Source organism: Zonotrichia leucophrys, chromosome 18 (assembly GCF_028769735.1).
Source record: "Zonotrichia leucophrys gambelii isolate GWCS_2022_RI chromosome 18, RI_Zleu_2.0, whole genome shotgun sequence".
Lineage (NCBI taxonomy): Eukaryota > Metazoa > Chordata > Aves > Passeriformes > Passerellidae > Zonotrichia > Zonotrichia leucophrys.
Genome location: NC_088187.1, coordinates 10116328 through 10187270, shown reverse-complemented (window position 1 = coordinate 10187270; position 70943 = coordinate 10116328). Strand labels below are relative to the sequence as shown.

The following is a 70943-nucleotide window of genomic DNA, read 5'->3' as shown; positions in this document are numbered from 1 at the left end:
GGGCAAAAACAAAAAAATGACATTTCATTCAACAAAACCTTTTCTACCCACTGCACTTTGCTGTTTTAATGTATTTTTGTTCCCCAGTTCTCTGTCTGAAGGAGAGAAATATGTAAAAGCTTGTTCTCTGTGCCACAACCTCTTCAGTGTGAGAATATTTAATGTGGAAAAGTTTTCCTTTACACCATTTTTGTCCCATTTATTCCATCATATCCATAATATCACATTATTATAATATTATCATATTGTTATTATATATTGTGTTATTATTATGATATTATCATATAATATGATATTATCATATTATTATTATGCTATCATATTAATATAATATTATCATATTATTATAATATTATCATATTATTTATGATGGAAAAAAAGAGGACAAAAATCGTGAGGTTATGTGAAAAACATCAGGAAGTCACTCTGAGCATGAAAGGTCTGAATACACCTATAATACCTGAATATTTTAATTAAAATCCTTTGGGATTTTAAGTCTTCCTCACCTTCTGCTTGATAAAATCCAGGTGGAAAATATTTGATAAAAATATCAGATCTTTTTTGACCAGTCATTGTTTGTTACTGAACTGGGCCTAAAATGCTCAAGGAAAGTTTTCCAAACCGGGACTTCCACTAAACCTGCTGGGATAAACCAGGAATTCTACACATATAAACAGTCAGAGGGTTAGGATTGCCCTCAAATTTTGGAATATTTGCTGAAATGGCTCCAGTTTGAGATGAAAAGAGCCTGACTGCACTCCTGCCCCCAAGGGCAGCTTCCCATAAAGTCAGGGAAGCTCCCACTTATCAGCTGCCCTGGAGGAGATGTTAATTATCTGAAATTACAGATCCAAATGAGCTCAAAGAAGGCGAATTCAGGCTCAGCCCAAGCCCAGGTCGGGTTTTAGGGGCACCATTGGAGGTGATTTTTGGGGCACCATTGGAGGTGATTTGAGATCCTCCTGGAGCTGCCTTTGCTCAGCCCCTGGAGGGCTCTGGGTCCCAAGGAAAGGAATGCCATGGAGCATCCACAGTGCCAAGGAGGATCCCCAGGCTGAGAGGATCAATGTGGATTTCCCCAGGGCAGGAAGAACCCTCAGGGTCTCGAGAGAGAGAAGCAAATCCCCCCAGCCTCAAAAGGACAGAGCAGGGGCTGGGCAGGACAGCACAAAGGTCCCCTCTGAGCCACCACCCCACCTCCACCCCACACCACCACAGAACAGCAGAAGGACCTCCAGCATACCTGAGGAAATGAAAATTGGCTGTTTCCCCCTTTTTTTTTTGGAGTTTTGGGATCTCAGGAGGCATCGTCGAGCGAGCACTGCCGACAGCAGGGCTGTGTCAGAGCTCTCCTGCCAGAGCCAGAGTGAAAATATCCCTGCAAAGCACCAGTAGCTTCATGCTTATGACTAACACATCCCAAAGGTGCCATAACATGCAGGGAGGCAGGGAATTCTGGGGTGCTGGAAGGAGTACAGCGAGAGGAGGAGCTGCAGGCCAGAGGTTCTGAGCAAAGCCAGCGAGTTTCTTTTTTTCCACAATTTATCATCCTACTTTTACTCCGCTCCTCTTGAGTGCACAGATGAAAAGTCCCACAACTCCAGCACGGGCTGAGCCAGCCAAGAAAAAGAAAAGCAGCTTGCTCTGCTTCCCCAGGGCACGGATTGTGGCTGTTTGTTAATGGGTTTTGATACGTGCAGGAGACAGATTTCAAGGAAGGAATGTGGTCATCTCCTATCAGAGACAGGATCTCCCCTGCTGGAACTGAGTGTGTCTCCTCGTGCTGGGGGCAGGCAGGGCTTGGGGTGGAATGTGGGTGGTTTTTGGCACAAATCTCCCAGTGCAGGGCTCCTTTCTGGGCAGCTCCTGGGCTCTCACAGCGCTGCTGGGAATAGTCACGGAATGGTTTGGGTTGGGAGGGACATTAAAGGTGATCTTGTTTCACCTCCTGCCATGGCAGGGACACTTCCACTGTCCCAGGGTGCTCCAGCTGGCCTTGGGCACTGCCAGGGATCCAGGGGCAGCCCTGTGCCAGGATCTCACCCCTCTCACAGCCAGGAATTCCTTTCCAATATCCCATCCATCCCTGCCCTCTGGCAGTGGAAGCCATTCCCTGTGTCCTATCCCTCCATCCTTTGTCCCCAGTCCCTCTCCAGCTCTTCTGCATCCCCTTTAGGCCCTGGAATGCTGCAATAAAATCACCCAGGAGCCAAATTTGAGCCCTTCCTCACAGGAGAGGTTCTCCATCCTTCTGGTCACCTTTGTGCCTGCTCTGGACTCTCTCCATGTCCCTCCTGAGCTGGGGGCAGAGCAGCAGGAGGCAGATCCCAAATGCTCAGCTCACAGACATTCCCTTGGATGATGTGTCAGCAAAACTCCACCAGCCTTTAGAGTAGATAAAGTCACCTGTGAAAATGCTGGGCAGGTTCTCCTTGAGCACCCACCACCATCCAAACCAATGCCATGAAAATATCCATGGAGGGAAACCTGCCAGACTTGGAGAGTGTGAGGGTTTCAAGCACCACCTAATTAATTACACCTCAAACATATGCAAATGGTTTTAATGTGAAACAAAACCTCCAAGTGTGAAAACACAGGACACAACAGGAGTGTTTCATTCTTTCTGGAGCACTGCCATTGATGGTGATGCCTTCAGTTTTAGCTTTTAGCTAAAACTTTTTTTAGGTTTAGTTTTGTGTTTTTCAGCTCCTGTGCTGCATCACTGCAGGGCTCTGAGCTCCATAGAAGGGGTCAGCAAAGCTCTCCTCACAGTTTGGGCAGGCAGAACAATCCAGGCCTGAGACCCAAGGACCTCAGACCCCAAAAAATATAAACAAAAATGATTCTGCGGGGAAAGCAAATGGGGGAATGTGACTTCATTACCTGAAGCTGTAATTGGACAATTAACTCTTGATATGCAAATAAAGCAAACTTATACCTGCCCCATAAACTCATGAACATTGTCTATGTTGGGTGTAGCTTCTGTTTAGGAAATGAATTTATAGAAAATTTATATTAATTTATTTATGCAAATAGAACAAAATTTATTTATGCAAATAGACCAAACTGTCCCACAAACTGGTGACCATCGTACATGTTGGGTGTAGCCTCTGTGTGGGAAATGAATTTATAGAAAATATTCAAAGCCTCTCAGATTGTCAAATTCTCAAACCTCTGCAAGGCTTTGCACTGCCCAAGGTGTAGCTACTGAAGGCCTTTAATAAAAACTCACTTTATTTTCTAACTCTGCCCAGCCTCTGTTCGAGGTGCCCCTCCAAGGCATCAATGGGGTGGCACAGCAGCATGGCACGATTCCTGCAGAGGACAAAAAGGAGGGACCAGAGATGCCAATGCTGCTCCCATCTCCTTTTCCCTGCTCTCTCCCAGTAGTTCCATTCGTGGCTGATGAGAGCACAGCCCTGAGCAGCAGGATGGCTCCCTGGGAAGGCCACAGGGGATGAGAGAGCTCTCATTATCCCCACAAAGCTGCGCCTCTGCCTCAGCCAGAGCTGTCACAACACGCTGAGCTCCAGGGATTCCTGGGGGAGCTGGGCTGACACAGCTCCTTCTGATTTGCATGGATTCACGAGTCTCACACAGTCTTTTTGTCCAGAGGTTCTGAAGATGTTTAGTCAGTGCATACCTGGAGTTAATTTGACAGAAATTCTGTCAGAGACAATGCCAGGGGACAGGTGGTGCCTTTTGGACTACCTAAAAACAGAGGCCAGGCAGAATTAAGGGAATAAAAAGCAATTTTATTTATTGCAGGGCATTCAGGTACATTAAGGGCAGACAAAGCCCACCCAAAATGGGTGAGGGGTCATAGGTGTTCCCACTTTTATAAGTTTGGTCCATTTGCATATTGGGGGTTCATCTTCCAATTACAGCTCCAGCTAATGAAGTCATTCACCCCAAGTTTGCTCCCCCAACTCCCTTTTGTTTCCATCTCAGGGCCTGAGGCAGTGAGGTGTCCCTGATTCCCAGGCCTGCAGAGGAATTGTTGTGTCTGCCCCAAATGGGGAAGCAGCAGCTCCCACTGTACATGGAGTTTAGAGTTACACACTGAAGAACTGCAGGATTACAAATAGATGAAAATATAAAAGGCAGAACCCTGAGGCATCAGGGATGACCTGGACAATGGCACTGAGCTGCCCCTGTCCCTGCAGGGCCCAGGGGTGACAGCAGTGCCGGGCCAGGCCGCGGTTCCTGAGCAGGTGCAGGGGAAGCTCTGCAGGACATATTGGGGGTTCATCTTCCAATTACAGCTCCAGCTAATGAAGTCATTCTCCCCAAGTTTCCTGCCCCCAACTTTGTTTCCATCTCAGGGCCTGAGGCAGTGAGGTGTCCTTGATTGCCAGGCCTGCAGAGGAATTGTTGTATCTGCCCCAAATGTGAAAGCAGCAGCTCCCACTGTACATGGAGTTTAGAGTCACACACTGAAGAGCTGCAGGATTACAAATAGATGAAGAATATAAAATTCAAAATCCTGAGGCATCACAGGCCCTGCAATGCTGGCAGCCCTGACCTGTTAAACACCCAGGGCAGGGGCTGCAGCAGGATTTCATCCCAGCACTTAATGAGCCAGCAATAAATACCAGCACGCTCCAACTGTGTGGAAATGTTACAGCTCTGAAGGTAAATAGCAGAGCCAGCAGGGTCCTGAGATCACAGCCTGCTGTCCCTGCCAGGAGAGAGGGTGAGGAGGGCGCAAATGAACTCCAGAGAGCACTGGGAGAAAGCCTTGGAGCATTGGAGATAAATGCTGTAACACAGCTCCAGTATTGGCTCTAATTAGGATAAATCAGGGCTTCACTAATTGCTTTTAATCCTTTGGTGTCTTGCTGACAGGAGTGACCATGGCCAGAACGTGGAGAGGATCCATGGGGGGATCCACATTCTCTGTGTCCCACTGGCACCCCCAGAGCCCCATTCCCACCTGGATCAGAGCTGGGATGGGCCAGAACAGAGGGAAAAGGGAACCCAAGGACCCTGTGAACCCCATGAGCCCAAATCTGCACCAGCACAGCCTGGAGCAGGAATAACCAGATTTAATAAACCTGGCCTAATTCTGGTTTGTCCAGTGTCATTGGAGAAGTGGCACTGTCACCTTCCAATCCACTGTCACTTTTGTAAATCTATAAAAGTTGGAGTCAGCAAATAAATAATTTCCTTTTTTTCACCTTGAGAACAGCAGTGTGTGCACATCTTTGTGTCCCATGGTGACAGGAGAGGGTGCTCACGATTTAGGGAAGGGCCAGGGAGGGGTCCCCAGGCTGTCCCTGAGGGAATCCAGGGCAGGGCACTGAGCAGCTGTGCCCCAGGATGCCTTCAGCAGCAGGGAGAAGAGGCAGATGCAGGCAGTGGCAGCTAATCTGTGCCTCTAAATCCAGCCCTGTAATTATGATGATAAGCTTTCCATTGGATTCAAAAAGTAAATTTGAATGTATAAATAGAGTCCTGCTCAGCAGGGTCAGGGCTGCAGCCCAGGCGTGGATAAATGGCATTACAGGCTGATAAAAGGGCTGGGAATCAGCAGAGGGGTCAGAGCTGCACTGAAATGTTCCCCTCAGCTGGGGCAGCAGCGTTTGATCCCAGCTGGATCAAGCTTGGCAGCTGAGTCATGGTTGTGCTGATGCCTCAGGTTTATCTTTTCTGTGTTTCAGGTTCTGTGCTGCTTTAGTGAGTGGGGCTGGGCTCACACCAGGGGATGCTGAGCTCTGTGCACAGAGCAGGGAGACAAAACAATTCCTGCTCCAGCTGGGCACCAAGGACAAATGACCCAAATCTCAGCCCAGGAGCACAAACACCGTGGGCTGGAGAGAGAAAAACAAGCAGGGTGGGACTGGATGGGCTAAAGCTGGAATGGGACAATGAACTGCAAGGTGCAAATGGAGCAGAACTGATCCAAGGGAGAGACCCCGTGCCCGGCCGTGCATTTTGGGACCATTTTGGTTCACCTTGGGTGCAGCCCTGGCTGGGCTCTTGTGCTGCCCAAGGTGGATCCATGGAGGAGATGCTTTGAATAAATCCCTGCTTTATTCTGTAACTCTGCCCAGCCTCTGCTCCAGCTCAGCCTTCCCAAGGCATCAGTGCAGCCTCAATATCTGCCCTGGAGGCCACAGAAATCAGGATTTCACAGCTCCCTGTGGCTCCTGGAGGCTGTGCTCCCCTGTCCTGGTGACACAGGGCTCAGGGAAATGAGGGATGCAGATTACACCCAGCCTCTTTGGAGCTGAGTTCCAATAAGGAGATGTTCCAGGCAGACACGAAACACGGGGATTTCAAGATGACTTTCCTGCTTAATTTTTTAATCCTTTGCTGATGCTCTGGGTGCTTTCATCCCTCCCCCCTTTCCCTGCTTTGGAGTTTTTCTTCCATTTCCGCTCGGAGCAAGGAATGACCTGGAGCTCTGCCGTCCCAGGTGTGACCTCAAGGAAAGCTCCTGGGGCAGATTTTCCCTGTCCAAGTCTCGTTTGTGTTCTCCCATGGGAAATAACGATGGGATCACCTTTCCTCCTGCCTTTTGTGGAGACAGAGAACGAGCTGTCTGTTCCTCAAGAGCTCCAGACAATGCCTGTGCTCAGACAACCATAAACACAGCTCAATATCCCCCTCCAGACCCATCTCCCTCCTCCTTTACACACACAGGCTGCACACACCGAGCTCATCCTCAAATTGTTTTGGTTTTTTTTTTTTCATTTTTTTTTCATTATTTATTTAGAAATAATAAAATAAGACATAATATATAAAAATCTGTACAATCCACAATTTGTGCAGTACATTAGGAAGACTTCGATACAAAAAGGCTGCAAACAGGAAAATAGTCATGGACAACTGTCGGATGCCGAGATTGTTCGTCTCACAAGAGCTGCAGGCCAAAAAAAGTCCTTACAAAATCAGCTTCTGATGGGCTCTGGGGTGGTCACTATGCAGCACCTTCTACTCCACAATGTGGTGAGCAGCCAGAATTAAAGACATTACAGTACTTCTCAGTTTTACCTTGTGTAATCCATCGTGACAAAGAAAAACTAAGAGAACAAATTAAATACCTGAACCCTTTGTCTTTTTTCCGAGGGCTTCCCCTAACACAGGAGTGTTTTCACCGTGAAATTCAATTAATTAAAGCCAGCTAATGAGGGAGGATTCCTACCCCGGCCACTTAACCCAGGAGAACTCACACGGAAGAGACGGAGGGAGGGAAAAATCCCCAGCCACCTCTGCTCCTGTCACTGTACACAGAATTATGGGTCAGACAATGTGTCTCATTCAAGTATTTTCAGGGAAGGGCAGAAATAACATATTCCCCCCCTGCCCCTAAGCAAAAGACAGGATAAAAGCTTCCGTGTGAGAGCCGGGTGAGCCAATTTATCCTGGATAAAGAGGCTGAACCGAGGCCTGGAGGAGTCTGTGGGTAGAGCTCCGGCAGCTTAAAGTTTATAATGTAAGGTTTAAAGTTTAAGGTTTAAAATATAAAGTTCAAGGTTTAAATTTAAGGTTTGAAGTTCAAGGTTTAAAGTTAAAAGTTTAAGGTTTGAAGTCAGCCCAAACTTGGCCCACGATCAACGGGAGCTGAAGGAAAGCTGTCGGTCACTGTCTAGTCCTTAAAAATATATTTTTTTTAAATTATTACTCCAATTTGCTGGTGAAAAAAGCCAAAATTGATGGGAAAAAGGGAAAAGGGACTTGCAGGGCTCTTCCCAGCAGCTTCCCAGAGCCAGGGCTGAAGTGTGGGATTCCCTGGGCAAAGACAAAGGGTTGGGAAAGCGAGAACAAGCAGAGATTAGCAATGGATTACACCTGCACACCCCCCTCCACACGGCTCTGGGAGCTCTGCAAAAACTCCAGTAACCACAACGTGTTCTCAAATGAAAAGTCCATGCTTAAAAAATAAATAAAGAGAAGTTCAGAGCATTAGGAATCCTATAAGGCTTGCAAGTAATTTGCTAAAAATCATGCTAACCTGTAGCATCTAGTCCTAGAGAGCCGAGACTGCTGAGCTGAATTGATACTTTTTTTTTTTGTGGCCTTTTCGTTGTCTTCTCCTTGTCCTCCTTTACAGACTTCTATTTACATTTGGCTTTAAATATGAAAATACTTGATAAACTTTATAAAATGTACAATTTTTTAAAAATATTTCTGAAAAACCGACTTGAAAAACAAAACAAAACAAACAAGAAAGAAGAAAAAAAAAAAAAGAAAAAAAGAAAACAAACAAACCCAAAACCTCTGCACCAGAAATGTTAAAGAGGAGGGGATTTTTTTTTTTTTTTTAACTCTCTGGATTTCTTGTGTGTCAAAGAAAAGAGACAAATCCTGCATTTTCCATCTCTCCCCGTTTCTCAAATATCTCAAGTATCATTTGGTGGGAGCGCTGTGCACCTGGGGATGCTGATGTGACACCAGGTCCCCTTTCTCTGCTCAGCCTCCCTTTCCCCGCTGTGTTTTCGTGCCCTCTCTGTGTCACTGAATACTCTTTGGTTTGGTTTTTCTCCTTTTGCAGGAACATCACCCTTAGCAGCACTAGCAGCACCCCGTTGTCTCCACCACTGTTGACCCAGAAACTGCAACCAGACCACCTTTAAATGTCCACCCTTCCCTTCCTCTTCCATCCTCCCACCCCAAAAACAGCCTAACAGGACTTGCACTTCATCCTCTGCCCTCTCCAGGAGCCAAATCTGTGTTTACACCATGGAAATTCCCCCAGTTTCCAACCCTGTAGACAGCATCTTATCAGAAACCAGTTCATTGCAGGCATTTCTTCCAGGCAGGGCTGCCAGGGGCCAGAGGCCTTCACAGACATCCACGTGCAGAAGACACCAGACCTAGAACAAGCTGTTTTTTAATGGCATACAGTGATCCAATACTGCAAGAGTCATCTGGGACTGCCATCCCCACCGCCCCCACGAGCAGGGGCCAAGCACAGCTTTGCTGTCTCCTTGAGCTTAGAGGCACAGAGAATTTAAAACCTTCGGGGTGAAGGAGCCAAAACACCACCAGGGCTTTGCTGAAGGTGACAAAATCTGCTTGGTGACGAGCGATGGGCGAGTGTCACCGGCTGAGCTGGGTGATGCCGGGGAGGGAGGCAGGAGATGGAGCTCCCTTTGCAGCCTCGTGCTCCCCAAAGCATCCCTCTCTCTCCACCAGATGGAAATCCACCTCCCTCACAGCCCTGCCCTGCTGGAGAGAAGCATTTTACCCAAAAAACATCCCTCTGCCACTCCTGAGTGCTGTGCTGCCAAGGCCCTTTCCTCCTCTTCCTTCCTCCTCAAAAATCCCTTCTGGGGGTTTCTCTGCTGCTTGGCTCATCCGTGGCCAAGCTCCAGCAGCCTCTGGCATCAGCCAGCAGCTCCACAGCGTGTCCATGGCACAATTTCAGGAAAGCTCCTCTGCTCAGAGCTGGGGAGGCCAGGGAGGACACGCAGATGATGCTGGTTTGCTTCCCCCAATTGAGTTTTTTCTCCTGCAAGAAAAGAGGGATTTTGTCCCCCACACAGAAGAACAGGGGGAAAGAGAAGGAGGCCCAGCTTGCTTTAGATCCGAGCCTTAAGCCTTTAGAATAAGGTGCAAAATAAAGGTCTTAAAAAGAAAAGGAAAAAAAAAAAAGAAAAAAGTCAAAACCAAAAAAGTGTCTGAGGTTTGATTTTTTTTTGTTGTTGTTGTTGTTTAAAGCAGCCTGTTCCTTTTTTTTTCCTTTTTTTTTCTTTTTTTTTAAATAAACTCCACTGTGCAAAACTGTGCATTTTCTTTGGTATCCACTTAGGTAGTTTGAACTTAGTACTTTTTCCTATGTATACATAACTTTTGTCTCATTTTTTCTTTAGACAGAGAATTAAATTCTCCCCCCAAAAAAATCATAAATTTTGCTGGAGGCTACTGATTGGCCTGATATTACATAATGCCCATTATGTAATTGGAAAGAGAGAAATTGATTCTAGCTATCAACTACTGGCCTCAAAAGGAGTTTAAACTTTCTGGCAACATTGGCCTCTCTGAACTGATCATGAGCTTTTCAACCCAAAAAGTTCAACACTGACTTTTTTTTTTTTTCTTTTTAAATTACACAAGAGAAAATAAAAACTACACTGCAACAAAAATAACCATTTGTGTTCATGTAGTTAGCAGCAGCTTTTTTAAAAAATAATTATAATAATAATAATAAGGCAGATTCTTGCCTTTGTTATGCCATTAAAAACATTCTTGTTCCCTAGAGAGAAGCATTCTGGAAAAAGTTGAAAACAAAAAATAATAATAACCCAACCAAAGCTTGCCTGCAAGTTCAAGTTTTGTAAAAAAATATATACATAATTTATTCTACAACATATGTGCCTTCTGTTCATACTTAGACATGTTTAGTGCTTTGTGTTTAGAGTTCATTTCCTGTCGTCCCTCCTCTGAGGACAGCCCTAAAACCAGCCTGGGTTCCTCGGGTCTGCTGCCTTCACACCACTCTTCCACAGTACCGTTGTCTGCAAACTCTTCTGGGCCAACTTCTCAGGTCAAGGAGCCCTTGCCCGACGGACACGGCGGGCGTTTGTCCTTCCAGCCCCGCGGCAGAGGCAGAGCCTCGCCAGTCATATCTCCGACTCCCGCCGCAGCGGCCGCGGCTCCAGGGGCACCCCCGCCTGGTTGTGGTGCTCCATGTCCGGGTGCGTGTCCGTGCTCATGCTCTCGGGCACGCCCGTGTCGATCTCGTCCTCCTCCTTGCTGCTGAGGGCCACCTCGTTCTCGTAGCAGAAGGAGTTGGCGTTGGAGAGGATGTATTTCTTCTCCGCTAAGTCCCTGGCACTGCAGATGGGTGTGTTGGGCACTTCGTACGTTTTGTGGAACCTCGAGTAGTCCACCTTGTAGTAGTTCTTCTCCTCGAAGAGCACGGGCTCGTAGCGGTGGCCCCAGAGGATCTCGTTGGCCAGATACGAGCTACGGCACTGCGTGGTCATGGCGGTGGCCTCCACCATGCCCTCCAAGATGACCACGATCTCGAAGTCAGCATTGTCCATGTCCTGTTTGCTCAGGTCGTACAGGGGACTGTCCTCGTCGATCTCGTGCACTATTGTAATGGGGGACACCAGGAAGATGCGGTCGATGCCGCTGTCGAAGCCCACGTTGATGTCGATCTGATCCAGGGGGATGTACTCCCCTTCCGACGTGATCCTGGATTTCAGGAGCTGCGCCCGCACGTGCGCCTCCACCAGGTGGCTTTTCCTCAGGTTCCCCACGCGCCACATCAGGCACAGCTTCCCGTCCCTCATGGCCACCACGGCGTTGTGGCTGAAGACCAGAGTTTCGTTCCTCTTTTTTGGCTTAGCCATCTTTGCCATGACGGCGCCAATGATGAAGGCATCGATGATGCAGCCCACGATGGACTGGAAAACCACCATGAACACGGCGATGGGACACTCGTCGGTGACGCACCTGAAGCCGTAGCCGATCGTGGTCTGGGTCTCGATGGAGAACAGGAAGGCTGCGGTGAAGCTGCTCACCTGAGACACGCAAGGCTTGCTGTTCTCTTGGTTCTCCAGATCCCCGTGCAACAGCGCGATCAACCAAAACACACAGCCAAAAAAAAGCCAGGAGAGGATGAACGTCAGGCAGAAGATCACCAGCATCCACCTCCAGCGGATGTCCACGCACGTGGTGAAGATGTCGGCCAGGTAGCGCTGCCCCTTCTCGCCCACGTTGATGAACTGGACGTTGCAGTGCCCGTCCTTCTTGACGAAGCGGCTCCGGCACTGCTGCCGGGTGTGGACCTTGCCCTTGCCGTTGCCGAAGCCGTTGGCCACGGCCATGGTGGACAGCTTCATGCCGTCCTCCTCCGAGGACACGATGCTGTAGCGGTTGGTTCGCACGCTGCCCATCACTACTGCCGGGGACTGAGGTGCTTCTGCTTTAGAAAACAGTCTGAGTTTCTGCAAAACCCTTTGGAGAAACAGTTTTGAAAGTTCTACAGGAACACACACACGCGGAAAAGCCGGGCGGAGGCCGGAGTCCCCAGAAGCCCTCGGATCGACCAAGGACGCTCTTCTGGCATGCAGGGTGAGCTCAGCAAGCCACCGTCATAGAGAGGGCATGGTCTGCAAGAGAAAGAGAAGTGGCACTTTAGATCCTGGAGGAAAAGCATGGGGGATCAAGGAGAATGACACCTGAGGGCCTGCAGGAAGTTTCCTCTTTTTAATGGCATTTTCAGCGATGCTCAACATTCGCAGCTGTGCATGGACAGGGGTCACACGTGGTTACTGCAAGGAAGGAATTGCCCTTCCCGAAGGAAAGCACTGAAGGGGACGTGTCACACCAGCCTGAGCAATGTTCACTTTAAAGCTGGGCACGCAAAGGATCTCTCTGCTATTTATAACTGTGATTTCTGCTTATTTTGAAACAAACAACTCCCTTGAACATCCTTCTGCTGTTCAAACACAAATGCTGAAGTGGTTTACAGCGACTAATGATGTGTCTCGTGGACTGTCTGACCCGTGACAAAGCAGGGAGTGAGCAAAAGGGAAGGTGGAGGCAGGGAATAAACTTGGGGAGCGCAGATAGCGGTGATTACATGAAATTAAAGCACATATGATTGTTTTAATTAAGCTAACAGAAGGAGTTGTGCATTCTCAGCAAATTTCAAGAACAAGGGCTGCAGTAGCTTCTGTCTAACTCCATAAACTCATCGGGATCTCTGTAGTTTTCACACTCAAGTTTGGCCTGAGTTGTACAAAACCAATTAAACCTTTCAAACCTCTCATCTGCTCCTTCTAAAGCCACCAGAAAAACCAAGCAGGATCAGCTGAGTGCCCTCCTAACGCCTTTAGGAGCCTCCCCAGCACTTTCCCCTCCAGAGCTCGAGGCAGCCCCTTCCATCTCCAGCAGGTCACAGCCCCGAGGGTCCCATGGGTCTGAAATGTCACCAATCAAGACTCAGCAGAAAAGCTACAAAATCTCCTTCCTGCGGGGAGAAGGCACCAAAAACTTGTTTCAGGGAGGTCTGGCTTAGACCCAGGTCTAGCTTTTAACAAGTGCGTCATCCATTAAGTCATGTACTGCATATCAGGAAATGGAATTGAAATACTGCAGAGGAGAAGAGATGCATTAAAGCAACTGCTGCAGCCACACATGGCCCACGGAGGGAATAAAGCTGAACCCGGGTGGGGAGGAATGTCTGCTGTCCCTCTGGCACGGCACGGGAGGCTCCAGAACCATTTACAGTAGCAGGGGATTAAATCACGGCGCTCTTCCTAAATTAATGTTATCAAAACTCATCTGAGCCTGTCCAAAAGCCAACAAAACTGCAGCCACTGTGGAGCACAACCCCTGCCCGGCAGGACCTCTGCTCTTCTCTGCCTGGAATCTCACAGCAGCTGGAGATGTTATCTCCTTTCCCAACAACAGCAGCCCCTCAAGCCCAGCTGATGTGCTCCAAACACTCGAGCGATTTCAAACAACTCCTCAAGCCCTCCCACATCCTTCAGCCACATTACAGAGGCTTGAGCTCAGCAAACACTTGTTAGGAAAAGAGCAGGTGACAAACAGCAACATCATCAGCTGTGTGTGTGTGCAGGCTGCTTTTCCCTCCAGGATCTCCTCAGGGTTCACTTTCACCTCCTCTTTTCCCCTCGCTCCTGTTTGTTGTGCAAGAATGTGTCCCGCTGCCTCCTTGCCAAAGATTAGTCATCTGTGACTTCAGCTCAGACAAGACATTTTGGCAGCTCCTGGGTTCTGTAATGCCCCTTTGAGTGCAGCTCTCAGCACTGAACACTTCTGCCCTCATGCTTATTCTGGGTGCTTATTCTTACTTTTACAATCCTCACTGTGTAAGGATCCACTTTTCCTCCCCTTACACCTTTTTGTTCCCAGGGTTTCTCATTCCCGTCAAGATATCGTGCTCAAAAATACAAAAGAATTCTTTAAACGCTCACTTAAATGATTTGTTTTGGCCAAAACCCCGCTTTTATTAGAAACCTGAACACGGCGGGGAAGTGAAATTACTGTTAATACATCCCACATAAAAAAACTTCTTGAAAAGCCATCGCACTGCTCTGCGAATCGATCACTTTCACAAACCACATCCTATAATCACAGTCATGTTCGACTTCCACAGTCAAAGCCTGGTTTGTTCCAAGCTGATGGAAACACAGCCTAGGAAACAGTTTATTCTGGAGGGGTTTTTTTGTTGGTTTTTTTTTTTTTTTTCCTTTTCTTTCCTGGATTTTCGATGAAAACTTTTGGTGGAGAGAAAGATAAGCTGCAACATTTAAAGTGTCTGAATATGCAGCTTCTCCCACTAAAGTCTCGACCTGAGGACACTTGTTTGGATCCCACAAATCCCTGAATTCCTAATACCAGCATCCTGTGGCTGCATTTAGAAGTTTGGGACCTGAATTTGTTGTATTCTCCCCTGCAGGACTGAGCACCTCTCCCCTTCTGTCCCTTGCCCGAATCTCTCCTCGCTGGCTGTGCTGTGGGAGTGCAGCTGCACCCTTTGGTGCCAAGGACCCCAAAACCTGGGGGTGAGCCCGGGGCAGCTCTGGAGCCTGCTGGAAGCTCACAGCACAGAGCTCTGGCACGCTGCAGGGCGGCAGAGCTGTGTGCCTGCTTTTCCAGCACAAACTGCCTCCCTTCCTGTGAGTGCTGGGGCAGGGAGGGTGGGATGGGAGCAGGAGCAGCACCACGCACAGGGATCAGCCAGAGGGGCTGAGCTCACTCCTGCTCGTGGAAATACAGCTCTTGTGAAATGCCCTGTGCATGCACTGGCTGTCCCAGCACCTGCTCCGTGCTCACCCTGACCCTCAACACCAAAAGTTCCCCAAAAACCCCAGGAACAAAGCAGCAGGAAAACTGAATGCTACTTCTCCTTGTGCCAATCCACCTGCTGCTCAAAGGCTGCTGCTCCTCATTCCATCCCAGCATCAGCTGCTGGTGGCACCAAAAATTCCAGGCTGGTGTGGGAGCAGCCCTGCAACCCTCACTGGGCAGAGGGAGCCAACCCAGCACCAAAAACCCAGCCCAGGATTCCCAGTATTTGCCTTACTGGGCCCAGTGCAGTGCAGCCAGACACAGAGCTGTAAATTCAATCATCACCAGGCACGTTGTCATTATTATTATTACTATATTTATTATTATTATTATTAGTCCAGGTGACCTTTCCTCCTGGAAGGGAAGATAAGCAACTCAGCTTGGAATTACCAGCAGTGGCGGGGACATGGGATTACTGAGCAGGGATGAGATGGGAGAGCCTGGCTGGCTCTGCTGGGAAGGGATGCCTGGAGAAGGGAGGAAAACAACGGGGCTGTGCTGCATCTGCAGCATTTGGGGAAATGCCACCGTGAGGAGCCCAAACCTTCCCCTGAGCATCCCCTGCAGACCTTCCCGGGGGAAGGACGCGCACATCGCAAGGCACAGCAGGAGGGGAATTCGGGCAGAGGTTAAAGTCCTTCGGAGGGATAACTCCGGAGCACAGAAGGGTCGGGAGAGCAGCAGGCAGCGCTCGGAGCGGTTATTCATTCCCCGGCTGACGCCACCGAGCCCAGCCGGGCACATGTTGCCAAGAGAGCACCAGCAGCACCTCAGCCAAGCGCACCCTCCTCCCTGCTGCCCTCGGAAAGCAGAACAAAGCGGCGGCCGAGCCTGTTCCCGCATTCCTGCTCCCTCGCAGCCCCTCTGTAACCTTTTCTCCTTAAAAGTCATTCCCCAGGGCTCCTCCGCTGCTCCGGCCGCGACTCAAGTTACGCGGAGCTGCCTTGGGGAGAAGGATCTGACCTTCAGCGGCAGGCAGCGAGCAGGGGGTGGGAGAAAAAATTAAAAAAGAGCACACGATGCGGGGAAATGGGTGCGAAGAAATAGGAGAAAGGGAAGGACAAGTGGCGCTCGCATCTGCTGTCCTGCCAAGGAGACGGGAGCGGGCACAAAGCAGCTCCGAGCGGAGCAGCCATCACCAGGGGGTGTACGCGGAGCACCGGCGGCGGGGATGGAAAAGCAAACAAGTGTAAAGGTAAGGCTGAGCCACGGAGACAAGTGCGGGGTGGGGACGGAGCTGCGGGGACAGAGCTGCGGCTCGAGCCGGGCCAGTGGCACCTGCGGGTCCCCTGCGGGTCCCCAGCGCCCCCGCCCCGCTCACTGACCCCCCAAACCCATCTACATTCGCTTATCAGTATTTTTTCCTTTCACTGTCATGAGCTAAGCTGAAACAATACAGCTCTTCGCTGCCTTTCCAAATGCTTTTTTTTTTCCCCTGCTTCGCATTTTTTTTGGCAGGACGGTCAGAAAGAAAGAAGCCCTCCCGCTTGCACCGTGCCGATGAATGAAGCTACAGGTTCATCTCACACCCCTCCAAACCATCCCGGGCGCTCAAACCCACGCACCCGAGCCGAGATTCGCCGCTTCTGCAGGAAACAACAGGCGAGAAGAAGGCGAAGGGATGGAGCGGTGCGCTTTGTGCGACGCGGAGTTGTCATGCGAACTTCCAGCCCTTCCCCAGGATAAAATATCCCGAGGGGGGAGGAAAAAAAAGGAGGGGAGCAGCTGGTGCATGGAAAGTTATGAGCACAAACAGATGCTGCAAGCAGATGCTCGGGCGCTCCAGCCATACCTATCGAATTATTTTAGGCGCTGAGAATAGCTCCGTGAGAAACGCAGGAGTTCCCCCTCTTCTCCAAGCCGACGCTTTTATCGCGGGGGTATCGCGACAGCGCCCGTGCCGCGCATCGCCTCCGCTGCTCGGGGAGAGACGCGGGGAAGGAGGCGAGCCTTACCTGCGGCGGCCGCGAGGGAGGTGCCGGTGCGGAGAAGGGGTGAGAAAGATCCGTGGCGAGGCCGTGCCCGGTGCCCGCTCCGCTCGCACTGCGCTCCCGCCCGCCCGCGGCCCCTTTTTGCGGGCGGCCATGGCACGTTTAATACGGCCCCGCCGGACACGCCCCCCGCGCGGAAGCAGCCAATCACAGCGCGGGGCGGGACTCGGGGGGCGGGGCCTCGCAGCGGGACGGGCAGCGGGACCGGGAGCGGCGGGGACGGAGCGGAGCGGGGATGTCAGCCGGGATGCTCCGGGAACGGAGCGGGGACACTCCAGAGCGCTGCTCGGAGCCGCGGTTCCCGCTGCTAAGAAGGCTCTGGGTCCCCCGGTGCCCGCTGCGGAGGCTCCTCGGGTTCCCGGTACGGAGGATCCTGGGATAAAGCACCGGCTCCCTGCATCTCCGGGTCCCTGGGAGAAGGCACCGGCTCCCGGGATCCCCGGGAGAAGGCAGCAGGTCCCTGGATTCCCGGGACCCCGGTGCGGAGGGTCCCTGGATCCTCGGTGCAAAGGGTGCCAGGAGAAGGCGCTGGGTCCCTGCCTGAATCCCGGGATCCCGGTGCGGAGGGTCCCGGGGAGAAGGCACCGGGTCCCGGCAGAAAGCATCAGATCCCCGAGTCCGCGGTGCAGAGGATCCCCGGGTGCCCGGTGCGGTGGGTGCCAGGAGAAGGCACCGGGCCCCCGCTGCGGAGAGTCCCCGGATCTTCGGGGACTCGGTGCCGAGGGTCCCGGGAGAAGGTGCCGGGTCCCAGGACCCCCTGTCCGGTGTAAAGGGTCCCGGGAGAAGGCGGCGCGTTCCCCGCTGCAGAGGGGGCAGGAGAAGGCTCCAGCCCCGCGGGTTCCCGGAGAAGCCGCGCTGCAGAACGGGCACGGCCGCGCTGCGGGCAGGCAGCGCCGCTGCGGGTTCGTTCCGCCGCTCCGGGACGCTCCGGTTGCGCTCCCGAGCACCCGGCACCTGCCGCCGGCATGGTCTCACCCTCCCCCGGCAGAGATAAAGGCTTTTGAGGGACTTCACCGCGAGTTTGGGATGGTCCCGTTGGGAGCCGGCTGCCCGCTCCCTCCCGTTCCCGGCTGGTGGCCGAGGCCCCGGGCAGTGAGGAAAAATAGCGAAGACAGAAAAGTTTCGTTCCTTTTGTCCCTTTCTTTATTTTAGTGAAGGGAAATAAAATGCTAAGGTGCAGGGGTGTCCCATCCCAAACTCCCTAGCAGGCAGAAGCCAAGCAAGCACAGCACAACACCGCTCCTGAACCGAAAATCCCTCTCTTTAACTAAATGAAACATCCCTTCCAAAACAAGAGCTTGGATCCCCGGACTAAGATCTTTTGGAGCAAGGGAAGGACGAGGCTGGCTGCAGTGCGTGGGATCCACGGCTCTGCTCCCTGAGTCACCTGTGGCAGCTCGGTCAGGCTGGCCAGGCTTGAAATATGCAGAAATCCAAATGGTTTTTAACAGCTTGTCCTCCCTACGGTGGACGTGGCCTAAGACAAAGAAAATAAGGATGAAATGCCTGGCCGGGAGCCTTGCAGGAACAAAAACAGCCCTGTAAGCACAGCCTGAAGTTTGGCAAGCCCCGGCTCCGCTGGACAGTGCAGGGTGTTGGGTTCCAGGGCAGGTGTCCGCAGCAGGACACTGTCCCTGCCCTGGGGAAGGGACAGCAGCTGAAATCCACGGGTGGTGTGCTGGGAAAACAAGGTGACCGCTGAGTGCAGCGGGGCAGAGCCCCCCAGGCTTTAGGAATTGCCACAAACACCTTGAGTTGCACCCAGCACTGCGACAACACCCAGAAATGAGAGCTGGGGATGCTCCCGGGAAAGGCAGCGGCCACCAGCGGCAGGGATGGACTGCTCCAGGCAGCTCGGCCTCCAGAGAGCTCCTCACAATGTCCAGAGCAGGCTGTAAAGATGATTCCTTACTTTCCACAGCAATGCCAGCGCCCTGCAGTCACTCCTCGTTAAACTCTCCTCCTCCTCCTCATTTGTTTGCAAAGTTTCCAAGTCTGCCATGAGCTCTGGGTGGGAAAGCTTTGCCCAGATGCTCTCTCCTGGCCTGGCAGAGGTGCAGGATCAGCCTCCCCGCGCTGCTGCTGCTCCATCGCAGCGAGTGCCGCGCCTGGCAGCGCCGGTGTTTGCCGAGCTCCCGCAGCCCCGGTGAGGAAGTGCCGCATTGTTGCAGCAATAAACACAACGGCCGAGGGCAGCTGGTTCACCAGAGCCACGTTTGTGAGGGCAGGAGGAGCAGAATTGGCGTGCTGGGGAGGGGGAAGCAGGGACAAGGCTTCTGCTCCTTGGGCAATCTGGAGAGTTGGGCAATCGCTGGTTGTGAGTTGTGCTTGGGTGGTTCTGTTCGTCTGAAGGGGGAAGAGAAGCCCAAAACTTATGGGTGGTGGGTATGTGTCACAGACATCTTTTATGAAGGATTTTTCCTCCTGAGAAGCTGGGAGGCCTCAGGAACAAAATGTAAACATTGAATATCTGCTGCTGTGGAATGCAACAGGTGCATCTGTGGTTCGTCTCATGTGGTTGTTTCCAATAAATGGCCAATCACTGTCAGCTGGCTCGGACTCTGTCTGAGACACAAGCCTTTGTTATCATTCTTTCTTTTTCTATTCTTAGCCAGCCTTCTGATGAAATCCTTTCTTCTCTTCTTTTAGTATAGTTTTGTAATTTAATGTAATATATACCATAAAATAATAAATCAGCCTTCTGAAACATGGAGTCAGATCCTCATCTCTTCCCTCATCCTCAGACCTCTGTGAACACCATCACAGGTATGGGAGGTGAAATCTATAAGGGGGATGACTGCAATTAATTTATCCATTTGGTAGAGGAAGATAATTAAATCTACAGGATTTGAAAGACACGGGCACAGTTCATGTACCTGTGCCAGAGAAAAAATATCCCTCATGTTTCTCTTTGTGTACTTCCCATGAACTGCTAAAACAGCAACAATTTGAAGTATTGTTTTTATTTATTATTCCTGTTGGAATACCAGGAGTTGGAACTAGAGCTCCAACATTTGCCCGTCTACATGTCAGTGAAACAAAGAGCTGTGATGCACTCCTGCTAAGAGATGCTCTGCCGGGGGGTGGGTGCAGCAATTCCCTGTGCAAAACCTCCGAGATATTCCAGATTGCAGCACGGCTTTGGAGCCTCTTACTCAGCCTTTACTCATGATAAAAAATCCAGCCCTACTACAGATTTATCTGCCCAGATGAGTAAGGCTTACTCAGCCATTCAGCATTTCACACCAGGCAGGGCAGAGCAGATCCATCAGCGCGGCTTCACAGCTTTCTCAGAGCTCTTCTCTGAATGAAATATCGATTCCCAACCTATTGCACAGATAATGAAAACCATAAAGGAGCTGCTTGCCTTCCAAACTCCCAAACAGGGAAGCTGAAGTTACAAGAGAAGTTTCTAAAAAACCCTTTCCTGTTGTAACAAGCCAGGACAAAGAGGGTGAGACAGCTGAAAACTTAACCCTCAGCGCTGAGCGAGGGGTTCCTTTTCCTTCTCTCCGTGAATGGTTTTCCACTCTGATCCAGCTTTGCCCCAGAGATCTCTCACTGAAATATTGGAAAAGCCACATGAAATGGTCATGGGCTGAGAGACTTTCAAGGCAAGACCCTTTATCTGCAGGGAGAGGAAGGGGTCTAGGAGGGAAGAACATTCGAGAATTTTTCTCCCCTTTTTCTGTCACAGTTCTGCCCTTGTTTGTCACCACAGCGAGGGGTTCCTTTTCCTTCTCTCCATGAATGGTTTTCCACTCTGATGCAGCCTTGCCTCAGAAATCTCTCACTGAAATATTGGAAAATCCATGTGAAATGGTCACGAGCTGAGAGATTTTCAAGGCAAGACCCTTTATCTGCAGGAAAAATGAGGGAGAGGAAGGGGTCTAGGAGGGAAGAATATTCGAGAATTTTTCTCCCCTTTTTCTGTCACAGTTCTCACCACAGCCACCCCTGTCCCTCATCCTGCAGGTTCCCCCTGGAAGGAAATTTGGGAGTTGTCCTGCAGGCCCAGAGCTTGGAGCAGAGGCTTCAGCCCCAGTCTCACTCCAGTTATTAAATTGCTTTTTCTGTCTTGGCGCTGAAAGGACCTAATTATCAGATTGCATTAGTCCTCATCTCTTCAAGTGGCCAAATCTGCTTTGGTTCTCAAGGATTTTATTGCCAGCTGAAAATGGCTTAATTGTGTTGTGCTTGCAAAGAAAACACGGGCTGGGGGAATCAAAGCTTTCCACAAGAGGAGAAGAAATGCCATAAATAACACGCTGGGGTTTTGTTTTTTTGGGTCTCACCATTTCCATGCATGTAAACTGGCATGGGTTTGCCTTTCTTCCCTAAGCATGAACTCAACTGGAAAAAATTCCTCAGGAAAAGGTGGTTTCCCCATTCCCAGTAAGCTCCTGGGGTTTGGGCATGAACTGGATCTTTATAGGTCTGATGCTGGGATCTCCAAGGGAAAATGAACCCACCTTGGTAGCAGAGGGAATGGGCAAATCCAGGGGAAATTCCACTGAGAGAAGCCTGCACGTTTGATAAGGCTTGAGAGAGCAAATAAACAGATTTGCAAGTGAAGGGGATCTACAGATGTGCAATTCTGCTGGAAAAAAATAGGTTTGTCCCATGGGAGGGATGAATTGGACAGAGGAAATTGAATTTAGGATTTATGTACCTGAGAAGAGCAGAACTCACACCCCCCAACATCATTTGTAAGTGTATATTTTGTGTCCAAAATCTTAATTTAGGATTTCAGGCTGCCTTAGTTAGGCTTATTCTGAAAGCAAGTCACCAGCTAGTCACTGTATATTTTGTGTCCACATTTTTAACTGTATATTTTTTGTCCAAAATCTTCATTTAAGTTTTCAGGATGTCTTAGTTGAGTTTATCCTAAAGGCAAATCACTAGCCAGTCACTGTATATTTTGTGTCCACATTTTTAAGTGTATATTTTTTGTCCAAAATCTTCATTTAAGATTTCAGGATGTCTTAGTTAGGCTTATCCTAAAGGCAAATCACCAGCCAGTCACTGTATTTTGGGAAAAAATAAATATATTTTCATATATATATGAAATGCTTGCTGCTGCAGGAGGGGGATGTGGGGAGCAAGGTGAAGAAATCCTGAATTACTGAATTCCAAACAGAAATCCACTTCTAGCAGGAGCTGTGTCGACCTCCCAATCCAACAGCAACCCACAAATTCTGCCAAGGAAAACTCCTTTCCAAGGCCAGATTCCATGTGGCTCAATTCTCACCAAATTAAGGTGCCTGATTTAAAGCATCTTTAGCTCCCAGCTGAACTTTCAGACCCAATAAAATGTGGTGTTGGTAAAAAGGGAGCTCTGAGCTCTCAGAGCAGGGTCAAAGGCCTTCAAATGTTCAGGAAATGTTTCTGATATTTAATGTACGTGTGGCACATTCCCTGGTTTCTGCAGGCAGGCAGGTCCAGCACCACGCAGGGACCCAGGATTGGGGATGATCTTCCATAAATTATTAAATTAATATGCAGGGACCCAGGATTGGGGATGATTTTCCAGAAACGTCAGGGACATCAATCTGCCATTGTCTGGGACACAGCAATATTCCATGTTTTTCCTTCTCAAGCCGTCAGTCAGCTTTGTGCTCAAAGACAGCAGTGAGGACGTGGTTTCAGATTAATGAGAGGGAATTTTCAGGTTAATGAGGAAGAATTTTCAGATTAATGGGGAAGAATTTTCAGATCAATGGGAAATAATTTGCATATTAACAAGGAGGAATTTGCATATTAACTAGGAGGAATGTTCCGATTAATGGGAAAGAATGTTCAGATGAACAAGGAGGAATTTTCAAATTTATAGGAAGGAATTTTCAAATTAACAAGGAGGAATTTTCAAATTAATGAGGAATTTTCAGATAATTGAGGATAAATTTTCAGATTATTGAGGATAAATTTTCAGATTAATGAAGAGGAATTTTCAGATTAATGAGGAGGGATTTTCAGATTAACGAGGAGGAATTTGCATATTAACGAAGAGGAATTTTCAGATTAATGGGAAGGAATTTTCAGATTAATGAGGAAGAATTTTCAGATTAACAAAGAGGAATTTGCAGATTAATGAAGAGGAATTTTCATATTAACAAGGAGGAATTTTCAAATTAATGGAAGGAATTTTCAGATAATTGAGGATAAATTTTCAGATTATTGAGGATAAATTTTCAGATTAATGAAGAGGAATTTTCAGATTAATGAGGAGGAATTTTCAAATTATTGAGGAGGAATTTTCAGATTAGTGGGAAGGAATTTGCAGATTAACAAGGAGGAATTTGCATATTAACGAAGAGGAATTTTCAGATTAATGAAGAGGAATTTTCAGATTAATGAGGAAGAATTTTCAGATGAACAAGGAGGAATTTTCAGATTTATGGGAAGGAATTTTCAGATTAAGAAAGAGGAATTTTCAATTTAACGAGGACAAATTTTCAGATTAAGAAAGAGGAATTAATGTGAGTGATCAAAGTGACCAAACAATGACATATTTCCAAAGCTGAGATTTTCCTTTTCATCTCCCATTATCTGCTGCTCTCCCACAGCTCCCATTCTTTGGCTGTCTCCAGGGACAGGGAGTTAATGGTTAATAAAACTCACCAGAGGTGTGAGAACGTGTGGAGCTGCCATGGGGATGTTGACAATTCCTGGAAGGAAAAGGGTTAAGAGCCAGCAGCTCTCACACACACACAAATGTGGGGCTGCACTTCCATTCTGTCCCTTTCAGCTCCAGCTGCTCGGTGCCAAATTTCCCAAAATCAGGATGAACACAGCAGGGTGAGGAGATCTTGGTGGTTTTAAACCTGGTTTAAAACATCTGGGTTTTTTTAAAACCAAGTTTAAAACCTCTGGGGTTTTTTTTAAACCAAGTTTAAAACCTCTTCTTGTTTTAAAACCTTTATGGATTTTGCCCATCAGCAGGAGCCTGTCAAGAACAGTCAGATCAGAGGGATAAAATCCAAGAATTTCTGTTGAAAGGGACCTTAAAATCCCATCCCACCCTTGCCATGGGACACTTTTTACTGTCCCAAGGTCCTCCAAGCCCTGCCCAACCTGGCCTTGGATACTCCAGGGATCCACAGCTTCTCTGGGAATTCCATCCCAGCCCTTCCCTACCCTCACAGGGAAGGATTTTTCCCCAAAATTCCATTTATCTCTGCCCTCTATCAGTTTTATTCCACCCCCCTTGTCCAAAATCTCCACCCCTTGTCCAAAATCTCTCTCTATCTCTCCTGTCACCTCCATCAGACCCTGTTCAGCCAATTTTAGGAGAAAAAGCGATGAGAATTGGGATTATTCAGCCATTTTTAGGAGAAAAGGCAACAAGAATTGGGATTGTTCAGCCATTTTAGGAGAAAAGGCAAAGAGAATTGGAATTGTTCAGCCAATTTCAGAAAAGGCAAATGGAATTGAGATTGTTCAGCCAATTTTAGGTGCAAAGTCAATTGGGAACGAGAATTGGGATTTTTCAGCTATTTCAGGAGAAAAGGCGAAGAGAATTGGGATTTTTCAGATAATTTTGGGTGCAAAGACAACGAGAATTGGGATTGTTTAATATTAGGAAAAAAGGCAATGAGAGTTGGGATTTTTCAGATAATTTTAGGTGCAAAGGCAAGGAGGATTGGGATTTTTCATCCAATTTTTGGAGAAAAGGCAAAGGGAATTGGGATTGCTCAGCCAATTCAAGTCACTGCTCACCCCAAAGCCCTCATGGGGGCTCAGAGAATTTCCAGCTTTGCCCTGCAGAGCCCAGGGGGCTCAGGGAGAGGGGCTGGGCTGTGTTTTGTGCTTTCCTGGCTGCAGCAGGCGGGGATAAAGCAGAGCCCTGAGAGTGGCACCAGGGGCAGAGCCGTGGAAAGCTTCCAATGGGAAAGGGAGTGGCGAGAGAGTGAACAAGAACACGGTGGCAGCAGAAAGAGCTGGAAGGATTCTGGAATGGTTTCTGGAGGTTTCTGGGAGGTTTCTGGAAGGTTTCTGTCTGTTCTGATTGCAAACCTCCTGCCCTTTCTGCCCCTCTCCTCCCGAGCTGTTTGCACCCACACCTCAGGATCCAAGATGGGGTTTGGTGGCTCCTGAGGGATTTGCTGTGGGATTTGTGGGCACAGGATGGAGCCTCTGGCAAACCCTGAGTGGGTTTTCCCCTTCCCTGGGTCGCTCCCCTCTGGGCTGGCACCCACAATTTTGGGCAGGAATCCAAAATCCCATCACAGGTCTGTGGCTCCAAGGAAGCCAAGGCTGATCCCAGAAGTTCCCACCCCTCCTCAGAGCACAAACCTCTGCTCAGAGCTGTGCTTTGGTAAATATTGAATTTTAATTTCATTTCATTTTCGTTTTGGGGGCCAAATGCCTCCTGAGGGACACCCAGCACCCTGAGTGGTTTCCCTGCTGCATTTCTGCTGCTGAGCATTTATTACCACTGCAATTTATTCCCTATCAGGGCACCCACTCCAGTGAAAACTGCATTTATAAACCTGAAAGCATCTGATTTCTGCTAACACCACATAAATGACTGCTCTCCTCCCTTTCTCACACTTTTTCTCCCACTAGATTAGCTGAGATCAAATGTCCTCAGTGTTTTCCATCACTTTGTACCAGAGCCTGGAGTCTGTGGCCACAACATAAATGACAATATCAGAGTTTATTTTCTCTCCTGGAAAGCAAATAAACTGTGCTAAAAACAGAGAGAATTAGATCACTGGCCATTGTGGAAGGAAAACCACAGCAGCAAACAGGCTGGAGTTTCCTGAGGAGGCAGCTCTGGGCTTTTGCATCCACTGGGAACTTAAATCCCCATCCCTGACAGGGCCCTGGGTGGCTTTGGATGTGTTTGTGCTGCATCTGCCCATCAAAAATTACTGGATTTCTCCACCAGGTGCACCAGGGATGGTCCTGGAGATGCTTGAGCTAGTGGGGAGCAGTCCCAGCTTTTTTGGGAGCTTTTTTGGGAGCCTTCACAGCATCTTTTCCCTGCTCAGGAAGCCGAGGAGATGCTGGCACAGGTGGGGCTCAGCCCTTCCCAGAACTCCTGCAGGGCTGGGAAAGAGGAGCACGGATTAAATCAGCTGGCACCTCTCGGAATGTAAAACTGAACAGATGAGTACAAACCAACCCAAGCTCTGGAGTGTTGCTTAAACTTCCTGAGATTGTTTTGGGCTGATTACTTGGACCAGCCCTCCAAGGCCCACCCGTTCAAACACCTCTGCCACTTGAAAAATCTGTCGTCAGAGGGGAAATTATCCTCAGCCAGCAAAGGCCACGGCTTCCTCTGCCCTGCTATCACCATCTTGTGCTGCTTATTTTGCTTTTCTGGTGCCATTTTGTGCCTCCAGGCCCAGCTCTGCCCTTCACTTACGCACAGGGGAAGGATTCCCCACCCAGCCCGGGCATCCTGAGCTGGAACTGGGGCCAGATTGAATGTCCTGTGCTCTGTCCTGGTGCCAGGAGGGGAAGGATGGTGGCGGGAGGAGGAGGAGGCTCTCTCCTGGTTTTTCACACTGGGAAATGCTGTGCCTCAGCGTGAGTTTCTTTGTAATCTCCCTAATTCTTCAGGAGTTGGCTTTGATCCCCTGGTTTTATTTGAGCTGGTGCCCAAACCCTATTAAAGAGCCTTGTGACAGGGGCTGGAGGGGGAAAGGTTGTGCTTTTTCCCATCAGATGTTGAGCAATCAGCCTGGAAAGCTGATCAGTGTCACAGCTGGTGGCAGTGAGGCCTGGTGACATCGCGCTGCTGTGGTGGCAGCCAGGCCCCAGGGTTCCTGTGGGCCCACAGGGCTGGGGTTGGTCCCCACAGGTGGGATGGGAGCTGCAGGAGCATCCTGGGTCCCTTCACTGGTTTCCTTCCTGGATCCTTTCCCTGAGTCCTTCCCTGAATCCTTTCTGTGGTTCCCTTCCCTGAGTCCCTTTCCTGGATCCTCGCCTAGGCATCCCTTCTTGAGATCCTTTCCCTTGGTGCCTTCCCTGGATCTTTTCCCTGAATCCCCTCCCTGGATCCCCCCCTGGATCCCTTCCTGGATCCCTCCCTGAATAATTTCCCTGATTCCTTCCTTGGGTCCCTTCCATAAGTCCTTTCTCTGAATCCCTTCCTTGGATCTCTCCCTGGATCCTTTCCCTGATCCCTCCACTGAATCCCCTCCTGGTTCCCTTCCCTGCTTCCTTCTCTGGATCCCCTCCCTGTGTCCCTGCCTTGGATCCCTTCTCTGGATCCTCTCCCTGGGTCCTTTCCCTGAATTCCTTTCCTGACGCCTTCTCTGGATCCCCTTCCTGGATCCCTTCCCTGATCTCTCCCTGTTCCCCTCCCTGGGTCCCTGGATCCCCAATTTCGGGCAGCTCTCCAGGGTCCCCCCACAGCTCTGTGGCTCCAAGGAAGCCCAGGCTGATCCCAGAGGTTCCTGTCCCTCCTCAGAGCACAGACTCTGCTCACAGCTCTGCTTTGGTAGACAATTCATTTGAATTTAATTTAGTTTCATTTTCAAATGGCCCCTGAGGTCACCTGTGGCAGCAGAGGGGACACCCAGCACCCAGCCTGGGCCTGTCTTGATGTGACAAAGGGCAGGGATCACGTGTGGGGACAATCAGAGGGGCAGACAAAGGCACAGAGAGAATGAGCAGGGGCTCACCCCGTCACCTGTGACAGCACTGGAAGGTGCTTGTGCTCTCTGCCACCAAGGGTGACACAACAAAGCCTGTGCAGAACAGCCCAGAGCAGGGGACAACAGGCTGGCTTTGTGCCCCTGGTGTGGTGGGGTGACCCCAGAGCTGGGGATCGAGTGCCAGCAGTGCCCATCAATTCTGGCTCTTTTTGTAAAAAAAATAAAAAAATTAAAAAAAAACCAAAACAAAATTAAAAAACAAACAAACAAACAAACAAAACATAACAGAAAAAAAACAAAAAAACCAAAACACCAAACAAAACCCAAATAACAAAAAAAAAAAAACCCACAAAAAACCAAAACAAAAAAACCCCAAACAAAATCTAAAAGAAAAATGAAAAAAACCCACAAAAATACCCCAAAACCAAAACCCACAAAACCAAACCAACCCACAAATCCATCCTGCAGCTTTCCAGAACCTTCCCAGCCCAGCTTTCCTCCCTCCCCACCTGTGCTGGGCTCCAGGGAGGGCAGGGGGGTGCCCAGGGCAGGTTTCACCCTGCACAGAGCTCTTTGCTTTGCATTATTCACACTCAGATTGCTTCCCCTCTGACCCTTCCCCGCTGTAATTTTTTCAAGCTGAAGAAGTGTCTGTTCTGAATCTCCATCTGAAATGGCAAATTGGCTTTGAATCTTTTTTGGAAGGGCCAGAAAGGAATGAAAGGTTTCCAAGCACCTTTTGTGCTGTTTGGTGTCTGGAAGTGGTTCTTCTCCGGGGGGGAAGCAAAGAGAAGAAGCAGATCTGGGTGAGTAATTGAATCTGCAGCAGGTAATTTTCTGTCAGGCAGCACCTCAGCCCTCAAAGCTTTTGGTTCCCAGCACAAAACATCCCCGAGCTGTCTCTGCTCTGCCCTCAATGTGCTGCAGATAACTCTGGGAAGGAGAAACCTCCCCAAGAGCAAATCCCTGAGTAAAATCCCTGATCAAACAAGGCTCAGGAGGATGGGGCAGGGTGTGGATCCTGATGTGGAGAAGCTGCTTTCATCATCATCATCATCTCAGGTAAAATTAGCACTGTGCTAATTACCCCAGCTGGGGGGAGTGCAGATGTTTCAGAGGGGTGAGACTGGAGCTGGACCATCCCCCTTTTATCACTGTGAGGAAAGGGATGGAGCTGTTCCAGCCCAAATCCACATGGATTCACATGTGGCACCTCCTTCTGGAGCTGCTCACCCCAAATCCTGAGCATTTCTATCACCAGAGCTTTTCCAAATCATTCTCCCACTTTTTTCTTCTATAGCAAAGGAATTCTGTGAGTTTGGGATTCTGAATTAGCAGGGTTTGCTGGAGGGTGTAAGAACCACTGCTTTACTTCTCCAAAAAGAAGGATAAAATGGGAGGAAAGACAAAAAAGCACCTTCTGACAGAGTGGCTCCCTGTGGAAAAAAGGGAGAGAAGCTTAATCAGTGCAGTGAGTAATTGCAGGAACTGCCATAAAACACTTCCCAAATTTCATTTCCCACTTCACACCCCACCACAGGTCACTCTGGGAAGCCTCCCATGGAATTGCTGAGGTCACATTTACTTGTTATGAGTAAGGGTAGGGAAGGTTTCCCCTTGGAGACACTCCCGGGGCTCTTTCTGATTTCCCCTTGGAATTCTGAAAGCCTGGATGCAGAATTCCTATTTTTCCTGCCCCACTCAGAGCATGGCTACCCCAAGGAGGCATTTCCCAGGCAAAATTCCTGCTGGAAAACCTGGCACAGCCACTCCAGGGGGGTTAATCCTGGAGAAAAGGAGGCTCAGGGGTGCCCCCATCTCCCTCACAGCTCCTGAAAGGGGCCTGTGCTCAGCTGGGGCTGGGCTCTGTCTGCAGCAGCACTGACACAGCCAGAGCACACAGCCTCGAGCTGCACCCAGGGAAATACAGGCTGGAGAGCAGGGAAAAGTGTTTGACAGAAAGGGGGATAAAGTTCTGGAATGTTCTGCCCGGGGAGGTGGTGGAGTCCCCATCCCTGGGTGTGTTTGACAAAGCCTGGATGTGGCACTGGGGGCCAGGGCTTGGGTGAGGGGCTGGGGCTGGGCTGGGCTCGATGGGCTTGGAGGGCTCTGCCAACCTGGGGATTCTGGGAATTCTGTGATTCTGTGATTGATTATGTGGTTCTGTGATTCTGTGATTTCTGGGATTCTGGGATTCTGTGAATTCTGTGGATTCTGTGATTCTGTGGATTCTGGGATTCTGTGAATCCTGTCAATTCTATCAATTCTGTCAATTCTGTCAATTCTGTGATTCTGTGCATTCTGTGATTCTTTTGATTCTGGGATTCTGGGGTTCTGTTATTCCATGAATTCTGGGATTCTGGGATCTATTCTGTGATTCTGTTACTCTGCGGATTCTGTGGACTCTGTGAATTCTGTAATTCTGTGATTGAATCTGGGATTCTGTGGATTTTGGGATTCTGAGAATTCTGTTACTTCTGTGGCTCTGGGGCAGCCTCCTCCCTGCTGCTGCCTTTTACCACGGTCACCCAGAGGCCACCAGCAGCTCCTTTTTGGCACCTGGGCCAAGCCGGGATCGTGACAGACCAAAAATATCCCGTGCTGCCCTGTCAGGCGAGGCGGGGAGACACCCTGTGATCAAAGATGGGGAAGCAGAGCAACCAAAGCACTGCCCAGTAGCCGCAGCAGAGCAGCTGCCTGACACTTGTGGAGCTTCCTAGAGCCCGGAGAAAGGATGTGAAGGAGGAGGAGGAGGAGGAGGATGATACGGAGGGCTCAGCAGATGTTTCATTGGAGCTGCTCCCGTGCGTGAGAGAACGCACGGAGCCTCTCCACGGAAAATGTGCATGCAGAAGTGGACATGGCACTGGAGATGAGATAATTATTAAGGCATTTCTATTCTGGAGCTTTTCTGTGTGGAGTTTTACACGACAATAAACGCTAGCCTTGCCTTTCTACACGCACACACGTTCCCTGGCTCTTGGTCACTGATATGTCCCCAAGTCTGTCCCTTTGGCCACAAATAGCTCATTGCCCTATTTGAAAGGTTCCTGGTGGAGTGCAGCCAGGTTTGCCCGGCTATATTTACCTAAGCTGGCAAATTGGGCCACGGCCCTCCCAGCTCTGCTGCTATATATAAAGGGGAACAACACAAAATAAACCAGCAAACACCCGATCCATTCAAAACCAAAATGTGTTCTGCACTGCCTGACGGTGCTGAGTGTGAGAGCTGTGCCCAGGTTGTCTGGGGATTTTCAGGAAATAAACTGGGAATACTGGGAACTCACTGGGGATACTGGGAATTCACTGGCAACACCGGGAATTCACTGGCAACAGGTTGCCGGGTTATAACCCCGCTGGTTTTGGGGAGACATTTCGAGACGTGCCCCGGGAAGTGCAGAACGGCCCCGAGGGGCGGCGGGGACTGAGCGTGGCCCGTCCGGAGCCGCTGTCGCCGCTGTCCCGCGGATGCTCCGGGGACCGCTCGGCGCTGCCGCAGCTCCGGGCGCTGCCGCCAGGTGGCGGCCGAGGGACCGGGACTGGGATCGGGATCGGGATTGGATTGATCAGGATCGGGATCGGGATTGGGATGGGATCGGGATTGAGATCAGATTGATCGGGATCGGGATGGGATCAGCACCCGGATCGGGATCAGGATTGGAACGGGATCAGAACGGGATTGGGACGGGGATCAGGATCAGCACCGGGACCGGGATTGGGATTGGGATCAGGATCAGAATCAGCATTGATATCAGGATCAGTATCCTGGACTGGAATCAGGACTGGGATCAGGACAAGGATTAGGATCAGGATTGGAATCGGGATCAGGATTGGGATCAGCACTGGGATCAGGATCAGGACTGGGATCAGGACAGGGATTGGGATTGGGATTGGGATTGGGATTGGGATTGGATGGATCAGGATCAGAATCAGCACAGGGATCAGGATCAGGATTGGGATAGAGATGGGGATCTGGAACGGCACAGGGATAGGGACCAGGACTGGGACTGGGACAGGGATCAGGTATTTCGGATTGAGATAGGTCCAGACTGTAAAGGGAGATGGTGAAAAATAGGGAGAGTTGCTTGTAGCACAGGAAGACAGTGATAGGAAAAGCGGTAAAGGTTTAAAACTGAAAGAGGGGAGATTTAGATGAGATATTTGGGACAAACCCCCCATGAGCTGCAGCTGCCCCATCCCTGGAAGTGCCCAGTAGTAGCACCAGTCCCACCCTGCTTGTTTTTCTCTCTCCAGCCCACGGGGTTTGTGCTCCTGGGCTGAGATTTGGATCATTTGTCCTTGGTGCCCAGCTGGAGCAGGAATTGTTTTGTCTCCCTGCTCTGTGCACAGAGCTCAGCATCCCCTGGTGTGAGCCCAGCCCCACTCACTAAAGCAGCACAGAACCTGAAACACAGAAAAGCTGAACCTGAGGCATCAAAAACACCGATCCACATTTTTCAGCCCAGATGAAAACTTTCAACTTCTTGTTTCAGCCTGGTTCTGTCACTTCCCTTTCTCTGCCTGGAAGTGACTCTGTTGTCAGACGCTTCTTCCTTTTCCCTGCTTTGGGCCTCTCCTGCCCACCACAGCCTCCAACTCCTTCTGTTTGCAGGTTCCCAGCTCCAACCAACAAAGATTACAGAGACAAAAAAAGCTTACAAACAATATTTTTCCCCCTCCTACACAACATTTCTGATGCCCTGAAAGGTACCTGCTATTTCCTGAAGTGAGCTCAGACCTCCTGCACAGCGTGTGAGAAACAAGGGATAAACAAGGGGATGTATCCTGTCCCACATCTGAAACCCAACTTCACAAAAACCATGCACTAAATGACACATGATAACGGGGAAGGAGATGCCAGCTGCCCCTAATGAATGGTGGTGAGCAAGGCTGGAAAAATAAATGATATAATATCTCTTATTATACCCCCTTTGACATAAATGAATCCTGACCCGGAACAACGGCGCTGCTTTCCAAGGGAAAATAACCAGGGTGAAGTTTTAATCATGAGTCAGGAGGCCAGTGCAGGGTGGTTTGTTAGAATTTTGCTTCAGCTGGTAAATTTTGTGGAAAGTCGGGGATGGGGTGAGCGACTTTCACACAGAAATTCCAATTCCTGCCTCTTAGGGGTGGCTGGGAAGGAGCTGCTGAACCTCAACTTCAGGAATTGGCTTTTGGAAGAAGCCTCAAGGAGATGTTCAAGGCTCTGGAAGAGCTGGAAGGTCCTGTTGTTTCACCATGGAACTGCCCAAAATATATCCAGGTTATTCCCTTTGGACTGGTGGGAACTTTCCTCCAGTTTATTGGGAATGACTGGAGGCTCAGGTTCCTGCTGGGGATGCACTTTTTGTTCCTCTGGTTGGGTTTTTTGGGAGTCTTCTTTGCTTTTTTTATTGCTCAGCCCTACAATGGGCATGGAAAAACATTCCTGGGAAATCTTCATTGAGAAAGAGGAGATGGGGGAGGAGGAGCCTCCCTCTCATTGATCCTATTTATCTATTTATCCCATTTTTCCTTTGTTTCCAGTGTCCTGCAGGAACCTTTCCTAGGGGGGAAGGATTAAGTGGCTCTACCAGAACACAGGGTCCACTTAAATATAAACCTGGAGAAGAAAAGGTCCCAGGGAGAGCTTGGAGCCACTTCCAGGGCCTAAAGGGGCTCCAGGAGAGCTGGAGAGGGATTTGGGACCAGGAATGGAGGGACAGGGCACAGGGAATGGCTCCCACTGACAGAGAGCAGGGATGGATGAGGAATTAGGAAGAAATTATTCCCTATGAAGTTGATGAGCTCCTGGCACAGGTTGCCCAGAGAAACTGGATATGGAAGCTTAAAACTTGTAGCTGAAGAGAAGAAAAGCCCAATGTGCTCTCACAAGGTGTGTGGCACAGGAATGTTCTTTATTTTTGATGTCTTTATTCATTAAAAAAAAAAAAAAACAAAAAGGAAGAACTGCATGCATTGCTATTCATCATTATTATACATTGTGTTTGTAGTGGGATAAATGAAATTAAAGTAACAAACAAAAAAAAAAGGCAAGCTGGTTGAGAGCAGCATGGGCTGGGATCAGAGGCTGGAGATAAAAGTGGAAGAAGATATAAAATGTTTTTTTATGAATTACATGTCTGGGAGAGAAGTTTCTTCCTGACCCAGGCACACCTTACCAGCCCCACTCATGTGTTTGTATTTATTATTTGTATCTCTCTGTGCCAAAACACACGGGACAAATCCCTAAATCAGGATCCTGGTGCTTCCACTTCCAGCAAAGCCATTCCAAAGGAAAAATTTTATTTTCCAGAGGCTCACAGGGAAGAGAACTTGGGGAGGAGAAGGGAGCTGAGCTCCTGAGCTTCACAGGGGGAGCTGCACCTGGAATTGGCACCTTGGGAAGGAATGGGGGTGTTTTGGTCACAATTGGCACCTTGGGAAGGAATGGGGACATTTTGGTCACAACTGGCACCTTGGGAAGGAATTGGGGACATTTTGGTCACAACTGGCACCTTGGGAAGGAATTGGGGACATTTTGGTCACAATTGGCACCTTGGGAAGGAATGGGGGTGTTTTGGTCACAATTGGCACCTTGGGAAGGAATGGGGGTGTTTTGGTCACAATTGGCACCTTGGGAAGGAATGGGGGTGTTTTGGTCACAATTGGCACCTTGGGAAGGAGCAATTGCTCCCCATCTTTCCCAAAAAGGGGAAACCATTCAATAAAAGCATCCCAGTCAGGATCTGAGGGCAGTGGAAGGGTTAATTCCCATGTCTGGAAGGTGATATTCTATTTTATTCAATCCCAATGGTGCTTTTTTTCCAACACCACAGAAAAGTACTGAGACCCTTCCACATTTTCCTACATTTTCCTACATTTTCCTACATTCCTTCCCATTTTTTTCTAGACTATTTCCCCCATGTCTGCCAGTGTTTAAATCCAGGATACAAGAAGTTGGTTTTTACTGCACTTATAAGTGGTTGCTGCTGGTGAATCAGCACATAAAAGAGGCTAATTAATGACTTTTGGAATAACTAACACCCCCCAGGCTTCAGTTTTACCTAAAGGGATCATATTTATCCAGAGACAAGTGCTAGCAAAAGAGAAATACATTAAAATAATCCAGCAATCCTACTACTACATGGAGTAAATTGCAGGGGAAAAAAACCCAACAAAACACTTAGCAGGCTATTTTTTCTTCATTAAACGTGATGAGCTCATAAAAACCCAATTAATTAGTCAGAGTGATGTGAGTGACTCGTCAGAGCTAATTTTAGCAGCCTAAAGTTAGCCAGCATTTCCACAGCAGCCGTTTCATCTCCTTCAGCAATAAATGGAGAGGGATGAACACTTCCAGGAAAAACTCATCCTGCTGCCCTCAGCTCCCCAAAAACCTGGGGAAGGAGGAGTGAACTCCCCTGTGGAGACAGGAGAGCCCCAGTAACCACAGAGAGCAGCCAAACACTGAATTTCTTGGCTGTTAAGAGCAGGTGAGACCAACCCCCCAAGCCCCAATATGATTATTTTACGTTTGCAGGGTAATTAAACACAATGCAAATGAACTGCAATCATCAGGGGGCAAAAAGCATGATGAGGCATTGCTCACTGGATAATTACAGAGATGTGCAGAGCAGGAACTTCCACGTCACAGACACCTTCAGAGCGTTTTCCTTTTTTTCCCAGTTTGAGCCCACAGAGGAGTTGCTGGATTTCTCCATGAAGGATCATTTTCACACAGCCAACTGAGACAAGCCTTTTTCATTCTGACAAAATCACCCTGTTTGTTCTCCAGATTGATCCTTGTCTTTGCAAGGAAGTGCAATACACTAAAAAGAAAAGCGAAATGAAATGAAATGAAAGAGGATTTGGTATAAAATATTGCACAGCTCACTCCAGGCATGATCTTCTCCTCAAGGCTCGACCTGATTTTGCTGATTTAAAACTGAAGGTTTTGTTTTGATATTTTTTTTTTCCTGACCTCCTGCATCCCTCCAGCTGCTGAGGGAGCAGCGCCTCAAGGAATGGCTCATGATTAGGGAATGAAATCTCTCCAGGATTTTATTGTGGATCCCACAGGATGGGCAGGGTGTGAACACGTGTCCAAAGCCACCCAGGAACACTGGGGTCACTTATTCCCTTGTCCTACAAAGAACAGTAGATTCTGCAGAGGAGCTCTGGGATTCCTACACCTGAGGAAACATTTGTTGGGATAATGGAGCTCAGAACCTCCTGGGAATGGACCTTCCAAACCAATGAGGCAGCTTTGAAATCCCTACCCAGAGAGCCCAGGGCATGGTTTGTGTGCCCTGCCGAGGTCATTCTGGGCACAGCCAGCCCTGGTCCCTGCAGGGAGGAAAGTTCAAAGAGGGTTTGATCAAGGGGCTCTCTGGGCATCCCAAGTGGAAGCTGCTCCCTTGTGCCCACAGCTGTCCCTGGGGCGTCACTTATTCCCTTGTCTTACAAAAAACAGCCCCGTAGATTCCTCAGAGAAGCTCTAGGATCCCTACACTTGAGGAATTGTTTGTTGGGATAATGGAGCTTCAGAACCTCCTGGAGGGACTGGGAATGGACTTTCCAAACCAATGAAGACCCAGGGCATGGTTTGTGTGCCCTGCCGAGGTCATTCTGTGTCCCTGGATGTGGCCAGTCCTGTGAAGAAAGTTCACAGAGGGTTTGCTCGAGGGGCTCTCTGGGCATCCCAAGTGGAAGCTGCTCCCTTGTGCCCACAGCTGTCCCTGGCAGCCCAGCAGGGTGTGACAGGGTGTGACAATGTGTGACAGTGTGGGCACACTGGCAGCGAGGTCTGGGACACAAATACTGCTGCACACGAGTTCATTGTTTGCATCCAAGGAGCTATGAGGGGACAGTTTGTTGGGAGGGGTTCCAAGGGCAGGAAAAGTCAGATTTGGGACTCTATGGAGAGCCTGTTTAAGGTCACAGCTGCTTTCCTGTAGGAAACATCTCCAGGAGGCTGGCTGGGAGCTGTCACCGGCTCCTCAGGCTCCTCACAGCTGGTGACGAGGGCAACAGCGCTGAGGGACTTTTGGCTGTACTTGACCTCCAGGGCTGACTTCTCCACTTGCTTCTCCCGCGTCTTCTCGGCGCGGTTCCACTCCTGCTCCTTCTGCTCCAGCTGCATGGCGCTGCAGTGAGGGGCGTACACCTCCGTGGTCTCCTCGAACTGCAAGCAGTCCACCTTGTAGTACTTCTTCTTGACGTGCAGCACGTCGTTGAACCTGTGGCCCCACAGGATCTCCCTGGGCACGTAGGAGCTGCGCGACTGGTGGGAGGTGCCCGTGGAGTCGCCCGTGTAGACGAACGTCACCAAGATCTCAAAGTTGTCCTTGGCCAGAGCTTTGCGGTCCAGGCCGTACAAGGGGCTGTCGCTGTCGATCTCGTGGACGACGGTGACGGGTGTGACCAGGATGATCTGGTCGTTGAGCAGCTTCAGGTCGCGGTACTCCATGGTCATCCTGCCCTCCTTGTCCTCCCTGTAGCGCAGCAGCTGCGCGCGCACCGAGCCCTCCACCATGTGGTTGGGCCGGAAGTCCCCGATGCGCCACATCAGGCAGAATTTGTCATCCCTCAGCCCGACCACGGCGTAGTAGCTGAAACGGATGGTCTGGGCCCTCTTGCGGGCCGTGGCCATCTTGGCCAAGGCCGCCCCGATGATGAAGGTGTCGATGATGCAGCTCAGCACCGACTGCAGGATCACCATGAGGATGGCGAGCGAGCACTCCTCGGTCACGCAGCGGTAGCCGTACCTGTGGGGGCACATTCGAGTTAAATGGAAACCTTTGTAACCTTTGGAAACCAATGGAAACCTCTGTAAAGGTTTCTTTTTAAGTGAACCAAGAGGGGGAATTGTGGGACTCCATAAAATCAGAGGAGTTTGGGAAAGCTGCAAAAGGCAGGCCTCAGAGACAGCAGAACTGTGATTGGAGCTAAGCAGTAGCCATGAGATTGGTCAGCAGAAAAATTATGTAAGAAGCAGAAAAGGACAAATCGAACAGTAGAAAAAAATGTGTAAGAAGTAGAGAAGTAAGGACAAATATTCTGTGTATTAATGCTTGTCTAGAATAACTAGACAAGTGAACCAAGAGGGGGAATTGTGGGAATCCATAAAATCAGAGGGGTTTGTGTCACAGACATGTTTTATGAAAAATCCTTTCCTTAGGATTTTTTCCTTCTGAGAAGCTGAGAGGCCTCAGGAACAAAATGTAAACAATGGTTATCTGCTGCTGTGGAATGCAACAGGTGCATGATTGGTCCATGTTGGTTGTTTCTAATTAATGGCCAATCAGTTGGCTGGCTCGGACTCTCTGAGATGGCATCTTCCCATTGTCATAACCATGTAATGAGACTGATGCTGGAAAATAAAATATCTCAAGGTTGTTCCTAGCAGTCCCATCCCATTTGTGATTTGTACACAGACCCCAGCTGGCAACAGAAAATGCACAATTTATTCCAAGCCTGTGATCCTCCCCTGAAGTATTATCCATCTGTAATCCCATTGGCCCAAGTCTTATTCCGTGCCCACTTTGAATCTCCCTGTCAAGCTGTGGGAGGCAGACCAGGCTCTCTTGGCCCTTTTCTCCCTCTCTCCCCCTCCCTTCCCTTCCCCTCTTCACCCTCAGAAACCCCAAAATTGGGGATGGGACCCCCAATAAACCCTCATCTAATGAGCCCCCTCAGAAGCCGTGTGGAGTCTCCTTGCCTGCCTGCTGCTACGAGTGAACAAACAGCTTATGGGGCCAACCAAGGGCCCTCAAACGAACACCAGCTCGTACCCGATGGTGGTCTGGGTCTCCAGGGAGAACAGGAAGGCTCCTGTGAAGCTGTGCACGTTCGCCACACAGGGGGTGGCCTCCTCCTCATCGCTGAACACGTCCCCGTGCTGGACAGCAATCAGCCAGAACGCCAGGCCGAAGAACAGCCACGAGAGCACGTAGGACAGGGAGAAAATCACAAACATGTGGCGCCACTTGATGTCCACCAGCGTGGTGAAAATGTCCACCACGTAGCTCTCCCACTCCCCAAAGATGTGTTTGAAGTAGACGTTGCAGCTGCCATCCTTGTGCAGGAATCTCCTCTGCAGCCTTTTCACCTCCTTTTCCGCGCTGTCCCCGCAGCTGCCGCGGTAGCTGACTTTGTTCCCCTGGATATTTACGGGCCTGTAGCAGCCACTTTGGTCATTCATCTTCCTCATCTCTGCCTCAGCTTACAGAAGGTCCCAGGGGTTGTTTGCTTTGTTCATTGGAAATCTGTGAAATAAAGGAGAAAGTCTGTTTTTAGTTGGATTTCCAGATCTGATCCCATTTACGCCTGGAGGTGGATGGAGCAAAAAAGAACCACTGCAGACACAAGGATTGCTCTCAGGACCTGAGTTAACCTCTCTTGGTTTTGTTAAATCTTGTATTTCTCAGAGCCATTTGGCATTGCTCAGTGGACATTGCCCCAGGTGACTTTAAAATCACCATCACAGGTAATTTTTGGAAGGGCACAGGCTGTGACATCCATCACAAAACTTGGCTCAAAACCAGGCCTGGAAATATGGCCCATCTACAAATTCAACCGGTTAGAAATGTCCTTATCAACCCTAAAATTTGGTCTGTGGATGAAAAGAGAAATCCAAAGCTTTGTGGTGACCCTGTTGTGAGTAACGCCTTTAATGATCCCATGAAGCAACATTAAAAGCATGATAAGCTCCCCTGAGAAGTCACAAATGGCACCAAGCACTTAAATTTGGCCAAATATTGGAGGAAATTAATTGCTTTTCCCAATTTTCCTTGTTTTCCTCCATTAGGAAAAAAAATTTGGGAAAATCCCCTTATTTAGAGGTAAAACTTCAATCACATAGGCAGGGAAATTCAGTGCTGGTGTGTTTAAAATAAAAAATGTATCAAACACACGATCATCCATCATTATTTATGTTCCAGAAAAACCTGCTCTTGTGAAGTGAACTTGACTGAGCTGGTGCTACACAGACATGTTTGTTCAATTTGGAGAAAATTATTTACATTTCAAATGAAAAAAAAAAACCCTCTGAGGTCCTGGAAAGCCTCTGAAATCCTTCCTTAAAGCAAACAAAAAAATATCCGGCTGCCAAAAAGATTTAAATCTTGATTAATGAGTTTGGAACAATCAGGGAGGGTGTTCATGGTGACACAAATTTAGGAAGTGATGTGGATGAGGAGATTCCTCTGTTAGAGCAGAGAGGAACTGAGCAGTGCCAGTCCTGGGCCATATTCACTGACCAAGAACAAGAATTGTGTTAGAAATTGAGACCTCATCACCTGAAATCCAATAAAACCCACGACATTTAAAAAGGAAAATCCTTTTCCTGCAAGTCTCCAGCTCATTTCATGACATCCCAGCCATTAACACACAAACCAGCCAGAAGTGATGGGGACACAGCAGAAAAATTCCAATTTTTTGCTAGTTTCATGCTTCTAACTCATATTCTTAAAGGAAAAAAAAAAAAAAGAAAAACCAAACCTAATATTTTTGTGGGGAACCTGTCATTATTCTTCCAGAAACTGCAAGTTTTTGATGGAAAAATGACAAACCCTTTTCCCATCTTTAAGCTGGTTTCAGAGTTCGGATGTAGGTTTCAGTGGAGCCAAGAAATCCATGGAAAATGAATTTAAGAAGAGCGAATTTCAGAAAAACCAACTTTCCTAGGGGAATTCTTTTCCTCAGGTCCTCACTCCCTTCAGCTGAGCAGAAATGACTGCACACACTTCCAGGCAGAGGAGAGTCAGGCCCAGGAGTGTAAAATATATTGGATGGACTGGATTAACAGCCCAAAAACTCTCCCCTCATCCAAGGAACAATGACAAGCATGCAGAGACATTCATCCAAAAACACTTAAAAGCCAAACATAGTTTCCATTTCTTTTTTTTTTTCTCTTCCCCCCCCCCCTTTTTTTTTTTTTTTTTTCCAGTCCAGAAATGAATGTGACATATGGTGTCGTAGCCTCAGAATGTGGCCTTCATTAAAAAACACAACATTAATGTTTCCAAAAATACTTCTTGGAATAGGGTCTTTGGAAACATTCATATGACTTGCTTTGCTCAGAGTTTTAAACAAACACTGCAGCCTGCTCTGTTGAAGACCCAACATTTTCAAAGTTGTCTTTAACAACAAACAAAAACTGGAAACTGTTGAGGGTTTGGTTCTTTGGTTGTGTTTTTTTTTTTTTTTTTAAGGACCTCATAATGTGAGGTGTGAAAATGAAGTGAGCTGCAATCAGGAGCCAATGTGACCTTAAATAAAAATATTTGTGGGGCTTTGTGTTGAGGGGCAGCTCCAACCTTTCTTGTCTGACAAGGGCAGGACCCAGGGAATGCTGGAGCTGGGTCAGGGGAGGTTTTGCTGGATTTTGGGAACAGGTTCTTCTCCCAGAGGGTCCCCATGGAATGGGCACAGCCCCGAGGATGCCAGAGCTCCAGGAGGGTTTGGACAGCACTCCCAAGGATGCCCAGGGTGGGATTTTGGGGTATCATGGCCCCAAAATCATCACTAGATGATCTTTCATCCTCCCAACTCAATATCCCATGATTGTCCTGCTTTTCTTATTGACTACTCCAAACCAGAGTTCATTGAAAACACTCCCAAACACCCCAGGACTCTAAAAGGGACTCAAATTTATGAGTCAAATACTCCTGAGTGGATCCCACCCTCTGCTGTCTCCATCAGAAAATCTCCACATTTCCAAAATTGTGTTTCACTTTGGGTTTTGGTGGGGAGAACCTTGGATGGTGGCACACACAGCAATGGGGTAAAGGCCACTCTGATTTTCTGGTCATCTGCCACAACCAGGAGACAATTTTGATGTGGAGATGACTTTTGGGAATTCTGACTTTACACGGGGTTTGTCCTAAGCACAAGTTGTATTTATTGAAATACTCCAGGGGGTGTCTGAGATGGGTTTTTGGCTGGTACAGGAAGCCATGGAACAGGTTGGGACTTCCCCAAACCATCCAAAGTAAATCTGCAATAAGAAAGGGGATGTGATGTAGAGCTCCCTAAACCAAAATCAAAAATCGAGCCCTGGAGATGGATGGAGCAAAAAAGAACCAGTGCAGAGCAGGGCTGAGAGACAAGAATTGCTCCCAGGACCTGAGTTAAGCTTTCTTGGTTTTGTTAAAACTTGGATTTCTCAGAGGATTTGGCATTGCACAGTGGGGACTGCTCCAGGTGACCTAAAACCCCAAATTACACAATGGACACTGCCCCAGGTGACCCAAAACCCCAAACTGCTCCATGGGAACTACCCCAGGTGACCTAAAACCTCAAATTACACATTAAACACTGCCCCAGGTGACCCAAAATTCCAAATTACACAGTGCACACTGCCCCAAGTGTCCTAAAACCCCAAAATGCACAATGGACACTGCCTCAGATGACCCAACATCTCTGGAAGGAGCCTCCTCAGCCACTCCTGCCCAGTATTTTGGATGTGCTTAAACATAATCCAAACCTGCACTTTTCGAGGCCATCTCTTTGAGTCTATCAAGTGGAATAATAATAATAATAATAATAATAAAAAATAATCATGCATTATAATTAGTAACTCCCTGACATTGATGTTGCTCAGAACATTCAGGTCCAGGCCCACCCTTGGGTGCTCCTGGATTATGTGAATCAAATTATGTTCCTGGATTATGGAAATCAGTTTTAGGGTCTGTCCCTCATTCCTGAGGACACCATGGAGCAGAAATGTGATTTCCCCGTCCCAGAGCAGTTTGGGAACTCAGCTGTTTGTCCCTCTGCTGCAGAACATTCACCAAAATCTGATTATCACCAAATTATTACCAAGGGCCACAGAGTCCCAGCCAGACTGATGACCTCCAACCTCAGAGTCGTTTCAAAAGCCTGATTTTCCAAACTGGGAAATATTTGACACATCCCTAAGGAAGCCCCACGATTCCATGAGAGGTCCTGTTACCTGGTAAAGATTAACAACGGGGCTGGGGGAGGATTTAAAAGCATTTTCTACTCACTAAAGCTCAGGGATCTGTTGTTGCAAATGACTCTCAGATGTTGCCAGGAAGCGTTTTCACCTTCCTCTAACACTGACACATAAACCCTCCCCCTTTTCTGCCTTGCTTTTACTTTCTGTGGGCTTTTTCCTGGATTTCTGGGCATGTTTGTGCACATCTTGAGCCTCCCCTTGCATTGCAGCACAGCTGAAATGGGTTTTTTTGCTCTCTGTTCTTATAAATGTATTTCTCCCCTTCAAATGAAAGTTTTTTGAGATGAAAATAAAGCAGCCAAGCCAGGCAGGATGGTAGGAAGGCAGAAACAGAGAAATCTCAAAAGATTCATTTAAATGGCAGAAACAGAGAAATCTCAGCAGATTTATTTAAATGGCAGAGAGTTGTTCTGAAGAATAAATGTATCAGAGTTCTGAAACCAGAATAATTGTTAATTATCTAAGCCAAGGCCAGGGTTTTACTGTGCTGGATCCTGAAATGCTCAGGGAGATACAGAAGTGCTCCAGAGATGTGATCAGGGGCCTCCACACTGAACCCCCAAACTGATAACACTTTAAAAACTTCACCCCAGTCAGATATGGGAGGAAATTCCTGTATTTCAAAGGTCATAAAGGAGTGCAGTGGCACAACCAGGAACAAACCCAGCACCGACTTTTACCCATTGAAGAGCTGCCACAAAGCAAACACCAGCAGGAGCAGATTTTCTTATCACATTTCTATTTTCATGTAGTTCCTCTTGAGCCGTGCCAGAACAACTCCGGCTCCTGATTGTCAGAAGAGTCAATCCAAAGCCTCGAGCATCAAGCTGAGCCTTTCAAAGACTTTCACTGGATGTAATTGTCAATTTAATCCCGATATTTGGAGTTCAGGGCTCAGTGTTTTGTGAGGATAATCCCTCTTGCACCGTAACCTAATACCTAACAAATTGCTGCTACACCCCTTTTATGACTCCCTTTTCCCATTGTGTAAACAATAGGGGTGAATTTTTGTTCGGTGACAACTTCACTCAACAGCCTGTTTGTAAAACATTAAGCAAAACAATGTGAAGATCTGGCTTCCAGGATAATTCTGTTCTGAGATCAAATCAAAAAGAAAACAACCCCAGACCTCCAAATTAAACTGGGTCTCTCTTAAATTGGTAATAATCCCTCCCACCCCACACTCAAAGTGGTGCCTCTCTCTCTCTGCTTTAGCAATCACCTCAGTTTTCTGCTTCATTTTGGAAATGATCTGAAAGGTTTCCAGTTTTAGTCATTGTTGTGTAACCCTGGAAGGGTTTCAGCTCTGAGACCACAAATGTGACAAGTCAGAACCTTCAGGGCTGCTTTGGGATTGGCTCCAAGGCTTGTTCCTTAAAAAAAAATCCACCACCCACAAAACCTAAATAAATCCATTGTAGCACAGCATTAAGGCCCTTCCTTCCTTCCTTCCTTCCTTCCTTCCTTCCTTCCTTCCTTCCTTCCTTCCTTCCTTCCTTCCTTCCTTCCTTCCTTCCTTCCCCTTCCGCCACTTCCGCCACTTCCGCCACTTCCGCCACTTCCGCCACTTCCCACTTCCGCCACTTCCTTCCGCCACTTCCTTCCGCCTCTCCTCCTTCCTTTCCTTCCTCCTTCCTTCCTTCCTTCCTTCCTTCCTTCCTTCCTTCCTTCCTTCCTCTTCCTTCCTTCCTTCCTTCCTTCCTTCCTTCCTTCCTTCCTTCCCCTTCCTTCCTTCCTTCCTTTTCCTTCCTTCCTTCCTTCCTTCCTTCCTTCGCCACTTCCTTCCTTCCTTCCGCCACTTCCTTCCTCCTTCCTTCCTTCCGCCACTTTCCTTCCTTCCTTCCTTCCTCTTCCTTCCGCCACTTCCTTCCTTCCTTCCTTCCTTCCTTCCTTCCTTCTCCGCCATCCTTCCTTCCTTCCTTCCTTCCTTCCTTCCTTCCTCCTTCCTTCCTTCCTTCCTTCCTTCCTTCCTTCCTTCCTTCCTTCCTTCCTTCCTTCCTTCCTTCCTTCTCCTTCCTTCCTTCCTTCCTTTCCTTCCCCTTCCTTCCTTCCTTCCTTCCTTCCTTCCTTCCCCTTCCCTTCCTCTTCCTTCCTTCCTTCCTCCTTCCTTCCTTCCTCCTCCTTCCTTCCTTCCTTCCTTCCTTCCTTCCTTCCACTTCCTTCCGATTATCCCAGGATATTCCATTATTCCTGTGCCCCTTATCCTGGGATATTCCAATATTGCTGTGCCCCATATTCAGGAATATTCTAATATTCTCATGCCCCTTATCCAGGGATATTCCAAAATTCCTGTGCCCCTAATTCATGAATATTTCAATATTCCTGTGCCACTTATCCATAAATATTCCAACATTCCCTGTGCCCTTTATCCAGAAATATTCCTGTGCCCTTTATCCAGGGATATTCCAATATTCCTGTACCACTTATTTAGGAATATTCCAAAATTCCTGTGCCCTTTATCCAGGGATATTCCCGTGCCCTTTATCCAGGAATATTCCAACATTCCTGTGTGCCTTATCCAGGAATATTCCAATATTCCTGTGCCCTTTATCCAGGAATATTCCAACATTCCTGTGCCCCTTATCCAGGTGTGTAGATGTGATCAATGTATATATCTAAAAGAACCTAAAAAAATTAAGCATAGGGGTTGTTTTAAACAGGATTTTCCCCCCTGTGACTCACACAGAGGCCGATTTGTGCCCCTCAAGGCCCGGGACAGAGCTCTGAGTGTGAAATTCCCGACTGGAATTCTTGGTGTGGAATTTTCCCCCAGCCCTGCCTGTGAAGGAGCTCCTGGATGGGAATCCCGAGCTGTTTGCCACCAGGCTGCTCAGCCAGCCGTGTTTTTCCTGTTTTACCTCTCCAGGCAAACAGGGTGAGAGAGGGAGCAGATCTTATCAGGGCCCCTGTTAACAAAACTACATCAAATACAAACCTGCTACACTGCAAGTGTCAACACTCCACACACACACACAAAAATGATATCTAAACTGCACTCGGGTTCATTTTATTGCCAAAGCAATTCCCAAAGATTGTTTTGAGAGACAACTTCTCTGTTTGGCCTCACAGGTGCTGAGGGCCTGTAAAATAAATCTCTCTCTTATTTATTCCACAATATCATTACAGTGTGCTGTCACCAGAGAGAAGAGCGTGGCTAAAGAGAATTTCACGCTCTGGTTTGAAATTTACTGCCCTGATTCAGGGCAGTTGGATAAATGATCGGCCATCAAAATTAAATTAAATTCAAGAGTGATGTACACAGCCTCAGTGGGAGATTTATCTTATCCTATTTTGTATCCTGTATTTTTCATGGGTCGTTTTTACTCCTCACTGAATAAAATGGAATTACAGCATGACTTGCTCAAAGCCAGAGTCCTTCCAAATTCAAACACAAATCCAAAGGTGATTAACGAAACCCCAAATCACTCCCAAGGCCTCCCCAGCCCCAAATCATGAGCTCAGGCTGGTGGCATTCCTCTTCTGGAACATTCCACGTGGTGCCAAGCTCCATCAGCTCAGGATGAGAGGAACCTTGGGAAGTGAAGTCTTTGAAAAACACAAAGTGGTGTTTCCCACAGGAAAAAAAAAAAAAAAAAAAAAGAAAAAACCCCAAAACATCATTAGGGTGTCTTAATCTTAATTTGGGAGCAAGCACAAGGCTGATCAAGGGAGGGAAAGAAAGTTTGAATTAAGGAGAATAAAAAGAGACCTCAGATGTGCTGGAATGATGCCAGGAGTGCTGGAACAAAGGGAAAGTGATCTGAACACAATAATGGCCCCAAAAAGCCCTGAGGATGGGCTGATGCCTGTTTGGGACTACCTAAAACAGAGGCCAGACAAAATTAAGATAATAAAAAGTGGTTATGATTATTGAAGAGCCTTCAGGTGCATTTAGGGCAGACAATGCCCACCCAAAATGGACAATGGGTCATGGGTTTTCACACTTTTATAAGTTTGGTCCATTTTGGGGGTTAATTTTCCAATAACAGCTCCAGGTAATGAAGTCACTGACCCCAAGTTTGCTGCCCCCAACTCCCTTTTGTTTCCATCTCAGGGCCTGAGGCAGTGAGGTGTCCTTGATTGCCAGGCCTGCAGAGGAATTGTTGTGTCTGCCCCAAATGGGGAAGCAGCAGCTCCCACTGTACATGGAGTTTAGAGTTACACACTGAAGAGCTGCAGGATTACAAATATATAAAATATATTTTATATATAAAATATTTCTATGTATATAAATATATATACATACATATATATATATATATATATAAAATATACATATATATAAATACATAAAATTTTATATATTATATATAAAAATATAAAATATATAAATTTTACATTTATATATTATATAAATATTTAATATTTATATATAAAGTATATGTTTACATATAAAAATATTATATGTTTTATATATTTATATATAAAATACAAAAATATATAAAATATATAAAATAGATGAAATATATAAAGTATATAAAAATATAAATATATATAAATATAAATATATATAAAAATATAAAATATAAAATATATAAAATATATAAAATATATAAAATATATAAAAGCCAAAATCGTGAGGAATCAGAGCCTGCAGCCCGTCCCAGGGATGCAGGGATGTCCCCGCTGCTCTCTGCGCTCACCAGGACTCAGCTCCTGGTGTCTGCAGGAGCTGCCAGGGCTCCTCCACGCCCTGACGTGTGTTGATAATTACGATCTTGTGCCCTGGGTTTGCTCGGGGGGTGTTTTTGCAATCAGGCTGGGAGATCTCTTTGTTCTGCCGTGTAAAACGCGGCTCTGAGGTCACTGCTCACCCTGCACACCCTTGGCTGGTTATGGACAGAGCTCGGAGCCCATTTCCCGCTGGGGAGGACACGGAGCTGGCTGTGCCATTGTCGGCCTCGATTGTTCCCCGGGATAATTCCAAGGAACGGAGCAGCTCACCAGCCTGGGCTGTATTGTGGTAAAAGCATCTTATCAACAATGAGAGGATGTGCAGGGTACCAGGCGTGTGGCTGAGGTCAAAAATCTGCTTTTCCTATTAAAGCATGAATGGGAACCAGCTCCATTGATTCAAAAGGAAAACTGGTTAAAGGTTCAGGGCCACCTCATTAAAATGTGTATTCCAACATTCCTGTGCCTCATATCCAGGAATATTCCATAATTCCTGTGCTCCTTATCCAGGAATAATCCAATATTCCTGTGCTCTTTATCCAGGATATTCCAACATTCCTGTGTCCCTTATCCAGGAATATTCCAAAATTCCTATGCCCCTTTATCCATGGACATTCCAATATTCCTGTGCCCCTTATCCAGGAATATTCCAAAATTCCTGTGCCCCTTATCCAGGAATATTCCAATATTCCTGGGCCCTTTATTCAAGGATATTCCAAAATTCCTGTGCCCCTTATCCAGGAATATTCCAATATTCCTGTTCCCCTTACCCATGAATATTCCATAATTCCTGTGCCACTTATCCAGAAATATTCCAAAATTCCTATACCCCTTTATCCAGGTATAGTCCAACATTCCTGTGCCCCTTATCCAGGAATATTCCAATATTCCTGGGCCCTTTATTCAAGGATATTCCAAAATTCCTGTGTCCCTTATCCAGGGATATTGCAACATTCCTGTGCCTCCTATCCATGAATATTCCATAATTCCTGTGCTCCTTATCCAGAAATATTCCAACATTCCTGTGCCACTTATCCAGAAATATTCCAAAATTCCTATACCCGTTTATCCATGGATATTCTAATATTCCTGTGTGCCTTCTCCAGGAATATTCCAGCATTCCTGTGTCCATTATCCAGGAATATTCCAATATTCCTCTGTCCCATATCCAGGGATATTCTAATCTTCCTGTGCCCCTTAACCATGAATATTATAATATTCCTGTGTCCCTTATTCAGGGATATTCCAACATTCCTGTGCCCCTTACCCATGAATATTCCAGCATTCCTGTGCCTCTCATCCATGAATATTCCAATTTTAAAGGCCATTTCTGATGCCACCAAAGCAGGTGGCTCTGGATTTCTGTGTGACAGAGGTCAGTAGGGGCATCCCAAGGGATGCCAACCTTTCTGTGTGTTTATATTAGGAGGCTGAATTATTCAAAATTGAAATTTTAAAATAATCTCCATTTAATAATTGAAAATTGAATTATTTAAAACCTGTGCTTTTGGTTCAGGGCAGGTTTTGGCACCCTAATCTGCATTTCCTTAAAGCTGCAGGCTGCATATTCTCCTGTCCCAGTCCTGGGTATTGCATTTATTTAGAGAGAACTCTGGGATCCTCCAGAATAAAAAGATCCTTATTGCAGAATTTGGAAAAATATCCAGGAGGAGGGATGAAATATTGCCCCTCCACACTGAACAGGGAACCTTTTCTTCCTGTGCTGCTTCAGGACCTGCTCCTGCAAGGTCTCGTCTGTCAGCGGCTGCAATCAGCTCTAAGAGCCTGAATTACCATCCTGGAAATCGCCGGGATTGTTGTGGTGACACAAAACCCGGCCAGGGCGGAAGCTCCCGGGCAGGTTTGGGGCAGCACCCTGCAGAAAGGAGGGAGAGGAACGGCAGAGTTGTCTTTAAAACCTGCTGGGAGATAAAAAACCAGCGCTGGGAGATGAAAGAAACAATGGGAAGGATTCCACTGATTGATGAATGGAAAAAGGTATTTGATTTTACAAATAAACTTTCGGTTTGCTGATAAATGGAATTGGATATTGAGAGATTAAAGAAACAATGGGGAAAACTCATAAATTCCACAGGAAAAATTAAAAGGGGGAGTTATACATTAGAGGGGAGTGTCTGGTACCAGGTGTTTTGGGAAGTCTGTACCCCTCAAGTACCTCAGAAATGGGGAAAAAGAGAGGAATATTGGGATGAAAAGGAGATCATCATCATCATCATCATTATCATCACCATCCTCATCATCAGACCCTCTTGCATTTGAGAGGAATGACAGATTTGTCTTTCCAAACCAGCTGTGGGTCTGATGGGAGATAAAACCAGCACTGGGAGATAAACAATGGGAAGAATTCCACTGATGGATGAATGGAAAAAGAGATTTGCCTTTACAAATAAACTTTAGAGTTGCTGATAAATGAAATAAAACATTGAAAGATGAAAGGAAGAAAAACCCATAAGTTCTGTAAGAATTAAAACAATGAGGAAAGAAAAACCCCTAAGTTCCATAAGAATTAAAAATGAAAAGGGAGGGTTGTACATTAGAGGGGAATCTTTAGGATCAGGTGTTTTGGGAAGTCTGAACCTTTCAAGTACCCCAGAAATGGGGAAAGAGGGAGGGAAATATAGCCAGGAAATTGGGATAAAAAGAAGGCTGCATCCTCCAAAAATTGGAGATGCCCCATGGCCTCTCCCTTTATTAGAACAAAGTTCCAGGATTCCTCTGTCTCCTTTTTTGACAGAAACCTTTGCTGTTTGTGGATGAATTTTCCTGACAGGATCCTTTCCCAGACCCATTCCTGGTGCCCAGCACGGCCTCTCCTTAGGGCTCTGTGCAGGGAGCTTGGGTTTCACTCTATTCCCCCCAACCCCAGGGACACACAGCCTCGGCCTGATTTGGAAAACAAAAAGATTTAACGGCGTTTTCTAAGTTTTTCCACTGATTTCAGCGAGGTCTGTGACAAGCTGAAGAATTTGCAGGAATGGTGTTAATCTGATGTCGCAGTCGCAATAAATCCCCGTTGTGCTGGATCGCGCTCTGCCCATTAAAACGCTGTGACCCATTGTCATCCAAGTGGAACCACATTCCACTGGCTGCTCCAAAGGTTCTGATTTCACTCCCGATTGTTGCCAGGGCAACTGCACCTCCATCCAAAACTGCCTCACCAATCTCTGAACTCCACTGAACGGGCTGGAGATAAAGCAAAGCACTAATTACTTATTCCCATTGAAAAAATCCAAATCGAGCCTTTCTGTAATTACTTATTCCCACTGAAAAAGTTCAAATGAAACCTTTTTTTTTGAGGCCTGCATACCAGAAACTCAAAGAACTCTTGGAGGGTCACTTGGGTTTTTTTGGTTTTTTTTTTTTTTTTTTCCTCATTTCTTTGTGGAATAACTGGTTGTGGTGACAAAATACCATGAAAAGATTAATATTCTGAGTCTATCCAGAGCAAGATTGCACTGGAAATCTCACCACAGGCCGCTCCTGGAAAGAGTCCTCACTCTTTCTGAAGAGGATTTTCATGAATAGCCAAACAGCTGGTGAGGGCTTGTGAGTGGAAATAGAAATATTTGAATTTCTCCCGTTGAGATTTCTGGTGGAAAGTGGCCTGTGCTTTATGGCCTCTGCTTTTATGAAGTGAATATCATCTCTGAGGCTCAGATTTGTCCTAATCTGTATTTGAGAGGGACAAAGCCAGGTAGGAAATTGCTCTTTGTCCCAGGGCTGCTGGGGATCAGCATTTCCTGGAGAGCAAAAGGGGCCACTTGGCCATCCAAAATTGGGGCTGGAGGGTCAGGAGTGAGCAGGGCCAGGTGCTGCAGGTTCTGCCACTCCAGAACAGTGCCCTGGTGCACAGCATTCAGTGCCAACTTCAAACCAGTTTGGGAGAGAATATTTTAAATGGAACTGGATGTTTTGTGAAGTTGTCTCAGGAATGGAGATGCCTTCATTAAACATGGAAATCTTCCAGTAAAATTTTGCTCTTTTATCCAGGTGAGTCCTTTCACACAGCTCTGTGAGCCCGTCTTGGTTTTCCCTTGAAGAAAACTTGTCTGAAAAAAGGCCAAAATTACCCTTTTTTTTCAGTTTGTTTGCTAGACAAACTGAAATATCAGCCCTTAGATCTTCTGTGGGAAGTGCTGACCCACTCTCCCAGCAAGGAGAACCCCAAAATTCAATGGTTCTACTGCTGAACCTTTCCACAGCTTCCAATTCTCCCAATTCTCCAGCCCACCATGTCACCACAAAGTTGCGAAGTTGAAGATTCTCCTCCCCTGGATGCACCCTCAGAACATGAATTTATCTGCTTCAAAAAGAGGAACCAATGATGGAATCCTGACTGGAAAACACAAGAAATGAACCAGTTCCTTGTGAAATTCATCACGGCCACTTCTTGGGTTCAGCCTTGCCTCCTGCCAGGCAGGACGGACAAGTTCTCTTTTACAAGTGAAGATGAAAAATGAAGAATCAAATCAAGGCCTTGTCCCTTGGTTTGAAAGCAAACAGAAATGGGAGGTGGTGTTTGCACGCTGGGCTCCTTTGTATTTATCACACAGTGGTTTAATTGCACAATGAATTATTGGGAAGGGGCGTTCTCTTACCAAAGTTTCTCATCAAGCTCAGGGTGAGAATATTGGGCAAGAAAGGTGACTAAGAGCAGAAAAAGGGGCAGAGAATCTCCAGAATTTCAGTCAGGCCAGGGAACACTGGGGTGAGGGAGCAGCTTCCTGGTGAAAGGTTTGTGCTATCTTAAAAAACCAAACCCCTTCTAAAATATATCCCATAAATCCGTCTAAGGGAAAGTACTTTAAGATAAAAAGATGTCACACTATTCATTAGAGCCTGTCATTAGAACATCTTTGTTAAATATGCTAATTGGCAAGGTCTAAAAAATCATATATGCAATCTACCTATAAGTGCATTTCAGTGTATTCCATCATAACAAATTGTTGCACCATAAAATTCCTTATCAAGAACTGAAATAAAAGCCCTTTACCCCTTAACTGTGTCTAGATCTTCATTTTGAAACTGCAACCAATTGTTGCACCATAAAATTCCTTATCAAGCACTGAAATAAAAGCCCTTTATCCCTTAACTGTGTCTAGATGTTAATTTTCAAACTGAGGTGAGGGAGCAGCAGAAACTTCTTCAGTGTGGAGGTTTCCCACCTGACTTTTCCAGGAGATGTTCAAAACCTCTGCTGGCAAAGGGGCTGCTCAGATTCCAACTTTTTGTCTGAGAATCCATCTTTTGCTGAAGTTTTTGTTCCTTAGGAGAATTTCTCTGAGCTAATGACCCGTCCATCAGTCCCTAAGTGACAGGTACAGAAATCCTGGCAAGGACTTGGCTGCTCATTCCAACACTTCCAGCAGAGTTTTTGCTGCACTTTTGGAGCCCATCTAAAATATGGATTGCCTGGGTATCACCTGAATTTAGAGAATTTGCAGCTGGTTAACTCTGATTGATCAGCTGACATTTGCTCAGCGCTGCCAAAACATCCATCAGCAAGAGCTGAAATAATCCTGGTTTTATCAGAAATGAATCAACTGCCCCAGCTCTGCTGCACCCATCTCCTTATCTCACTGTATTCACACCTTATCAGAGCAGCAATTAGGAGAGAGCAGCAGAATGTGGGTCCAGAAAAACATCCAGGAATGTGGCATGGAGGTGGGAGAGGAGAGGAGAGGAGAGGAGAGGAGAGGAGAGGAGAGGAGAGGAGAGGAGAGGAGAGGAGAGGAGAGGAGAAGGAGAGGAGAGGAGAGGAGAGGAGAGGAGAGGAGAGGGAGAGGAGAGGAGAGGAGAGGAGAGGAGAGGAGAGGAGAGGAGAGGAGAGGAGAGGAGAGGAGAGGAGAGGAGAGGAGAGGAGAGGAGAGGAGAGGAGAGGAGAGGAGAGGAGAGGAGAGGAGAGAGAGGAGAGGAGAGGAGAGGAGAGGAGAGGAGAGGAGAGGAGAGGAGAGGAGAGGAGAGGAGAGGAGAGGAGAGGAGAGGAGAGGAGAGGAGAGGAGAGGAGAGAAGAGGAGAGGAGAGGAGAGGAGAGAAGAGAAGAGAAGAGAAGAGAAGAGAAGAGAAGAGAAGAGAAGAGAAGAGAAGAGAAGAGAAGAGAAGAGAAGAGAAGAGAAGAGAAGAGAAGAGAAGAGAAGAGAAGAGAAGAGAAGAGAAGAGAAGAGAAGAGAAGAGAAGAGAAGAGAAGAGAAACAAAAAGATGCAAAACTGCTGTGAGGTTCATTCCTTTGCAGATCAGGAAAATTAATCTTCCTCCTTTCCTTCTTTCAGTGACTAATTTCTGTTACTGTAACAAGGAGTAAAAAAGTTGATCTCCACCAAAACTTAAATATTCACTTCCTCTTCTCCACCCACTCTGTTCACTTGATAAAGCACTTCCCTCTCCATTCCAGCTCCGGCAAGAAAGCTCACAACAATATTACAGCAAACACTCTAAAAAAAGTTTTTTCTGTCAATTAGATGTTTATAATCACACTCTGCATCACCCTCCCCAGAGAATGAATCAGGGCTCCCAGGAGAGCACGATCCCAGAAGGAAGGAAAATGATGTAACACCAGGACTTTGCAAAAGTTTTTATCCAGACAGAGCAGCTCTGACAGTCTGGATCCCCTCTGGATTTCAGCCCTTCCAGCCTGGATCCCCTCTGGATTTCAGGCTCTCCCAGCAAAGGCTTTTATCCAGACAGAGCAGCTCTCCCATCCTGGATCCCCTCTGGATTTCAGGTTCTCCCACTCTTGATCCCCTCTGGGTTCCAGCCCTCCCAACCTGGATCCCCTCTGGGTTTTCAGCTCTCCCATCCTGGATCCCCTCTGGATTTCAGGCTCTCACAGCCTGGGATCCCCTCTGCATTTCCAGCCCTCCCAACCTGGATCTTCTCTGGATTCCAACCCTCCCAGCAAAGGTTTTTATCCGGACATAGCAGCCTGTATCCCCTCTGGATTCCAGCTCTCCCATCCTGGATCCCCAATGGATTTCCAGCCCTCTCAACCTGGATTTCCTCTGCATTTCATGTTCTTCCACCCTGGATCCCCTCTGCATTTCCAGCCCTCCCATCCTGGCTCTCCTCTGGGTTCCAGCCTTGTGGTGGCCACTGCTTTGATCCCAGCACAGGCACAAGGATTTGAGGAAGTTTGGCAGCAAGGAAGGTGCAGGAGCCAGGACTGTGTAAGCAAAGCCCTGGCAGAGGCACCACAAACCTTCCAGGGACAGTGAATTGTCTCTGCCACCCTTGAGCTCGCCCAGGTGAGCTGCTCTGGACAGGTACCTGCCCCTTGCTGCAGCACTGAAACCCCAGGGACAGCAAGGAGAGGAAATCCTGCCCCCATTCAGCCTCAGGTGACATTCCCAGACCCTCAGCCTGCTCAGAAAGGGATCTCAGAGTTTTCAGGACAGCTTGAAATGTTTGTTCAGGGTTTAGAAATATAGGAATGGAGGGATTTCTAAGGGGGATGAGCAGGATTCTTGCTCTCTCACATTTTTTTGTGGATTTTCATGGTGTAGGAGAGGGAAAAATCTCTCAGCAGGCTCCTTGCACAGGTAGAGGTCACACAGGTGCTCATGCACACTCAGATCCAACAAATTCTGAATATTCCTGTTTGCTCCTCAGCCCACACTCACCCAATCGTCCCAACAAACCCTGAGCAGAGTTTTCAAAACTTTTATTCCATTTTCAGTCTCGTATGAAAGGCGAGACAACACAGATGTTATAATTCACTCCATCACAATCAGAAGCCAATTATTTCTTAATTACAATACACTAAAAGTGTTTCTTGGCCTATCAGCTTTAGTCACCCCATACTGCAAATGCTTTAAATCCAATAATCCAAAATGATTGGTGTAGGTCTTACTACAATGCACCTTTCACAGTTCTATTTCTCTAAACTATTTAATCTTATTTGTAAGGCCATCCTCTGAAACTTGCTTCCAGTTTCATTTCTCTCTCACCAATGTTTCTCCTATTCCACGGCATTTCTAAGTCAGCATTTCTTATCTCAAAGTTCATATACAGATGCACAGGGTGTGAGCCTCCTGTCAAGCTTTAAAAATTTCCTACAATTCCATTTCCTACATTCTCCCTACAATTCCATTTCCCACATTCTCCCTGCAGTTCCATTTCCCACATTCTCCCTGCAATTCCATTTCCCACATTCTCCCTGCAATTCCATTTCCCACATTCTCCCTGCAGTTCCATTTCCCACATTCTCCCTACAATCCCATTTCCCACATTCTCCCTGCAATCCCATTTCCCACATTCTCTACAGGTTCTCACCCTGACCCGCGGTATTTAGAGCCTGGCTCAGCCCTGCAATTACCCAGCTCAGCACCCTCCCTAAACATGGGCTCCAACAAGCTCTGCCTCTCTTTAATATTCAAATTAACGCGAATTCCAGCCACTCAAACCGTGTTTCCAAACAACAACCATCGGGCTGCCAGGTTACACTCAAAACTGAACCATGAGCAGGTTATTCCCACCCGGGGTGTTTAGTTGCTTCAGAGCTCTCTAAGGCAACAGAATTTCTGTTTGTGTGAATAAACACAGGGAAAAAGTAATTAAGGAAGTGAGAAATGGGTTTTACCTGAATGTCCTGCTGAGGTTTCAAAGGATCTCTGCTTCACTCCCTCCTTTCTCTGGCTCTGTCTCTCTCTCCTTGCATGGCTGGACTGACAGGTTGGCAGGGCTGAGAACGACAGGTTGGGTTTGTTTTTTTAGACACAACTCCTCCCCTTCTCAAAGAAAAGGAAAAAAAAAAAAAAAGAAGAAGAAAAAAGAAGGCAAGACTGTTTGGGAAAAGTTCACATAAAATCCTGTCCTTTCAGCACATTGGAGCTGGTGAGAAAAACGCTGCTTTGGGGAGCCCAGGAGTTTTCCAAGGGTTTTTCTCAAAAAGGTTCAAGGTTTGCTTTGCAAGAAGTGTGAAGCAGCCAAAGGATTTACACCACAGCAGACCTGACCCCAAACCTTCCCTGAGAGCTGATCCTGAGGCAATTGCAGCCCTGACAAGAGGAAACGCTGGAAAGGGGCCTTGGATTTTATCCTTGCATCCCAGCACCATTATTTCTGGGGAATAAATGTCACCCAGAGGTGTCTAAAAACCTGATTTTTTTCCCTCAGAACCCAGTGCTGCTAAGCTGCCCTCACTGCAGGTTATTTTAAATTCCTGCTTTGCTCTGTATTGGTTGCACAAAGACCAGCTCAGCTTCTGTCCCTGTCCCCTGAGAGGGTCCCAGAGAGCTGGGGGAGGATTTTACACAGTTTTTACTCAGGTTTTTCACAGTGACCACAAAATGGGGTCGGTGTGAAAAGCTTCCACTTCCACAGGCCTTTCCAGGAGTCCTGGTCGGGTGGGCAAAACTCATCCCTGGGAATGCTCTACTACAATTCTTTTAAAACCAAGATGCAGACACTGATTTGACACCAGGTTTATCAATAAATTCTTAATTAGGGATGTGAAAAACTAATTCAGAGCTGCCTGTGCCCTGCTGGCCATGGAGTTTTGCTCCTGGCAACCCATGGCACGGTTTTCTGCTAATAAATGCCAGAACAGAGCAGCCAAGGGGTTGGTGAAACAACTTCTACCCTCCCACTCCCCTGCAATCTCCAAAAGAATGGACAATCAGCCTCCTTGGGTCTCTAAAGCTTTTTTAAGTTGGCAGTTTGGGCACAAATCTGCAATTTCCAGGCCTGTTCTCTGCAGAGTCACTGCCTCTTCCTTACCCAGCAAGCAGAAAAACAAACGGGCAGTAGACTAATGACTGTCATCTGCATAAATTTGCATCACAGACTCCTTGAGTAGAGCCCCATCTCCTCTGGGTCAGATTGGCACCTGAGTTGGAACAATGAGGGTTCAGAGGCTTCCTTTACCTGCCTCATGGTGTCACAGCTCTGCAGAGCCAAAAAGTTCCAAAATTTGGAAAAAATCCCCAGGCAGTTTAATTTCACATTGTAACGAGCTAGATTAGAGGTGAAACCAGCACATCTCAGGATGCCTTGTGAGGGCTGAGCTGGAGCAGAGGCTGGGCAGAGTTACAGAATAAAGCTGGGATTTATTCAAAGCATCTCCTCCATGGATCCACCTTGGGCAGCACAAGGGCCCAGCCAGGGCTGCACCCAAGATGAACCAAAATGGTCACAAAATGAACCCAAAATGAGCCAAGATGGTCACAAATTGAACCCATAATGAACCCAAAATGGTCACAAAATGAACCCAAGATGAACCAAAATGGCCCCAAAATGCACGGCCGGGCACGGGGTCTCTCCCTGGGATCAGTTCTGCTCCATTTGCACCTTGCAGTTCATTGTCCCATTCCAGCTTTAGCCCATCCAGTCCCACCCTGCTTGTTTTTCTCTCTCCAGCCCACGGTGTTTGTGCTCCTGGGCTGAGATTTGGATCATTTGTCCTTGGTGCCCAGCTGGAGCAGGAATTGTTTTGTCTCCCTGCTCTGTGCACAGAGCTCAGCATCCCCTGGTGTGAGCCCAGCCCCACTCACTAAAGCAGAACCTGAAACACAGAAAAGCTAAACCTGAGGCATCACTCACACAGAGTCAGTGTGACATCACACCCAAAAATGTCTCCTTGCAAGCTCAGCTCTATCTCCTGCACCAGGGAGAGCCACATCCATGGACTCCATCAATTCCATCTCTTCCAGGCCTCCTTTCCATCCCTCCTGCATTCACACCCTGCCTCTCTCATCAGGAACTGCTCCCAGCCGTGCTCAGCTCCCCTCTGGAGATGGACACAGAGATAACACAAACAGCTCAGCAATCCCTGCTGCCAGCGGAACCAGTTCCTCGAATCCAGACAAAACCAAACCGGGCAAAGTTCAGAGCTCAGGGGTGGTGCTGGAGCCACCACTGCCTGTGAGGGAGGAGAGGAGCTGCTCTTCAGGTCTCAGCACGGTCACACACTGCTGCTTTCTGCATTTCCAGCCTGAATTCCCAGTGCAGATGGATGGGGATAAGAATTTAGCGGCATTCAGCACATGCCAGTGCTGTATCAAAGGAGATTTCCCAGCAGAGATCCAACTGCAGCTCCCCTGGGCACTGATTTAGTTTTTTCTCAGTCCTCCCTCCTCAGAATTATGAGGTTGGAGATCCAAACTCTTCAAAAGATTTGCAGCTTGAAGAGTCTTTAAGATCTTTTAGCAAAGGGGTTTATTCTCTTTATTGATTGCGCTGGCACCAAGAAATCACCAAAAACCTGCCCAGCGCGATGCTCTTGCTTTACCTCTGGTATTTCCATCCCTCATGGGACTCCTGGAGGGGGAGAGAAGCTGGACAGCATCACCAGGAGAGGGAAATCTCCAATCTCCAGCTTCCATCCCAATCCCAGCCCATGCCTGGAGTGTGACAGGTTCCTTTCTGCTAAGGGTGAATTAAAGCCAAGGGCCCTCATTTCTCAGCAAACACAGTTGCTAGAAGAGCTTTAAAGCAGTCAATAAATGCACTTCAATTAAGCACTGCAGGGAGGTCGGATTTCTTGTTTTTCCTGTTTCACCAGCAAGTTTCAAGACAGCCTCATAATGAACCCTGGGAGCACAGCTCGTTACAGCATCAGAGAAATTGCAAAATTACAGCAAACTTTGGGTTGTTATGTTCTCTGGTGTTGTTGGGTTCCCAGGGTGAGGTCAGAGATGAGAGTCAAAGATTTCAGAAGGATGATTTATTATTATATTGTATTGTGTTATATTATATTGTGTTGTGTTATATTATATTGTATTATATTATATATTATATTGTGTTGTATTATATTATATTGTATTGTGTTGTATTATATTATATTATATTATATTATATTATATTATATTATATTATATTATATTACATTACATTACATTACATTACATTATATTATATTATATTATATTATATTATATTATATTATATTATATATATTATATTATATTATATTGTATTATGTTATATTATATTATATTATGTTATATTATGTTATATTATATTATATTATATTATATTATATGTTGCATTGCATTGTATTATATTATATTATATACTAAAACTACACTAAACTATAGAGAAAGGATACAGACAGAAGGCTAAAAAAGAAGAAAATAAAATCCGTGACAGACTCACAGAGTCTGACACAGCTGGACTAGGATTGGTCATTAATTAAAAATAATTCACATAGAACTAGTTAAGGATGCACCTGTTGGTGAGCAACCTCCAGCCCACATTCCAAGCAATCAGATAATTATTGTTTACATTTCTTTTCTGAGGCTTCTCAGCTTCTCAGGAGAAAAATCCTGGCAAAGGGATTTTTCAGAAAATATCATAGTAGCAATGTTCTGGTAGCTGCACTCGCTAAAGGAAAAAAAAATCAAAGAGGAAGGAACGTGTCTCAAAATGCAGGAATTTCATCCCAAATGCCTTGGTGCAGTGACAGGACTCCCATGGTTCCAGAGGGCTGGGGATCAATACTAATGTGTGGAAAATTAAATGACTCAAACTGCTGTCTGCAAACAGATGGCAGAGGAAAAGTGGTGAAACAAATCTTCCCTTGTGAGGAAGGCACCTAGCAGAGTCATGACCTCCCTGAAGAAACAGAGATAAACAAAGCAGCTAAAAGCTGGAAAAATCCTCAGACAGAAAATAAAATCAAGGAAAAAAAAGGAAAAAACGTCAAAAATCCCTAGAGACTAAAAAAAAAAACGTCCCTAGTAAAACTAAAACCAAAACCAAAAGTCAATCACAGAACATAGGAGCTGAAGAAGAGAAACCAACAACAAAAGTCAAATACACCTCAGAGTTAATCAAATATAGTCATAAGAAAAGTAATATCCAGACCACAAAGAGACACCTTAGATCTCACTGATCAAGAATATCCCATGACTGCCCCAAAAGACCAACTAAAAAATCTTTTACACTAAGAACACAAATAATTCCCAAATACAGAGCCAAGGACTCTTTTCAATCCCTTTCTCTGAGACTCTGTGATTCTAAGATTATTTTATATATATATATATAGATATGTAGATATCTATACATACATATATATGTATATATATATAGATATATACCTCTCTATATACATGATATATATATGTGTGTGTATATTTATCTATATCTATCTATGTACATACATTTAGATATATGTATATATATAAGCAATTTCCAAATACAGAGCCAAGGACTCTTTTCAATCTAAGTTTATTTTATATATATTTTTTTACATATATCTATATCTATATCTATATCTATATCTATATCTATATCTATATCTATATCTATATCTATATCTATATCTATATCTATATCTATATCTATGTATGGACTGAACCCTCTGGTGTTTGTGGATTAATTTTCCTGACACAAAGATAAATCCCATGTTCCAAGGGGATCTGTGTTCCCTCATTCCCTCCCTCAATGCCTGCACACATCCCTTGTCTCCACAGGTTCCTTGGGCTGCTCCAGGCACTGGAGCCATCTGTGCATTGCAAAGGGAGAAAGGGGAAAAAAAACACAATTAATTCCCCAAATTTTATCCTTTAGAGTGTGGATCCCTCAGCCCACCCTGCAGTGGCCGCTGATCCCAGCCCATCACCCCAAACCCCAGCAAACACCTGCAGAACCCTTTCTGTGACCCGGCTGAGGCTGTTGCTCTGAATTTCCGCCCGTTCCAATCCCAAACTCTCTTTTAATCCCATAAAATCTGCAGGTGCTGAGTGTTGGAGTGGGCAGGGAGAGCTCCCTGCAGAGAACAGCAGCTCATAGAGTGGGGGTACCACAAAAATTAGCACAAAATCCCATTTTTGGAGGGCCTGGGGGTGTCACAGAGCCTCTGGCACATCGGAGAGGTTGTTCAGGGTGTTGGGAATGACAGGAGGGCTCCAGTCCTTTTCCATGTGCACAAGGACTGAATAATTCACCAAAAAATCAGCTGGCCAGCGTGGAAATAATGTGAAATTACCTGAGCCCTTAGGTATTACATTAAGTGGATCTCTAGGGGAGGATGTGGATTACTGCAGCTGAATAGAGCCCTTATTTATCAGCTGGAAAAGCTAAATGTCATTTCCTTTCCTTTCCTCCATGGTTTCCCTCCCCACATCCCCGTTTCTGGCGAGCAGGAGGTGCAGACAGTGTAGGAACATGTGCTTGATTGTTTAAATCACCAGAGCTGTTACTTGGGGCAGGGAGGGGGGAGAAGAAATTAAGATTTCTGCTGGTTTCCTGGGGAGAATTACAGGGCTAGGAAACATAAAACACCGAGGAAAGGAAATGGGTTGTGGAGCACCTGGGCTCTGATTTGACATCCCAGAGTCCCAGCTCAGGGAGGGAATTTGTGCATTCTCATCTACTGTGGTGCTTAATAGGAACCAGGATCAAGCTAATCTAATATTCCTATTCCATACTTTATAAAGCAAGACTGCATTAAGAAGGGTCATTTTTTTTTTACTCCTAAATGAAGTTTGAATACTGTTAAATTAAGTTCTACTAATAAAGAGCCTTTGCTTTTTTACTAATTTGCCTCTGGAGTCTCAAGGGCTGTTGACCTAAAGATAAATATCAGAGCAGTTCAGCTATCTATTATGTGCTCTGCTAATGATGTCAACAAGTTAATTCTAATATCAACATGCCAGGACTTAGCTTGGGCTAAGAGGGGGAAAAAAGCTTTTTTTGTGGTAAAAAGCTCAAGACACTCAGGTGGTTTTCCCTGTCTCTGGCACAGGATAATTGTAGGGATATTCCTCCTCTGCAGTAACTGAGATGGACCTAAACCCTACTGAATTCAGACTTGAAGAGAAGGATAAATGTTCCTGACCATTTGGGAATGTCAAAATAAATGGTAATATTTGGGAATGTCAGGATTCCCAGTGCCTGTCCATGAGGAAGGATGAGTGTGGCTTTGGCTGCTGACCCCAGCTTTTCTTCAAAAACCTCTTTTTGTGGGAAAATCTCAAGACACCCAGGTGGTTTTCCCTGTCTCTGGCACTGGATAATTGTAGGGATATTCCTCCTCTGCAGTAACTGAGATGGACCTAAACCCCGCTGAATTCAGACTTGAAGAGAAGGAGAAATGGTTCTGACCATTTGGGAACGTCAGGATAAATGGTTATATTTGGGAATATCAGGATTAATGGTTGTATTTGGGAATGTCAGGATCCCCAGTGTCTGTCCATGAGGAAGGATGAGGGTGGCACTAGGCTTTGCTGCTGACCCCAGCTTTTCTCCCCCAGCTTCTCCAGGTGCTCTCTGGGCATCTCCTGCACATTTCTGCTCACCTTGCCAGAGGTCAGGGATGCTCTGAGCTCCTCACCACCCTCTGGTTTCCAAACTCTTTTAATTCCATTCCCTAATTCCAGCTAGGCCCCATCAAAAGGCACCTGAATGCAGCTGTTGGTCTCTGTGACTACACAAGATGTGAAATTCCCTCCCAGTTTCCAGCTCCAGGCTGGACAAACCCCAGGCAGGCTCCTTCCCCCTCTGCACATCCCACTGCCCATGGGGACAAACCCAGACTGCAGGGACAGCAGGGACCAGGACTTTTGGGTGATTCTGAGGTCACCTCCCCATCTTTCCATCCCTGACCTGAGTGCATGGCTTTACCTTACCTGGCAGAGGTGCCTTGAGGACAAAATAATTCCATATTTCAGGGCATGGCAGCAGGGCTGGCTAATTCCAGCTCTGCAGGGAGCGGGGACAGAGCTGCCCATTGACTCATGTGGGATTTACAATGAGCCCTTATCCATTTTAGGGATTTACAATGAGCCCTTATTCATTTTACATTGGCCCTGAGCAGCCATCTGAGGATAGCAGGGCCTGACTATTAATTCCTCAGTGGGTAAACAATCAGCATCCCTGTTAGAGTGGAGTAAATTAATGGAGGTAGCCAAGGCAACCCCAGTGTGGCTCCTGGGGTGCCTTCATGGGCTATTTGCAGGCTATGAAAAGAGCTGAGTGCATTTGCTCTCAATTTTCTTTTTCTTTTTTTTTTTTGTGCTCCTCCATAAAGGAAAAGCTTTCCTGGACAACCAGGCAGCGAGGATAAAGTAAATAGCTTTTCCCAGAAAGCCAACCTTGACTTTGTTATAATTGCCGTGTAAATATAATCCCACTCATCAATTAAATGCTGCTCTCCAGGGCTGGAACATTATCCATGTTCATGGGGATGGAATCCCTGTCAACTCTGGCTCCCCATTCATGGGCATTAGCCTTGGCAAGGAGAAAGTGATTGCTTGAATAAATTCAGCTGCCACCTCCAGCACCCCTGGATCAGCTGACAAGCCCCAGTCTGGCTGCAAGAGGGGCTCAGAAATATGTTAGCACGGAAATCCTAAATATTCAGCCCTCAGTGGGGAGTTCAGATGGGTTATTGATAAATAGAAATAGCTCAGCCCTGGCTGACCCCTTGGTCCTACAGGTGATACTGAGGAAAGTTGGGTTTTTTTGAAAAGTGTTTGAGCAAGAAGAATTCTGAATTTCACTAACAAATATGTTGCTATGGAAATCCCAAATATTAAACAGGGGGTTGAGATGGGATATTTAATAATTAGAAATAGCCCAGCCCTTGCCAACCTCAGAGCTGACCCCTTGGTCCTGCAGGTGTTAGAATAAGAAAATTGGGGTTTTTTTCCAAAAGTGTTTGAGTAAGAAAAATTCTGAATTTTTACCAGCAAATATAATGTCTTGGAAATCCCAAATATTCAACAGGAGGTTGAAATGGGATATTGATAAATAGAAATAGCCCAGCCCAGCCCAGCCTCAGAGCTGACCCTTTGGTCCTACTGAACCCCTGGTCCCTATTCTCAGGCGTTACTGAGGAACAGAATGTTGGGGTTTTTTCCCAAAAGTGTTTGAGCTAGAAAAATTCTGAATTTTCCCCACATCCATAATTCCAGGTCCCGTATTCCTTGCAGATCTCTCCCAGAACCTCCCACTGCCCATGCCCAGCCCCTGCAGGGGGGTTACATGATTTTTGTGCTGTCTGGATGCAGGCGGTTGCACACGCCAGAGGGCAGTTGCTAATTAATAAAATGCTAATGAAGGGCTCGGCAGCAGCCCATGCCCTGGGGGTGCCCTGTGCCCCTGTCCCTGCCCAGCCAGCACCTGACCCCTGCCTTTATGTCCTTGTTCTGTGTGACTGAACATGGTGAATAATTCAGAGCAGCTCCGCGGCTCTGCTGTTCCCCCAGCACGGTTGGAAACTTTACAACCCCAAACACAACCTGGGGGTGGATTTCCCTCTGGGGCAGCTGTTCAACAACAGCCAACACCCCCCTGCAGCAGGTCAGCACCAGGGCCAACGTCTGTCCCACCTCATTAGGCTGGAGATGAATTCCTGGCCCTGTGCTGGTAAAGCAGCTCAAGAGCCTGGTGCTGGGGCTATAAAGAACTCCTGGTTTATAAAAATGGGTTTAAAATCTCAGTGTTTTTCACAAAGGAGGAGAAACTGAGCTCCATGGAGCTTAGTGGACATTGTCTGTGGACATTGTCTGTGCTGGGGGCATGAAGAACTCCTGGTGTTTAAAATCTGTATTTTTCACACAGGAGGAGAAACTGAGCTCCATGGAGCTTAGTGGATATTATCCATGGACATTGGGGTGCTGGAGTGACCCCAAAGAAGAACAATTGAGGTGGAGAAGGGTCTGAAGCACCAGGAGAGGCTGAGGGAGATGGGAAAGGAGCTGTTGGGTTAATGGTTGGACTCAGCAAGATCAGAGGTCTTTTCCAACCTCAACACTTCTGTAACTCTGTCCTAAAAGCACTTTGGGACAGGAATGTTGTTCTGAACAACTTTTGTTCCAGAAAACAGCATTGGAGCACTTGGGCACTGCTTCCCTTGGTGGGAAATGACTGGGAAATAGGGCAGGAGGTGGGGTCAGGGTCAGGTGTGTATTGGACACGGGATGGGCACAGGATGGGCGCAGATTGGACATGCTATAGACACGGGTCGGACATGGGATGGAAATGGGAGGGACACAGGATGGGTGCAGGATGGACACAGATGGATATGGGATGGACACGGAAGACATGGATGGACACAGATGGACATGGGTTGGACACGGGATGGACACAGGATGGACACAGGATGGATACAGATGGACATGGATGGACACAGGATGGACACGGATGGGCATGGAGGGACACGGGATGGACACAGGATGAACATGGGTTGGAAATGGGATTTACACAGGTTGGACACAGGATGGACGCTCATGGACATGGATGGACAAGGGATGGACACAGGATGAACATGGGTCAGACATGGGATGGACACAGATGGGCATGGGCATGGATAGACACAGGTCACATACAGATGGACACAGATGGACACAGGTTGGGCACAGATGGATATGGGATGGACATGGATGGACACGGGACAGGTGCAGGATGGACATGGGTTGGAAATGGGATAGGACACAGATGGACACAGGATGGACATGGATGGAGACGAATGGACACGGGATGGACACAGATGGACAAGGGATGTACATGGATGTACTGGAATGGACGGATGGATATGGTGACACGATCGGACACGACAGGCACGGGACGGACACGGAGGACACGGAGGACAGGACGGACCAGACGGACAGGGACGGACACGGACGGACACGGACGGACAGGGACGGACACGGACGGACAGGGACGGACACGGGACGGGCACGGGCGCTCCGGCGCTATCCCTTCAGCACCACGGCGGCTCCGCAGCCCCGAGCGGGAGCGGCTCCGGCAGCGCAGGAGGGAAAGCCCGGCATCCCCCGGCATCCCCCGGCACCCCCAGCATCCCCCGGCATCCCCCGGTACCCCCCGGCATCCCCCGGCACCCCCGGCATCCCCCGGCATCCCCCGGCATCCCCCGGCATCCCCCGGCATCCCCCGGCATCCCCCGGCATCCCCCGGCATCCCCCGGCACCCCCGGCATCCCCCGGCCCCGGGGGAGCAGCTCAGCCCCCGCCCCGCAGAGCCACACAAATAACAAAAAAACCTTCTCGCGGTTCAGGTTTCCTGTGGGTTGGGGCTGGAAAACAAATTAACCTAAGAGGATTTGGGGAATTCGAGCCGGCAACAAAAGACAAGGTGGAAGTGTCTGAGTTCTGAAAATGTGCCCAAGGCCCCCAGTGGCAAATCCTCTCTCTGAATGCTCTTGCTAAGCCCTTTCATCAGCACTAAAAGAATGCAGAGAAAAGGTAGAAAAGGTGCTTTTTTTTTGCTGCAGAAAAGGTTACCTGGAGATTATTTCCAGTAAAATATTGGTTATGCTTTCTCATCAAAGTAATATTTCTGTTCATAGAATTATTTCAGAAGAAAACTTAGAAGACATTTAATCTGTGGATCTAATCTGGTAATTTAATAAAAATCATCATTAGGTTTGATGAAGGTTGGAATTAATTTGTCCAAGACATATCTCTTGAACATTAATAATTAATTTTGGGCTGAGACTGTTTCTTAAAATCATGGAATGGTTTGGGTTGGAAGGGACCTTAAAGTTCATGCCAAGAGAGAGGGAATTTCTGAACACTGGTGGAAAAGTTTGCTTAAAGGCCTGGATTTCTGTTCCTCTGGTAGTTTGTCATTTACTTTTGGCAACTTTCAAGTCCTTGTGCTGAACAAAGCAAAGAATTGTGCAGAATAGATGAGGAATTATAAAAAAAAAGAAAATCTCCATCAAGAAGGGCTGAGAAACAGGAGCAGGGAAATGTTCTTGCCACACAAAGCACCCTCAGATCATGAGCACAAAACCTCAACATTTCCTGTGCTCCAATCCTATCTTGGTACACTTTAAAAATCCTAATTTTTAAGATCTCTAAATGTTGTGTATTCAGTGTTGTGTATTCTGTGCATTGCAGTGACTTCCAGAAAGGTGTGAGACAATCTTATCTACATCAATAATCTGCATTTTATTTATTCTGTGTTTCAAAACACAAGAATAATTTAATGCTTTGTTGGTTTGGTGATGGGATCTGATTTGGGCTATCAGATAACATGTTATAAAAGCCTCAGGTGCCTTTCCTGAACACTCCAACAATCTCTGCCTGCTCACCCAGGAGTCCTGGGACCAAGGGCAGCCCGTCCTTGGTTCCACAGCCAGAAAATCAAACAGACACAGCTCAGGCTGCTCAATCCTCACTAAAAACTTTAATTCTCCTGTTTTCCACCATCCCAGAGGTGCCCTGGGTGTTTCACCCTCGGGTGGAGCGGGGAGTGCTCCTGGCTCTGAATTCCTGAATTCAGGGATTTTTGGGGGCTCCTGTGCACAGGGGAGAGCCAGAGACACAGAGCTGAGATTTCATCCAGCACCCACCAAACTCAGTGGGAATATCCTCAAAAAAACAAGGAAAACCTTCCCAGTAGAGTGACATTTTCCAGCTCCACAACCCCACCTCTCCTTGCTCTTTGTTGTAAAGCATTTATCACTTTTTCTGAACAATTAAAAAAATAAACAAACCCTGCAAAAGGCCACATCTGGCCTGAAGAATAACAATGAAGATGGGAAAAACCCTCCTGGAGCAGAACAAAAAGGGCCTGAGCAGCTCTGAGCTGAGGCTGCCACATGCCAGCCCTCATGCCCATAATAAATCTGCATTGGATCGTGAGTTCTAAGTCCTTAAGCACATTGTAGAAATGGGACAAATCCTCTTTGGGAATTTACTGACTTAAAAAAAAAGGAAAAGCAACATAATTCCATTTATTTTAACATCATTAGATGCTGGAAAAGAATCCCTGATCATATCATGGGATGTGTTTCTGTTATTATCTGTGTGTTTTAAGGCTTGATTGCTGGGACAAAAAGGAGTCTTGTGCTGTGGAATTATGTGGGAAATCATCTGGAGTGAGGAATAAAAAACAGTTCCTACTTTGCACTTTTTTCCCCAATGAAGTCTAAGCTATTTATTGTCAGGATAACAGCACAGCTTGGATGGGGCAGTGCTGCTGGAAAATGGGGGTTTTCTGCTCTCTGTTCCTGTGTCCATGAAGGAAAATAAAGTAAAATCTGATGTATCCTATCATTCAGTATCAGCAGCATGGTTTGGGGACTGGCATGCCTAAAAAACAACTCAAAAAATCCTAAAAATCCAAATAAACCCCAACCAAACAATGAACCCAAACCTCTCCACATCTCCAGTTCCTACTGGAGTGGGGAATTTTGCTGCTGGCTTTCAGACCCAACCCAAAAACTCCCAAAAAACCCAACTAAACCCCAACCAACAAATGAACCAAACCCATCCACATCTCTAGGTCCTGCTGGATGGGGAATTTTTCTGCTGGATCTCACACCTGACCCAAAAAATCCCAAAAACCAACTAAACCCCAACCAACCAACAAACTAAACCCCCTCCACATCTCCAGATCCCGTTGGACTGGGAATTTTGCTCCCACACCATCCGAGCCAGGAGTTAACTCAGGCACAAGAGGCACAAGGAGTTTGTCTGCTTTTAATATGACCAAAATAGAATTAAACCACTTCTCCCTTCCCTCATTTTTCTCCGGAAGATCCCTCTGGGAAGCTCTTTTATCACTTTTTTCGCTTAACCCCTTCAGCTCCGGAGCTGAGCTGAGGCACAGGGCTGGCCTGAGGGATGATCCAGGAGAAAAGGTTGTCCCTGTCCTTGCTGGGGTGGGTGTGCTCTGCCCAGCAGGCAGTGTCCTCTCCTGAGGGTCCCAGTTCTCCCTGGTCCAGTGGCTCCCTGGCTCCCTGACAAGGTCTGGATCATCAAAGCTCTCCTTGCCCTTTGTCGGATCTCAGGATCTCAGTCCTGAGGTGCCGAGCCACCGAGAGCACCCTTGGGGGGCTCGGGAGTCCTGGAATGTTCCAGAAGTGTCTGGTGGCTGGACTTTGACCCTACACAGGAGACGACACCTGTATGAGGATAGGAGGGTTTCACCGGGTGAATGGTGAAGGGATTGGTTAATTAGAGAGTGAAACACAGGGTTTAGGATTTCTGTACAGGGGGGTTTAGAGAAGTAAGATGGAGGAATTGGGGCGTGTCCTGTCCTTCTTCTTCTTCTTCTTCTCCTCCATCTTCTGTGGTGATGGTGGCACTTTGGGATTGGTTATTACTGAAAGTGCACCGGGTAATAAGAATAAATGGTATTGGGGAAAAATGATAAATATTGTACACGTAACAATGGGTATAAAGATAGGTGACTGTCCGGAGGGCAGCACAGTGTGCTCATGGCTGGCTGCTGAGCAGAGCTCTGTCGGGCTGAAAGAAAATCTTTTAGATAAACAATTAATAAACATAAAAACCAAAAGAAGAACTGAAGCCTCTTCTCGTCCTTCGATACGCGGGCTGCCCCAAGGCCACCCCGGGCCTTTCCAGGCCCTTCAAACAGCCGAAAAACCAACAGCCCTTTGGATGCCATCATCTGTATTTGCGTTTCGTGGCACCCAGAACAAGCAAATTCCTTTAAAGTCCAATTTGTGCTTTGTAGAAATGCCAAAATGGGGGGGAAAAAAAACCGCTCAGGAAATGGAGAAATCTCTGGGCTCTTAACAAACATTAAACTCCTGATAAAAAACCATGACAAATTCATTCTCTGCTGACCCAGGTCACCTTTGAACAGACACAAAGTTCTTTACCACTTTGCCAATTCCCCCATTCTTTCAGAGGCCAGGTTTGTGTTTTATTCTAGGTTTTTTGTTTTTTTTTTTTTGCTTGTTTATCTCCTAATCTTTGGGTAAATTGCAGCATCTGAATCTGGCCATTGTGGAAAGGGGTTCAAAGCTTCTCACTTAATTCATAGCCAAGGTTTCCATTTCCTCAAATCAGGCAACTCTTCATTTATTTTTTCTCTGTTATGATTTTGCTTTTCAGGATCACTTGGACCAGTAGTGACAATATTCCAATAAATAATAATTTATACCACCAATGCTCCCATTCATTCCAGGATTTTGCAGTGGGGGACTGAACCTCTCTAGATGTGGTGGAAGGTTTGGAAATATCCATTGGCCACATTATCATTCCTTGAAAATGGAATCCTTAAATAAACAGCTGGGGCTGGACTCAAAAAATCAGAATTTTCCTCACCAGCAGGGGACAGAGAGGAAAATGCACCCAGGACTCCCCAAAGGGTGAAAATTGGGGCTGAGATTTCTCTGCCTTCATGGGGATCACACACATCCTTACTCACAGAGAAAAATGGAATTCAGAGCAGCTGGAGACAGGAAAGATTTGGTTCTTTTACTAATTATTTAAATCCTGTTTCTGTTAATATTATATATATTATATAATATATATGGTATATCTAAAATATACAATATATAATATACAATATATAATATATAATATATAATATAATAAAATTATATAATATATATTATATAATATATAATATATAATATATAATATATAATATAATATATAATATATAATATAAAATACTATATAATAATCATAGAATATAAAAATAATATATATAAGATATAAGATATAATATGTATATTTATATACTCTATATGAAATATTATATTCTACAATATTACATATTCTATATAAATTATATTCTATATAAAATATTGCAGTTTTATTTTATATAAAATATTATCGTTTTCAAAAATGCATAATATTTGTCTGTTACACAACACAATGATCAGCTACTTTCTGGATGTACTTTCTGCATGTACCTGTTTAAACTTTCCATCCTCATTCCAATTTCCTTCCTTGCTCTACTTCAGCTAAAGTCCCATTCTATTATTTTCCATGTCAATTTATGTCACAACAAATAAAAAATATACATTTAAGCAAGTGAATCCTTCCCTCTGCAGACCAGTTTTGAGCCCCCACATAGCACACACATGAAATATTATTTAAAAACAAATACTCATTATTTAAAAAGTTTTAAAACAAGTATTCCCACCCCATTGACACAGCAATCAGAACCAATGTGAGATGAGTGTCCCTGTCCTTTTCTGGGCTGTGCTGAGGGAATTTGCCTCAGCA

At 47.0% G+C, this 70943-nt stretch overlaps 3 protein-coding genes across 3 annotated transcripts; 1 reads left to right on the top strand and 2 right to left on the bottom strand.

Annotated features, from left to right (window-relative positions):
• Positions 1-6780: 6780 nt before the first annotated feature.
• KCNJ2 (potassium inwardly rectifying channel subfamily J member 2) lies at positions 6781-16879 on the bottom strand. The gene is made up of 2 exons (XM_064728513.1): positions 16737-16879; positions 6781-12071 (listed from the first exon to the last, which is right to left on the bottom strand). Exon 2 carries the CDS (start codon positions 11853-11855, stop codon positions 10572-10574), a length of 1284 nt encoding a protein of 427 aa, XP_064584583.1. The 5' UTR covers positions 11856-12071; positions 16737-16879; the 3' UTR covers positions 6781-10571.
• Positions 15458-19318, top strand: LOC135455362 (collagen alpha-1(I) chain-like). Its single transcript, XM_064728512.1, has 2 exons — positions 15458-15976; positions 16240-19318. The coding sequence occupies exon 2, from the start codon at positions 16524-16526 to the stop codon at positions 17922-17924; it is 1401 nt and encodes a 466-aa protein (XP_064584582.1). The 5' UTR covers positions 15458-15976; positions 16240-16523; the 3' UTR covers positions 17925-19318.
• Positions 19319-35277: 15959 nt separating this feature from the next.
• Positions 35278-55722, bottom strand: KCNJ16 (potassium inwardly rectifying channel subfamily J member 16). The gene is made up of 3 exons (XM_064728472.1): positions 55619-55722; positions 38158-38631; positions 35278-37131 (listed from the first exon to the last, which is right to left on the bottom strand). Exons 2-3 carry the CDS (start codon positions 38574-38576, stop codon positions 36267-36269), a joined length of 1284 nt encoding a protein of 427 aa, XP_064584542.1. The 5' UTR covers positions 38577-38631; positions 55619-55722; the 3' UTR covers positions 35278-36266.
• Positions 55723-70943: the final 15221 nt, after the last annotated feature.

Coding starts and splice junctions, on each gene's coding strand:
- LOC135455362 (XM_064728512.1), top strand. CDS start 16,524: ATGAGCACAAACAGATGCTGCAAGCAGATGCTCGGGCGCTCCAGCCAT.
- KCNJ2 (XM_064728513.1), bottom strand. CDS start 11,855: ATGGGCAGCGTGCGAACCAACCGCTACAGCATCGTGTCCTCGGAGGAG.
- KCNJ16 (XM_064728472.1), bottom strand. CDS start 38,576: ATGAGGAAGATGAATGACCAAAGTGGCTGCTACAGGCCCGTAAATATC. Junction 37,132..38,157: donor GAGACCCAGACCACCATCGG/GTACGAGCTGGT, acceptor GTGCCCCCACAG/GTACGGCTACCGCTGCGTGA.